At 36.9% G+C, this 72089-nt stretch overlaps 1 protein-coding gene and 1 non-coding gene across 3 annotated transcripts; one reads left to right on the top strand and one right to left on the bottom strand.

Moving 5' to 3' along the window:
• Positions 1 to 15447: 15447 nt before the first annotated feature.
• Positions 15448 to 64121, top strand: LOC131067026 (eukaryotic translation initiation factor 5B). Of its 2 annotated transcripts, XR_009111761.2 has the most exons (13): positions 15448 to 15961; positions 16900 to 19139; positions 19263 to 19370; positions 19531 to 19631; positions 19941 to 20031; positions 61623 to 61733; positions 61839 to 61904; positions 62241 to 62300; positions 62396 to 62956; positions 63051 to 63170; positions 63274 to 63393; positions 63539 to 63717; positions 63864 to 64121. XR_009111761.2 is itself a non-coding variant. In XM_058001963.2 (12 exons), the coding sequence occupies exons 1-12, from the start codon at positions 15787 to 15789 to the stop codon at positions 63602 to 63604; spliced, it is 3819 nt and encodes a 1272-aa protein (XP_057857946.2). In that variant the 5' UTR covers positions 15448 to 15786; the 3' UTR covers positions 63605 to 64121. The 2 variants fall into 2 exon arrangements, 1 of the variants encoding a protein (XP_057857946.2); XM_058001963.2 differs by having other exon boundaries at positions 63539 to 64121.
• On the bottom strand, positions 28672 to 28758 carry TRNAS-GGA (transfer RNA serine (anticodon GGA)). The gene has a single exon. It is a non-coding gene; the product is annotated as a tRNA-Ser (tRNA).
• Positions 64122 to 72089: the final 7968 nt, after the last annotated feature.

The raw sequence follows: 72089 nt of genomic DNA, 5'->3' as shown, positions 1-72089 counted from the left end.
TTTTCTTGCAATTTACACAAACTTAGTGGTTAATTCATTCAAAACCCTAGTTGCTAAAATTAAAATTGAACTTGTATTTTGCAAAAATTGCTATCTATTATTTGAGATCTGAAAATTACATTGCTTGTCAAATTCAATTCTTTCATTGTCTTGTTCAATTTGAAAATCAAATTTATAAAATTAAGTGGTTAAATGTCAAAACCCTAATTTTCAAACATCAACTTGAACTTGTGCAAAAATTGGATTTACATTTAATTTTCAGATTTGTGACTATTTTCAGACTCGTCTTCTTGTTGAAAATTCAGATTTCAATTTCCCTCCTTTTCCCAAAATTCAAAAATTTTAAATTCATTGGTTAGGTTCTAAAACCCTAATTTTCATATTTAATTGGATTTTGTGCAAATTTCAATCAATTTCAAACAATTTCAGTTTTCAAAATTGCAATTCAATTTCTTATCTCTTTCAAAACCCTAATAGGGTCCTATTTCAACATTCAAACCTTAATTTCACCTATCTAGATATCGTAAAATCAATCATTTTTGGGGGGTTAACTCTCAAATCATCGTAGCTTTCATCCCTGAAAATTTATGAAAAAGTTAGGAGGACCATGCATAACTTACGCACGGTCCCTAGCTTTTTTCCCAAAATTTTGGGAGACTGTTATGACTGTATTTAATTGCTTAAATCCATAAAATTAGTTGATTTTATTGAATTTGATCCCTCTAAAATCAAAAACACTTCCCAATTTCAACATTGCAACTTTCAAGGAAACATTTAAACTTAATTGGTTAATTATAATCTACCCCAATTTTAAGATCTTAATTGTGTCAATTTTAAATCTTAAATTAAGTGGTATCCCATTGGCCCTAATTTTAAATTTCAATCTCTTTTTATTAATTATAAATCTTTCTTGGAGATTGTGTCATTTCTTCTTTCCACAAAGTTCAAATTGTATAATCATCATTTTCTTGAATTTTGCATTATTCAATTTTGCAAACTTTATTCCCAAAATTCAAAATTCAAATTCAAATTTCAAATTTTCTCTCTAGTGCATGAGTTTTACATCTCTTAGTCCTACCTATACTATCCTCATTAGATGAAGCATTAGAATTAAGGCTTCCCAAGGTTTAATTCCTGAAGAGATGGAGCCTAATTTGGGTGACTTCTACAATGAGGATATTGCTAATTCTTTGCATCCTAACAATACCTCTACCTACCCAATTGATGAGTCCCATGATGAAGAAGAAACTTTGAGTAGATTTTCCATAGATCAACTTTCAAAATTAGACAATCAATTTGACAACTTCCAATAATGGATATTCCAAGAATATCCTAATAGTGAAGCTCTTCCATTAATTGAAGGTCTAAAATGCATGATTCAAAGTGATAAGAATGGAATTGATGTATTGCATGGTATTGCTCATACTGTTGATTCTAATGTTATTCCTATGAAGAGTTGTGCTGAGAAACCTAGGTTATTCACAACCTCCTACACAAATCAATCATTCTATTCCTTTGACCACTTCTATGGCTAGCATTCCTACTTTCACTTCAAACATCATGGCTACTTCAACTCAAAATGTCATACCTACAACCATTAGTCATGGGGGAAATCCCTCTTCTTCATTCAATCCTTCATCTTTATCTATGCCTTCAATGAGTATTCCTATTATCTCTCAACCAATCAATGTGACACAAGGGGGCAGTTCATTCAATCATTTTACTCCTCCTTTTAGTGTCACATTCCCTAATCATCACCTATGCCTAATTACCATAGTGTCCCACCACCTTATTCTCAATCAATGCCTTCTTTCAATATCGCACCACCTTCTCAATCAAACATGTCTAACATAAATTCTGCAACCGAAGCAACCATTAATAACCTTGCTCAAATTGTGTCTTCATTGCAACAACAAATCACTTCAATAAGTCTATCCAAGTTTAGTGTGCCCACATTTGATGTTGCGAGCCCACTTTCTCTTGATATTGTCAGAGATGTCCCTCCTAAATATGTTGAAGCCCCTCAATTGAAACTCTATAATGGAAACGGTGATCCTTTAACACATCTCGAAACATTCCAAACTTTGTGTACTGACTTTTCTCATGATCAAAGATTGCTTGCCAAATTGTTTACTAGAACATTAAGAGACAAGGCTTTACAATGGTATTTCTCTTTGCCTTCTTATTCTATTACTTCTTTTCAAAAATTAGCAAATTCTTTTATTCAACAATTTCAAAACATCCTAGGCCCTAAAATCACTTTGACTAATTTAATGCATTGTAAACAAGGTGTTAAAGAAAAAGTGATTGATTTAATTAGTAGATACAAGAATTTGTGTTCTCAAATATCTTTTCTAGTACTTGATAATAATATTCTAAGAATTTTCATTTCTAATTTGCAAAAAGACATTAGGGAAAAACTTCTCTTTTTTGAGTTTACTTCCTTTCCGTAGTTGTGTGCAACACTTCACAATTATCAACTAACTGTGAGTCAAATGGAGCAATCTAATCCTATGGGTCTGAGTGATAAAGGTGAGAGTGCTCAACAACCATTTGTGAAGTTCAAACCAAACAAAGGCTTCATCAAAATCAATGACACCATCAACAACAACAATGTGAATGCTACAACAAGTGTGCCTCCTATTTCTAAATTTTTCAAAAGAGAGAAATAATTTACTCCTTTGAGTGAATCTGTGTTTAGCATCATGTCTCGGTTGTTACAAAGAAATGTTATCAAACTTCCTCCAATAAAACCATTTGATTCTTCTAAAGAAACTTCACCTAACTTTGATAATAATTCTTTTTGTCAATTTCATTGTCAACCTGGTCATGATACTAAAAAATGTTTTGCATTAAAATGTAAGATTCAAGACTTGATTGATAATAATGATATTTCTATGGCAGGTGTGAATGATAAGGGAACAAATCAGTAGCTCCTCCTAATCAAAATCTTAAGATTTTCACTGATCCGTTTCCCTCTCATACCTCTAACATGATTGCGATTGTGCATACCTCATTCTGCCCCACCGATGTCACTTTCATAGCTCAAAATATGGTTAATTTGGTAGAGAAACAAGAAACACCTAAAGATACATATATCACATTTGATCCTAGTGAGACCATTAGGGCACCTGATGGCCCTTTATACATAGTTGCGAAGATCCAAGGGAAACCTTATCGTGGTGTGCTTATTGATCCCTCTTGCATGGTTAATGTCATCATTGAAGAATATATTTATACTTTACATTTGCATCAACCAATCTATTATGATACTAATGTGTTTGTTTAAGTTATTTGATGGATTGTCTTGCCCTACTATTGGTTCTATCACACTTCCTATTGAGGTTCACACTAAATCTATAAATGTCAACTTTGTTATCATTCCTTCATCTGAACGATTCTGTGTGAAGTTAGGCTACCCTTGGCTATCTTCCATGAAGGCTATTGCTTCTCCAATCCATAAGTGCTTGAAATTTCCCCACAATGGAGAAATCATAATTGTTAACCATGGCTTATTTCGACCAACCGAAAGCAGCCAAGGTGTTCTTATTGATTACTTTTGGCCTCAACAATTTGAATCTCTTCCACCAAGAAGTGATGCTCTCTTTCAATCTTATCAAAAATGGAAGAAAGATATGATTTAATCTTTAATCCAACCTAGGAGTCAAAAACTTGATATTCCCATCATTCTTGAAGATGAAATTCTTCCCCTAATAGATAGAACTAATCTTCCTCCTAAGGAACATTCCCAACCTATTCTTATGGATAAAATCATGCCTTCTCCTAAGAAGAACAATAATATTCCTCCTAAGGTTAAAGTTATACCTCCTCCTCGTGATGGACCTGATATCCTTCCTAAACCAAACATTCCTCCTTTATATGGTGTAATTCCACCTCCTTCCTCTTATAGAGGGAAGAGACCTGCCTCTCCTCTTGTCCAACCTAAAAGACCTCAACTTAAACATCCAACTGCCAAAGATTAGAACATTTCTCCTTCAACAAATATACATTTCTCCTTCAAAAAATATACCTCAATCTTCTCAGCCTTCTCATTGTGCCAGAGTGTTGGCAATATGGAGGAATTGATTATGTGTTGCATTGATGTTTTGTCATTGATGTCAACACTATCTATTTTGGTTGGTTACAGACATACAGGTTTTGGTTACCGGTAGAAGATCTAGTGTTACCGGTAAGGGTTTAAGGTTTACCTACAGAGATTTTACTGAGAATCTTTGACATGATGCATAAGTGGTGTTGGTGCGGCTTTTAGATGGAATTCAGGATGTAGAAAGTGATCCTTGATCATGCCTTGACTGATTGGAGACATCTCTTTGGTGTGGTGGACCCATATTAGGTCTGGTAGTGATCTAGGTTATGGACCAGTATCATGTTAACATTTTCTCTAAACGTTTTCGAGATTATTTATGGATTGGTTATTGTTGTTTTGGTCTAAAGCCGACATAACATATCATTGTAATATGGATGTATGTAATGATCTTATTGTAATATCTTTTAGGTGGTCGACCTAATTGGTTTAGGCATTAGGGTTTGTATAAATTGATGTAAGATCTCATTGTAGAACATGGGAATGAGTATGGGAATGAAATATATGTGTCATGGTCGTGAAATTAAATATCATATGTGAAGGAGATTTGGTCGATCATAGGTGATTGAATTGGGTTTAAGTAAGATGTCAAAGGCCTCTAGTATTGAGCTTAATCGGGACTGTAATTAGGCATGGTGAATGCTATCTTTGGCAGTTCGTTCTTCTAGATTGTTGTCCAATTATCTTGAGGTGGTTATAACCTCTTTGTAGTCAGTGAGACTCCTTTGTAATGAGAAGTACGCTCTAGGCAATGTGCCTTCCTACATGTGCATGCCCCTTGTTGTGTCACATACTTTCTACGGAAGTATCATTTGACTATGGGTAGGCTTCCCACCATGGTTTTTCCCTTTACCAGGTTTTCCACATACAAATCATGGTGTTATGTGCTATGGTTGCATTGTGTTAATTATCCGTTTCATTCTTAAGTTTTATTGCTTACCGATATATGTTTCTGCTATTCTGGTACTCAATGTTTATGTGCTCCGATTAAAGGTTATAAAGTGGTTTGATTAATATAATCTATTGACAATTGATTCACCACCCCCCCCCCCCCCCCCCCCCCACCCCTCTCAGTTGTCCATCGATTATACTAACAATTGGTATCAGAGCTTTGGTCCTCTTTTGCAAAAGCTTAACTGAGGTAGATCCTATGGCAGCTAATACCTCAAATCCACCGGCAACTATTTTCAGAAGAGAAATCCCTAAGCTTCATGGAACAAATTATGGGATATGGAAAATCCGAATGGAGACTCATCTTAGTTGTCTTAGCAAAGATATTTGGGAGATCACTAAGAAATGATATACACCTTATGATCCAACATCTGGCAATCCTACTCCTGCAGGCTTGGACAAGAATATTGAAAATGATTGCAGAGCTAGAGAAGTCCTCTTGTGTGCACTTACTGATCAGAAAATCATGGGATTGATTGATAAATCATCTACAAAGGTTATGTGAGATAAATTTCAAACTCTGAATGAAGGTGATCCTACTGTCAAAATTGCTAAACTTGATGGTTATCGAGTAAGGTATGAGAACTTGAAGATGGAAGATAATGAAAGAATTGCTACATTTATAGAAATAGTAAATGAGATTGTCATGGGAATTCAATGTCATGGAGGATTTGATTTGAGTGAAGATGAAATAGTTTCCAAAGTCTTGAGAGCCCTTCCACTGACTTACAAGATGAAGGCAATTGCAATTAATGAATTGAGAATAATGGCAAACACTTCAGTTAATAGAGACATTTTGATTGGGAAATTATCTGCTTTTGAGATTGAAGAATTTGGACCTTCTGGAGCTGCAAAGTTTGAACCCTCTTTCCATGCATCATCATCTACCAACAAAAGTGACTGGAAAGCCTTATATGCAAAAGAATTGGAAGATATGAGGAAAGAGGATGAAGAATTTGAGAAACTTGAAGCCTTATTTTCTAGAAGAGTACCTAAAGGACTGACAAGAAGTAAGTATGAAGGAAAAGCACCTTTTAAATGTTTTGCATGTAATAATATTGGTCATTTTGCATCTAGATGTCCTGGAAGGAATTCAAGATTTGAGGAAAGAGTTGAGAAATCATTTAAGCCTAATCAGAACAAATATAGATTCAAGAAAAGTAAACAATGCTACATAACAGATGAGGAAGGAGTGAGTGATGACTTTGAGGATGAACCGACAATAGACTCTGCTAGTGGATCTGACAATGGAAATGAATGGGTGTTCTGTGCTTTAAAGGAAGATGAACCAGAACAGGCTATCAAGAATGAAGAAAAGGCTCTGGCAGCAAAAGTTGAAGACAAGGATGAATGGGTATTTGATAGTGGATGCTCACATCATATGACTAGAGATTAAAGAAAATTTATGTCCCTGTAAGAATACAATGGCGGTCAAGTCAGATTTGGAGATGACAAAGCATGTATGAACAAAGGTAGAGATATTATTTATTTGGATGGAAAGCATAATATTGATAATATCTATTATGTAGAAGGTTTAAAGCATAATATTTTAAGTTTTGGTCAATTGGTGGAAAAGGGTTTCCAACTTCAGTTTAAAGATAGAAAATGCAAAATCATTAACAAAACTGGGTTTTAGATTGCAACTGGTACTCAGATTGGAGGTAATATCTTTCACTTGAACACTGGTAATAAGACATGTTTGATTGCTCATATTGATGAGAGTTGGCTATGGCATAACAGGTTGTGTCGTGTCAATTTTGATTGTATTGTTAAGACCAGTTCGACAAAGGCAGTTAGAGATATACCTAAGATTACAAAGCCTCATAATCCGGTATGTAAGGAATGTCAATTAGGAAAGCAAGTTAGAACTTATTTTAAGAGTATACTTGATAAATCTAATGATGTGCTTGATTTGATTCACACTAACTTATGTGGTCCAACAAGGACTAGAAGCTTTCAAGGTGATAGATACTTCATGCTAATAATTGATGATTATTCTAGAATGATGTGGGTGACTTTTCTTATGGAGAAGTCTGAAGCTTTTGAGAAATTCAAAATCTTTAAAGCAAAGGTGGAAACAGAAACTATATTGAAAATCAAATGTCTGAGATCATATCAAGGCAGTGAGTTCACTTCTCATGAATTTAATAGTTATTATGAGACAAATGGAATTAGGAGATAGTTATCTACACCCCAGACTCCTCAACATAATGGAGTAGTGGAAAGGAAAAATAGAACCATTTTGGATGCAGCAAGAACCATGATGATGGAAGCCAAATTGCCTCACATCTACTGGAGAGAAGCAATGAGTACAACAGTCTACACATTCAACAGAGTTCACATCAAAGGTGAAACCGATAAGACCCATTATGAATTATGGTTTGGACATACACCTACTATTAAATATTTTAGAATTTTTTGAAGTAAATATTATATCAAAAGGGATGATTCAATTGGGAAGTTTGATCCTAGATGTGATGAAGGGATATTTATTGGATATTCAATTCAATTCAAAGCATATAGATGTTATAACAAAAGATTACAGAAAATTGTGGAGAGCGTTAATGTGAAAGTGGATGAGCAATACAAAAATCAATCTATATCATATGACAGGGAACCGATAGTGGAAATGATCATAATTGAACCGACAATGCCTCAACTAGTACAAGACACTGAGATAGTTACATTGGTACAATCATAAAATTCAACTGTGATTGATGATCAGATTTGTGAACCTAAAGTTTAGAAGACACCAAGGTATGTAAGGTTAAATCATTTCAAAGATCAAATCATTGGAGATAGGAACAAAGGAGTTATGACAAGAAGAAGACTAGCAAATGAAGGGGTATGTCTTATTTCTCAAATTGAACCGACATCTGTTATTGAAGCTTGTAAATATAAACATTGGTTAAAGGCTATGGAAGATGAATTAGATCAGATAGAGAAGAATGAGACTTGAACTTTAGTTCCCCGGCCTAAAAATAAGAATGTTATTGGAACTAAATGGGTTTTTAGAAATAAATTAAATGAGGATGGTCAAGTTGTAAGGAACAAGACTAGATTGGTTTGTAAAGGATATTCTCAAATGAAAGGAATTGATATGGTGAGACATTTGCACCTGTAGCTAGAAGTGAAGTTGTTAGACTATTTCTTGTCTATGCAGCATATAAGAACTATAAGGTCTATCAAATGGATTTTAAATGTGTATTTTTGAATGGTGAACTTGAGGAAGAGGTATACATTGAGTAGCCTGATGGATTTTCACTGACAGATGATAAAGATATGGTTTGCAAGTTAAGGAAAACATTATATGGATTGAAACAATCTCCTAGAGCTTGGTATGCAAAGTTGGATAAATATATTTTGAAGCTTGGCTTTACTAAAGGCAGTGCTGACAATAATTTATATTACAAGATCACTGATGATGATATTCTGATTATTGAAGTATTTGTTGATGATATCATTTTTGAAGGTGAAGATAAATTGTGCATGAAATTCTCTAATAATATGAAGAATGAATTTGAAATGTCCATGATTGGTGAGATGAGATTTTTCTTAGGTTTGCAGATTACTCAAACTGACAAAGGCATTTTTATCTGTCAAACTAAGTATATAAGGGAATTATTGAAGAAGTTTGGTATCAATAATTCCAAACCAGTAAGTACTCCTATGGTGACAAGTGAGAAATTATCTATCAAAGACACATCTGCACCAGTAAATTCGACAAGGTATAAGTCTATGATTGGTGGCTTGTTATATCTAACTCAGACTAGACTAGATATTATGATTGCAGTAAGTATTGTTTCAAGATATCAAAGTAATCCTAACAAAAAATCATGAATGTGTAGTAAAGAGGCTATTTCGGTATTTGCAAGGAATAACAGAATATGGCTTATGGTATTCTAGAGATGATAACTTCACTTTATGTGCATATACAAATTCAGACTGGACAAGAGATATTGATGACAGGAAGAGCACTTCTGGTGGAGCTTTCTTTCTTGGAAAGAAATTGGTTTCATGGATCAACAAAAAACAATCATGCATTTCTTTATCTATTGCAGAAGCTGAATATGCTGCAACAACAACTAATTACACTCAAGTCTTGTGGATGAAGAAAATGTTGAAGGATATTAAGGTAAATTATAGTGAACCAGTAGTTATCTATTGTGATAACTCTGCAGCTATTGACATGTCTAAGAATCCGGTATTTCACTCTAAGACTAAGCACATATCAGTAAAATACAACTTTCTAAAGGACAAGGTGGAAGAAAAGGAAGTCAAATTGGTTTATGTGAACACTAAAGAGTAGATTGCAGATATATTCACTAAACCGTTGTCTAAGGAATCATTTGAGTATTTGAGAGATAGGTTAGGGGTATCTACCCCTCTGACAAAAACTCAATTGATGGAGTATACCATCAATCCGACATGCATCATCAACTTTATCCTTTGCTCCGGGTTGATGTAGGGATGCTACTACTCAGGGGGAGTAGTCAGCTTTGAGATTCAGAGGCTTATATTCTTGCTTTGATATTTTTGTCAGATTTCTAGCATTGATGTCAAAGGGGGAGAGATAGTGATGTGAAAAATAAATTCAGAGCTATATGCAGGAGATTGTTGGTTGTCTTCCATAGTGGGAGACTTGTTTGACATTTCTTGGTACTTGATGTTTTTCACATCTAGTGTTGCCATCAATGCCAAAGGAAGAGATTGTTGGAAATATGGAGGAATCGATTATGTATTGCATTGATGTTTTGTCATTGATGTCAATACTAGCTATTTTGGTTGGTTACTGACATACAGGTTTTGGTTATCGGTAGAAGATCTAGTGTTACTGGTAAGGGTTTAAGGTTTACTGACAGAGCTTTTACTGAAAATCTTTGACATAATGCATAAGTAGTGTTGGTGCGACTTCTAGATGGAATTTGGGATGTAGAAGGTGATCCTTGATCGTTCCTCGATTGATTGGAGACATCGCTTTGGCATGGTGGACCCAGATTAGGTTTGATACCTATCTAGGTTATGGACCGATATCATGTTAATGTGTTCTCTACACGTTATCGGGATGATTTATAGATTGGTTATTATTGTTTTGGTCTAAAGTCGACATGGCATATCATTATAATATGGATATATATAATGATCTTATTGTAATATCTTTTAGGTGGCCGACCTAATTGGTTTAGGCCTTAGAGTTTGTATAAATTGATGTAAGATCTCATTGTAGATCATGGGAATGGGTATGGGAATGAAATATATGTGTTGTGGTCATGGAATGAAATATCATATGCGAAGGAGATTTGGTCGATCATAGGTGATCGAATTGAGTTTAAGTAAGAAGTTAAAGGCCTCCAGTATTGAGCTTAACCGAGACTGTAATCAGGCATGGTAGATGCTATCTCTGGCAGTTCATTCTTCTGGATTGTTGTCTAATTATCTCGAGCTAGTTATAACCTCTCTGGTAGTTAGTGAGACTCCTTTGTAATGAGCAATACGCTCTAGGCAGTGTGCCTTTCTGCATGTGCAGGCCCCTTATTGTATCATATACTTTCTGCAGAAGTATCATCTGACCGTGGGTAGGCTTCCCACCGTGGTTTTTCCCTTTATTGGGTTTTCCACATACAAATCATGGTGTTCTGTGGTATGGTTGCATTGTGTTAATTCTCCATTTCATTCTTAATTTTAATTGCTTATCGATATCTGTTTATGCTATTCCAATACTCAATGTTTATGTGCTCCGGTTAAAGGTTATAAAGTGGTTTGATTAATATAATCTATTGACAACTAATTCACCCCCCCCCCCTTCTCAATTGTCCACTAGTTATCCCAACATAGAGAACGCCAATGGAAACGTCGTGCTAGAGCTCGTGAAGCTATTTCTCAAACTATTCAATCTCCCAAAACACCAATAGTTGACATGATTCCATTTTCTCCTAAGCAAGATGTTGAACCTAAATCTCCATATCATAAGGTGCAAAAAACATGCGATGGTTTTACTTCTATTCATGTTAAAGCTCCTCTTTTTATTAATCTTGATGAAGAAATGGGTGAAAATGTTATTAATGATGACGATACAACTCCTAATGCTTTTGATAGTGAATATGAATATGTTGATGTTGACAATCATTTATCTGCAAAATTTTCAAAAGCCTTAATCCTAGCTCCTAGAAACAAACAAAGTGACTTAGTACATGAGAATAGTCCTTGTTTGGATGTTGTGATAGCTCCATCTACTTTTCTCGATGTCGCTCCTCTGGCGTGTTTCCCGCCTTCCCGAAATAGTGATCAACAAGATCAGGAGGTGGATGTCATGCTAGACTAGCTGCATTAGTACCATAGATCCTCTATCTCTCTCCTTTCTTGCTCTTTTGTGACCGTTATTCTATGTGTATCCCTATTCTTCTACTTGTTGTCCCTAGTGATGTCTACTTGAGGACGATGCAAAGAATTGAGATCTCTTTTGGTCTCTTTCATGTTGACTCAAAAGACACATATGTTCCCTTTCTTCCAAGGTGGTTTCCTTTCTTTGGGGAATGAGGACTATTCTATGCACATACATACATGATATACATGAGTTATCATACAACATACTAACCCTGAGGAAAGCGAATCCACCTCATGCTTTGTGTTTTGTGTCCATTATCCTTGGGTTTACTCCTCGATTGGGGGCTAAATCTTTGTGATAACGTGCTCCCTCTCTTTCTCTCTCTTAGGTGTATCCTACCTTAAAGCAATTGCTCTCGATGAGGCGTGCACGATCGCTTTAACGTGGGGGCATACAATCTGCTCGTATTTTCCTTCTCGATACTTAAAGTTACTTAGTTAACTTGGCTTTGCTTTGTAAATTTTGGTATCCTTTATTTTCATGACTCATAGTGGGGGGAACTTTACTACTTGCAGTCATGGTTCTCCCTCTTGATCTTCCCTTTTACTTTGTCAATCGAAGTCGTAAGCTCCTTAGTCCACTAGGGGCTTGGTGTACCTTGCCTCCTTGACGTGGTGAAAGTCTTTCAATCTTGTCTCCTTGTACTTTATTGGTAGTATTGGTGTACATTTATACTCCCGCTAAAGTGGGGGCTAAATGTATCATAAAATTGTGACCCTTGCATTTTTTTACTGCATTTGGGTCTTTGCATTAGTGGATGAATCCCTAAGCCTGATTGGAGACCTAGAACATGCTCGTGACATCAAAAACCTTAATTTTTCATTATTTTGCACTGCCTTCTTGCTGCTGCCTGTCCTAAATTAGGACAGGACAGGGGCATAACACCCTTGTCCTGGCCCTATTTTGGGCCCCCTTTGGTCCCCCCTTGCATTGGGCTTATCAATTTGTGAGAGGGAAAAGATTTTCCTATGTCAACCTAAGAAGAGAAATTACCTAAACACCCCTAATTGGCAAGTATATAAGGAGCACTTCCCCTCCTATTTGCATAAGTGAAAATAAGCGAAATCAAGTGCAAGTGAAAGTAAGGCGAACATTATCGTCATCAAGCATTCAAGCATTGAGCATTTCAAGTCTCCTTTCAAGGCTAGGTATTTCATTCAAGACAAGGATAAACCATTGAAGAGGAGATTTCTATCAACATTCAAGACATCCTATTTCACATACCCATTCAAGCAAATTGATCTACAAATGTATCAACATTTCAATTACATCCCCTTCTTGAGGTGGATTTTACTTCAGACATTTCCTTTCATTTACTTGCAACATTTTACAACCACTTGGTTAATTCCAAAATAGGGTTTGACCTGAAGGCAAACCTCTAATCCGAACAACATTTCCCTCTCTTTTATGTGTGCAGGTTGTAGGTGTGAGACTATAATTGCAGGTTTAGGCTTCATTTTCAGAGAGAAAAACCCTTTTTGGCTCGTAGATTTTTTGAAGGACCATGCATAAATTACACATTGTCCCTACAAATTTTGCTCAAATTTGCAAGAAAGCTTCGTCTTGACATTCTACTGCTAATTCCAAGTGCACAACTTCATCCTGCATCTCTATCTCAAGATATAATCATTTCTTTGTCATTTATGCACTTAGGTTCAATTTGCTTAATTCAATTAGTCTATTATAAAAGAGGGTTAATTTACTTTCCTAATACTTTCCAAATCTACTGCAATTCACTTAGTATTCAATCTCTTACCATTGGGGATTGGATCTAATGAATTCAACCCCTCTTTTGAATGTAAAGTGTGAAAAATTGAAGGGAATCCTTTGTGAAACTTTCATTCATCTTTTGAGGGGAGTAAAGATTTCCACTTGATCTCCCCTCATCATTTTTCACCATATTACAATGGATAAATAAGGGGATAGGGGGAGCATGGGAGGGAGAGATGGGCATGTATGGAGAGAGGGGATAGATAAAGAGAGGTAGGGAGTGAAAGGCAGAGAGATAGGTACAAGAGTGAGAGAGAAAGAGTGATATAAAGAGATGGATATGACTAGTGAAAGAGATAGAGAGAGAGGGGATGGATATATATAGATATGGATAGAAAGAGATAGAGAGAAATAAAGATAGAGATATAAATTAGGAGGGATAGAATGAATCAAAGAGAGAGGAAAAGATATGTGAATAAGAGAGAGAAGTAGAGACAAAGACATATAGATGGAGGGAGAGATATAGGGAGATAGAGAGAGAGGAGGCAAGAGTGAGAAATGCGACAAGGACAAGGAATAGAGAGAGGTATAGAGAGGGAGAGAGATGGTGGAGATGGATATAATGAAAAAGGAAGATAGATGTAGAGGGGTAAAGAGTGAGAGATAAATGAGGTAATGGAGAGAGAGAGAGAGAGAGAGAGAGAGAGAGAGAGAGAGAGAGAGAGAGAGAGAGAGAGAGAGAGAGAGAGAGAGAGAGAGAGAGAGAGAGAGAGAGAGAGAGAGAGAGATTTATAATTGTCAAGGGCTGACAAATGAATCATAGTGCTAAATTAGTCAAAGCACAGATAGAGCCCCATATAGAGATAGGACCTTACATTGCCTATTGTTTCTTGTCGGCACAACATTAGTTCCCCAACATCTACATTCTGATCAAACCTTGCCCTTGCAATCTACAAGCCTCTTTCTTTCTATAGTTGGGTGAGCAAAGATCATAATCGAGGATCTTTCATTTTCTATATTTCTCAAATAGTTGTTTTAAGTGGAGGTCAACTTCACTGATGGTCAACAAAGGATAGCCATGTTACATATATAATATGGCTAATATTGTGATTTCTATGAGATTAATGTGATAAGATTGATAAAGTAGATGTGATCTGAAATAATTGACGGGTTAGTTCATTGCTCTCCCAATGTAGATTGACTCTCATCCCCCTTATCGTGCAACAAGATTGTTAGTTCATTGCTCTCCTGAATCTCATCCATCGCCTTCTTTCTCCCCAAAACTATGGAAAATAAGTCGCTCTCTCAGAGTGTTTCATCCATGTGGGAGGAAGAGAGACATATATAAATAGATAGAGGGAGGGGAAGAAACATAGATGATAAAGGAGAAGTAAAGAGATATAGAAAGAGGAAGTGACAGGGAAAGAGGGAGAGAGAGGAAAAATGATGATAGGTTACTGAGTATGATTTGAAATGTCGATTGAAAAATGTACATAGTTTAATCCAATATTCCCCTAACCAATATTCAATTGGTAGATTGTATAGTGTAATCCATATAGAGGAGTTGTACGGGTCTAGAATTATTGGATTAAAACTTGCATATCATTTCTGCATATATAGGGGAGAATCTTGCATCTCCCATAATCCTCCTTGTAATATTTTTTCTCTATCTCCTTCTTTTGAAAAATCACAATAAAAAGCCTTTAAGCAAAGGCTTCTACATATGCTCCATCTTCTAGGAATTTTTAATCCATTTTCGAATTGTTTCTCTATCCCTCTCTGGCCCAATGAATCTACAAATAACTGCGAAATCTTCCATCAGGGTTCTATCTATCTATACTTCCCCTCAAGCATCAATGGTTAATGCTCCCCTATGGTCTTCATCACAAAAAATATCCTCTTCCTCAAACTCCCTTTCTCCTTATCATTTTCTACCCCAACGTCTCCACTCTTCAACTCTGCTATCCCCTCCTAAATTTCCTCTTCAAATAAAATTTATCTTCAAATTTTATTTTAATATATTATTATTCGTTGAAAATTACATCATAACAAAAATCTAATATAGAATAATAAATAAATTATAAATATATTTAAAATATTTATATATTTATTTTTCTTTCAGTTATTTAGAATATTTTTTATAAATTTAAAAATAATCTTTAAAGCCAATTTTAATATATTAATTTATATAAAAAAATAAATTTATTATTTTTTTATATAAATTAATAAACAAAATAAAAATAAATGTATTTTAATATTAAGATTATTTTAAACAGAAAGTTCTTCATTTCATTATCATATGGTGAGAAAAATGAACGAATCTTTGGTTTTACGGAAAAAAAGCTATGATTTTTGAAGAGATTCAAAACAGACATTACAGATTAGGGTGCCGAATATCTGATCGTTTTGCTTCTCTTCCTCATCATTTGATGTCCTGGATTTAGAGTCTGTCATGTCCACAAAGGGAACGCCTTTGATAAAAAATTTGCAGCCCAATCAGGGCAGTGAAGAGCGACAGAATCAATTGTTTTTCGGTATTCAGCGCTGTTCTTATTCAATTTATTCTTTTTATCTGGAGTTTTCGGAGAGGATATAGCAGTCATAGAGTTCGCAGGGCAAAAGGTTAGGGTTTTTGATGGGTCGGAAGAAAGCAGGCGTGTCCGCAGGGGACGATGCCCCTGCCGCTCAGAGCGGTAAAAGTAAAAAGAAGAATCTGATCGTTGATGACGATGAATACGCGATTGTCGATCCAGTGGCTGACAACAACGCAGATGCAGCTTTGGAGGATGAAGTTTCTGCTTTGCTTATAGGTATGTCTCTGAATAATAGTAATTTGGTGGGTTCGATATTTGTTCCTTCGCTGTCAATTCAGCTGCAGTAGCCAGATCTCCATATCTATTTATTTATATCTATATCACTTCACTTCAACTAACTTGAGATTTTCACATCTATTTTAGATGAGCACCCATGCAGATTAATCTAATACAAATCAGTCTAGCAAGAGGCACTAAAATATATAATTTTGTGACAGAATAAGTGTCTATTATGGCATTATTATCAATAGAAATTTGTGATAGAATAAGCGTATATTAAGCAGTCTCATCAATTGTTTAAGTTTTGAGTTTAAGTCAGCAATTTTGTTGTAAGATTTCTGATTTGTATAATTGCTTTGAGGTTTTTCTTTCTTACATCACGCATTACTTGGATCGTATGAGATTGGTATAATTTTTTTATTAGTTCATTAACCTTCTGCTTGTCTAATTCTATGTGATTTTCTTGCTTTGATTATATATTGATTATATATATAACGGTATATGTTATGATTACAAAATAGATTTTCACATATTAAAAGAATGGACAGAAAGAATCACATTTCAAGAATCTAAATGAAAAATAGTATCGAATAAAAAAATTATGATATACTATTACGTGAATCCTAATCATCCTATTTACTCCATAAATATTTATATAAAGTAAGGACTATTTTTAAATAGACTGTGTAAGTATGACAGAGCTTTTTGAGTATATAATTTGAATTTGATAGAGCAAAAAGTTTGTAATCTTTTTGGTGTCTGTATTATCTGGAATTCCTGATAGCTGGTAAATCTTAGATAGGAAATATAATAAAGCATATACACGCACACAATATAGAGAGCATACAGAGTATCACTTACCGCTCGTTTCTTAAAAGCCTCTGATAGCTGACCAAAAGGCCAGTGAATTGAGCCGAGCAGATTGGTTTTTACAGGAAAAAAGAAGGCCAAGGGTAAGAAAAGTGCAATTGAACAGCAAGAGCGTGAATTTGAAGAGATTAAGGAGAGCCTTCCAGAAGAGGAAGAGACTATTATTAGCTTTAGTGGTAAAAAGAAGGGGAAGAAGGGTAGTCAGAAGAAATTTGAGGAGGACAGAGAGCCTTCTTTTGTTAATGTAAAGGAGGAGGATGATAATGATGATGATGGTACCATTGTTTTTTCTGGAAAGAAGAAGGCCAAAGGTAAGAAAAATGCTTCGTTCACAACTTCAATGCTGAATGCTGGGATTTTGGATGAAGAAGATGGGGAAGGAGATAACTCAGTGGACAATTTTACACTGGAGGAAAAACACGAGGACAGTGAAGTAGATGATGTAATTCAATTTACAGGGAAAAAGAAAGGGAAGGCAGGCAAAAAGACAGAGAAGATAGTGGAAGGCAATGCCAATGCTAATGCAAACGATGATGCCGTCGTGATTGATGAAGGTCAAAAGCAAGAAGGGCCTGCAAGTGTTCAAGAACCTCTACCTTCTACTGGTTCAGCTGTATCCAAGAAACAAAAACAAAAGAAGAAAAAAAGTGGAAGAACTGCCGAGGAGGAGGAGGATCTGGATAAGATTCTGGCTGAGCTAGATTTAGGTACAGAAAAGTCCAAGTCTGCTGGGGCAGATGAAGTGCCTAAATCAGAGACCATTGAATCTGAACCAGCAAAAGAAGAAGTAGTACCAGATGAAGTTAGTGCTGAACCTGAAGGGCCTGGGGAATCAGCAGCAGCAAAGAAAAAGAAGAAAAAGAAAGAAAAAGAGAAAGAGAAGAAGGCAGCAGTTGCAGCCGCTGAAGAGAAGGGTGAAGCAGAGACAAAAGAGGAAAAATCCAAGGAGGTTAAAGGAAAGATTCCAGACAAGAAGGTCCCAAAACATGTAAGAGAAATGCAGGAAAGGTTGGCAAGGTTGAAAGAAGAGGAGGAGAGAAGGAAGCGTGAGGAAGAAGAGAAGCGAAGAAAAGAAGAGGAAGAGCAGCGTAGATTAGAAGAATTGGAAAGGCAGAAAGAAGAGGCCAAGCGCAGGAAAAAAGAAAGAGAAAAAGAAAAACTTCAGAAGAAGAAGGCAGAGGGTAAATTACTAACTGGGAAACAGAAGGAAGAAGCTCGCAGGTTGGCTTTAATGAGAGAGCAGTTCCTTGCCCAAAGTGGGGGTTTATCTGATCTCTCAAAGGAGGAGCAAACTGCTTCAGCACCCAAGAAGCCAAAGTACGAGACAAAGAAGAAAAAGCGTGGTCCTACTACTGCTGATTCTGCAGCTTCTCAGCAGGCTATGCTAACAGAAGACCATGACATCCAAGATGAAGCTCCGCAAGAGGCATATGATAAAGTAAAGGAAGAGGCCAGTGCAATGATAATCGAGCCTGTTGAGAATGAGGTTCACATGGATGTTGAGCAGGAGAAAATGGAAACTGAAGAGGAAGAGGAAGATGATTGGGATGCCAAAAGTTGGGATGATAAAGATGTGGCTTTACAAGTTAAAAGTGCTTTTGCTGAAGAGGAAGAGAGTTCCATAAGCAACAAAATTATCAAGAGTTCTGCTGGCCCTGCATCTAAGTCTGTTGTAAAAAATACAGCTGCTGCATCTGTGCCTAAATCAGCACCAATGTCAAGTGTAGCAAAGACTGCCCCTCCCGTTAAACCATCTTTGCCTGTAAAGCAGGTTGAACAAGTGCAACCGGAAAGTGAAGAAGACTCCGAAAGTGAAGAAACTGAGAGTGAAGATGAAAACATGGAGGATAACAAGAGACAGGCAGCATCAAGGAAGCGTGAGGAGAGGAAAGCAGAAGCACTATTGAAAAGGAATGCAGATGATTTGCGCTCGCCTATTTGTTGCATTCTTGGTCATGTTGATACAGGTAAGACAAAGTTGCTCGATTGTATTCGGCGAACAAATGTGCAGGAAGGTGAGGCAGGAGGAATCACTCAACAAATTGGAGCCACATATTTTCCAATGGAAAACATACGGGAGAGGACAAAAGAGTTGAAGGCAGATGCTAATTTAAGGGTACCTGGTTTACTAGTAATTGACACTCCTGGGCATGAATCTTTCACAAATTTGAGAGCTCGAGGTTCTAGCTTATGTGATATTGCGATATTGGTTGTTGATATCATGCATGGCTTGGAACCACAAACGCTTGAGTCACTAAATCTTTTGAAAATGCGACATACACCCTTTATAGTTGCCCTGAATAAGGTAAGCCTGTATTGTAGTTTTAATGTGTATTCAGTATCCATCGGCCGTTAATTTTTATGAAAAATTTCCTACCTTGAAAATCAGTGACACAAAGGGCTTTCACTGTGTGTTTGACTTATCAAGGTGGATAGGCTCTATGGTTGGAAGGCCCGTCCAAATGCTCCTATAAGAATGACCTTTAAGCAACAGTCAAAAGATGTTCAAAATGAGTTTGAACACCGGCTCACTCAGGTATGGCTTTGGTAGGCTTCATTTTTTTCTAATGGGATGTAGAACATACATCCGTAGAATGAAAAATTGGATCTCTTAAATAGGGGCTTGAAGATTGGAAATATTTAATCAGTCTTTTACACAGTTCTTCAGGATGACCAATTTTTTGTAATGAATGTAGGTTATAACAGAGCTCAAAGAGCAAGGGCTGAATTCTGAGCTGTATTTTAGAAATAAAGAAGTGAAGAAATATGTCAGTATTGTGCCAACTAGTGCGATCAGGTATGACTAAATCTTTTCCAAATTATCAAAATTTACCTAACTTAGCAATGAAGAAAAGTAAAATGTGAAGTTTAGTGGTTATTATTCAAGTGTTTGTGCAATTACAGCATGTGATTCAAGGACAGGGCAGGATGATCCAGGCATTAGGGAACTAGGGTTTTGTCACATGAACATTTTAGGTTTTTTATGATCACTTTTTTTCTGCGTTCAAGTCCATGTTAAGTTGAGGGTACAATATTCTTGATAGAAATGTTTTTCAGATTTTTGGCTGTTGGGTTGTATTTAACATTTATTGTTTGTGGAATTCAGTGGAGAAGGTGTGCCAGATCTCCTTATGTTACTTGTGCAGTTAACACAAAAAATGATGGAGGAAAGGCTTATGTACATCAGTGAAGTTCAGGTAAGTCCACTCTAATTATAACCTCTTGAGACATTGTTAAGATGGATGTATTATTTTATTCATTTTCAACAGCATTGTTGGAAGTATAGCTGATGTATCGCTGGGATTTGATTGCTTGTGGCCTTAGATCTTTGTGGCAGCTTCTTTGCATGACATTATGGTGGATGGATGTGGGTTTATTTTGTCCTAAGAGTATTACAAGTCCATGTCTAGCAGCAGATGTGGGTTTATTTTGTCCTAAGGATGGCAGGATCATGCTATGGATGGTTTATTTAGTTTCTTTTTGAACCTGCATTCTGAAATTCATAGTTCAATTTCCAATCAAAGAGGCATTTTTTCAACTAATTCCCTTACATTCCGATTGTTACCTAATTTTGCATACACATCTATTAGGACTGTCCCAATCACTTTAGACAAAGATAAGTTTTCAATTAATTTCTGATGTATCTGCGTTTTCCATTCCAAGGCTTCAAGATTGAGGTCAGCTCATATGGTGAAGACAAGTCTGATTAGTGCCCAATTATTGGTGCCCTATCAAGTTTGCCTAGTAGTCAGCCGAGACAGGCACACACAAGAATACTTTTGTAGCCTCATCAAAGCTTGGCTTGAATATCCCAATTGGTGGAAGAACCTACCTGAAATTTCATATTAAAATTCAGGAGGACAAGACATATTACAGTGCATGCCTCATGTTCAATAACTCTGTGCGTCCACGTACAATTACACAACAATAGGACATATAATAAGGTATGCATGATTTTTCAATCAATTCTCAGATAGGAGATGGGTAAAAGCTGGGGACAAGGGGTCCCTTGATTTAAATTTGGGGATGGTGGCTAGCAATGTAGTTATATTTTATAGTTAAATTTAAAACCAGAGTGGGAGTCACAGGAGTGCTCCCAGTAGGGTTGATGGGGACTAATCAGACTTAGTCAAGGTCTTTGAGGCACATGGGCCTTCACGCTGCATGTCATATTCATGATTTTTATCATTATGTTTTCTCCAACACCAAGTCCAGGAAAAACATTGAGGTCTGGGACTTCTTAAGAACTCATACGAATGACTGAGTGTAAACTAACCGGAAAAATATAATAGATAATCTGCAGCAAGAAGTTTTTGTATAACATGATGTAGCTTTCCTAATCCTCTTTACAAGAACAACCAATTGTTATGATATACCTGTTTTTTGCCAGCTTAGAAAACAAATTGTATGTCCATGTCGTAAAGCTAAATGATGATTCTTAAATTTGAATTGAATCTCAACATACAATATTTTCAAAAAAAACAAGTATGGACTCAAATAAGAGAAACCCCTGGTAGAATTGCTTTTGCCAGGTCGGTTGTATAATATGTTTTTCCCATGTTGAATAACAGATCAATTCTGACAAACAACTTCAAAACACATTTACTAGTAAGGAAAACTCTATAATGAAATCTGGAGGATGCAAGAATAAAACTGGAAAGCATCATCATTTTTAAAGCATGCCCACCTAGAAAGCATTAAAAATTCATAGGAAGAAAAAATAATAATTTGAATCTAAAAGCACAGGACAAGTAACCGAAACAAGCACTATAAAATGATCCCCTAGAATCCTTGTTTCTAATAAAACAAACCAGAATTGTAGAGCTTGTCTTATATCGCCATTATTTTACTCTTATGATCTTAATGTATACTGATTGAATAACAATGCAGATAAAATTTCTAATAAATGGGCCCAACTTGAAAAAAGAGGAACAATAATGGGCAAAATTTAGAATAAATAGGCCCAACTTGAATAAAGTGGATCAAAGAAATCACTTTTTTCTTGACCAGAATTCACCATGAAACAGAAATTGTAAAGCACATTGTAAAAGACTAAGCAGAACCCTCTCATTGCTAGTTTGCCTAAAACATCTGTAGCCTACAACCCATAGAAACGAGACTTGGATTCGGTGCGGACTTGGCAAGGATGAATTGACTCAGGACTTTAGACATGGCAAAAAAACTTGCTCGGCAAAGTGAAAAACCGAAGAAATTTAGAGATTTTTAAGGATTTAAAACTTGTTTCATGCACACTTTATTTGATAAAACCTAAAGGCACAATAACATCATCAAATAGAAGCTAATTTGATCATGTACACAAGTATACTTTGATCACATAACTATAAACGCAAATTGTAGTTGGAAGAAATAACAAACTTAGATACATAAATATTGGCAAATGTATATAAAACTCATGGAATATAAAATCCATGACATCAAATGTTCCACACAAATGTCAAAACAATAACTACAAGTCTATGGCTCAACAGAGCCTGCATTCCTCCTACGAAGGTGTCTAAGGTAGGTCCTGGATGATTCAAAAGCCATAGTTTGTATCCGTGACTCCATGCCACTCTCACCAACATCACTTGTGCCGGTGCGAGTCCAGGGGAGTCTAGGAACCCATTTATGGAGAAAACATGCCTCTATTTGCTTCAGAATTTGCAAATGGCAGCTATGACTTTCAGAACTAGATTTTAGCTCCATTTCTCTATTTGCAGAAGAACTTGCAACCAGCTCTTACTGGCTTGATCTCACTTAGTGGATGACTACAAAACTTGATATGATCTACCTGAGATGTTTCCTCACATGGAGAAAATTTCAGAGCAAAGTAATATAAACTCGGCCATATGTAACCATATATGCTCCTTCCTTAAGGTAATATCACGTGAAATTTTTTTCAACTCCTGAAGAGACTTACTCCCTGATGTGATATCCTTATTGGAAGTCATTTTCTCTGCAACCATAAGTCCTTTGTAGCTTCTTTTTTCTGTCTGCCTCTCTTTTTCATTACGTTCCAACCCCTCGCACTGTTTCTGTGAGAATAAAACCCAGTAAGACTTTGCCTGAATTTACAATAAATTCATTGAAGGATTCGCCCGAATTTACATTAAATAACCATACCCTACAGTACTAATCTGACTACCATACCATTAAACAACAGACTTATTATGGCAACAACCGTCAAATGAACAAATTCATTGTCACGAACCTCATGGTGGTGATTAAAAATTAGGCATGACTTTTACAATGCACTATTTAATGTAAAAATTTCCAGTTGCTTCTTTGGGGTAAAACTGAAAACACAAGGTCCAAAAGCTACCTATGTGTTGGTGCTCAAAATCACTGGTTAGATGATCCCTAAGAGCATGCCACCTTCTATGATCAGGATCAGCAACTGATTCTGGCCAACTAACGGAATGACCAATTAAGCCATACTTCCCTTCACTTCTGGTTCTCCCAGACTAAGGCGGGTACACCTTATCACCAGCTATTCTCTGTTTGTACTATGATCAGCTAATGATGCTTAGGCAGATTTTGTTACAATAGTCCTATTTGGGGTCACTCTTCAATGGCATGCAAATGAGAATGACCTCAAGTTTATCTTCTACTTCTACTGTGCAAAACTAAAACTGAAATGAAATCTATTTTATGGAATGAAAATGTTTTCTTGACTTGGTTTCGATGGGATGCAATGCTATGCAATATAGACCAGTGTATTTCTTCTCGATGGGCGCAGAGTCTTATGGAACATTATCTCTTTTGGTCTCCTTACTAGACAGTCTTACAACTATCCACTGCTGTTCTTCCTACAAGTACTACTCTTATTATGACGGTCACTATACGGCGAATTTAATCAAGCCCCTATAGCAACTTATCCAAGAATACATGTCTTCCTGTTCATGAACTGAAAATAACAAGATAGCAATAATATATAGAAAGAAATCTTAATTCAGTCTCCAATCTTCTCAGTATTGAAATAGCAGGTAGATTCGAAATAACGAACCACATTAATCTGAATATCACATATACGCAGAAAGAATACTGATTTTGTATTGCTTAAAGCAGAATTACACCACAACAGTGATAATACCCTTACGGTATGATATATTATCCCCCGCTGATTTACATTTTTTATCCTATATATATGAAGAAGACCCGATAGAGGCGTCTCTTCGATATGTTCATGTCACTTTTGGTGCTTTCTGCTTCGTCGGCAAAACTTCTTTCGATCATCTGGGCAATCCTTCATTTCATTTTATCATAAATTTAACTCACACCGATCATTCCATTCATATTCTTTATCGACAGAACTTGCTCTATCGGAAACCCCTTAAAGTTTCATTTCCGATTTTATTTATTATGTTACTGATCTTTCTTGGGTTTATCAGGAATTTTTCATATATCATTAGGGCATAATGGAGACAATATGTGGGATTCTATGTTAGGTAAAAGAAAACTTCTGTAGCTTCAACCTTTCACCACTTTAAATACAAAAGTTTGGTGATCATGTCAGGGGTATTGTAATGAAAATTTAGGGTTCCAACACTATGCTCATCTCCTTTTTCCTAAATTATAATGAAGGAATGTATTAATTATAAAAAGAAAAACAAACCTTTTCCCCAAGCTGAAATTTACTCTCAGCTCTTTCTTCATAGCTTCTCTTTCAGCTACAAAGAATGAAATAAGTAAACAATTTTTTTAGTTAAATAAACCCACCGAAACCATTTATGACAGAAGTGAATTTAAGAGAAAGCAATTAAATCCATCTCCTTGTCATATGCAAACCTTTTTTATGCTAATATACTTTGTAGACAAATTTAAATCATATAAAATGGCATCAATAGAAAATCTATCCAGGAAATACTGTACATGGTAGCATGACCAAATAAACAAACCTTTCAAGTCAGGCTTCCACTCAACTTTTGGTTTATTCAATTGATTCGCAATTTCATTGATACACTTCTCAACTCTGATAGTTCTGACCTGAATATGTCAAGAGAAAAGATGATAATTCATGTCAAGATTCAACCTGAATTAACTTTTAGTGTTCTGCCATAAACATACACAACTTGCCATAGTTCATACTTCAAGCTTTCTAAAATAGTTACCACATACTAGAAACATGAGAGAACTTCATAACTAGAAAATAATTGCAGATGTCACATACCTAAACTACACCTTGAGAGAATTATAATAAATAAGAAACCCAAAACAACTATATATAGGGTCCTCAATATACTCGAAAGAAGGCCCTAAGAGAAACATCCATAAATCAAGTTTCCACAAATTTCAAGATTTACAAGAGATTGTCTTTAAAAAACTGAAAACACAGTTGACAATCATCAGTTTTCCTGAGTGAGCAGAATCTCATGGGAAGAAATTATAATAGAATTCTTGACTCAAGGATCACAATGGGAATTCATTCAGACTATTTGGAAGGAGAGGACTACTGCTTTAAGTTGATTTTCTATCTTAGTTGAGTATTTCATCTGTAGACAACATAGATCCTCAATTCTAATTTGGAGAATGGTATGGGTTTGTGGATTCAATATCTTCAAAATAAAGTTAAAACATCATTAGTCAGTCTTTAGCTTGCTTAGTTCCTAATAACAGCTGGATTACATCTTTTGGATATGAATTTGGAGGCTCATAACTGTTTGAGGAGTTATTCTACTCTTGACAGCGAAGTTGATATGTGGTAAAAGAAAGAGTTTTGGAAGAATGGTTACATTTATTTTTCCAAATCAGACTCTTATCTCTGTTGCACAATAATCTTAGGTATGCAGGTGTGACGGAGTGCATATAGTAGATACATATAATACTGACCCCCCAGAGCATGGTTACACTGTTATATTAAATTTGAAACATAAAAAATGAATGCTGAAATTTGAAATAGAAGATCATCACAGTACTTGCGAGATCACATATACCATATCATATTTATGCAAATGAATATACTGAAATATGTTCCAAGCCAATCACAAAATAATATCCAAATCATTCAACAATGATTTGCTGATATATGTTCCAAGCCAATCACAAACAAATATCCACATTGTTCAACAACTATTTGCTAATATATGTGGTTTAAAATGCTTTGTTACGACTCGTCTGTTACTAGATTAAATCTTGGCAATACTGGTTCATGGTTCACGATACATTACAAATGTAATAGCTGGTTGGAATGTAATGTAACAATAATATGCTTTAGGTTCTAATGATATATTTGTTTTATCACATTGATCTTCTAAAGGGATATATTTGAAATTAGGTGAAATAAACCACATGTGCCTGGGTCATGTTAGGCTGCATTGGATGCAGATTTGGGTGTGGCCAGAATTTGGTAGATAACTACATCCCAACACTTATTTGTAGGCTTGGCATACCTAGTGTGGAAGAGGATTCTAGATTGTGATTTTTATCATTTGCTTGAATGGAGGTACCTCTTTCACTCAGGATTTAGATTTCATTTTTTAGTTTGTGATATATAATAGATCCCTTGTTCTCTATCTGGATAAGAAAAGTGTCACTACCTCTTTTTTTTTTTGTCGCTCGGTAAAAGGCCGAAGCCATATTTTTTTAATAAATAAAATTACAATCTCCGCTCAGTGTGGGCACCGGTAGGAAAGAGCGGAGTGGAGAAAACCTCCAACCTTGGCCGAGACCTTAGGTCTAGTCACAAGCTAGTATTAAAATTCTACATCATTTATTGCATTACATAATTTCCTTTACAATACCTTCATTCTAGGTGTAAAAGGCCCTACACAGATAATTTCTATAATCTTCCTTGTGCAAACTTGCATTCAATAGTCTTCCTTGTGAAAATTTGCCGCCTTTACCATATTTCATTTCCTTCTGACTTACTCTATCACCTGCAAGATAGATTCACAACACAATCCTGCTGCAAACCACTTCATGAAGTGTTAGTGCAAATAAAAAGAAAGAACTGTTATTATCTCAGCAAGCTTCTATTATGCTTTCCACTATTGTTATTGTAACCTAGACGTCTTTTATATTGAGTCAGCACCATGATCATACTGTTGACTAAAATATGAAAGATTACCCAGGTTACAATAATTTTTGTGAAGTAAACATTGGTCATCAAGAGACTGATAATAATACAACCCATCTGTCATGTTATCCATAATATTACCTTAACATTCTAATCACAAAAGTGTCTTAATGCAAATGCTAGATTAAGCCAAATATGCAAGTGTTACGACAATACTTCCTGTCTCTGCATCCTGAAGATAGATGTATGCGAGTGGCCTTAGGTCATACTTGTTAAGTCATGTCTGATATGCTAATTTAAGAAAACCAACATTAGAGTATATGTCTGATTGAAAGATAAATCCTGATTCTAAACAACGCTATTTCAGTATATATATGTCTTTGTAAATGACACCAAATCAGTGGCCTTGCCCTTATTTATCTATATTATAACAGAGCCATGCGTTTCTAAGTATATGTCCTGTCCAAATCAACCCTTTTGTCAAAATGCATTCATAATCAGTTCTATGCGTAAAGTTTGCTATCTAAAGATCCTTCTTTCCTATGTGTTAAAGTAATTATATTTGTATACAGAGAAAACTATTGTTATGTAGATTCCTTATTCATCCCTATCATCTGCGGCTTCTGTGCTAGAAGCCCGTGTTTCCTCAGCCCCCATGTCAACGGGGTTTTCAGCTTGTAACGGGGTCCAGCCCTCATCAATCATATAGCTTACCCACCAATCTCCTTTTGGCTCTTTTACCACACCTAGCCATTGTTTAAGGAATGTAATATTCCTTGATATATCTGGTTGTCGCTGTAGGAAGAGTTTTTGGTCCTTGATGATAAGAATGGGCCCCTTAAAATCTATTTTGAGTGATTCTCCTTTGTCTATGGCTTCCGAAGCTTTGACATAATCTTCCAGATAAGGGATACATAGATTATCATCAACACATTTAATAGCCAGCTCTAGATTAACTAGGTATTTGTTATTGAATGTTAACCTACCAAATGAGACTGTATCTGCCTTGTCTTCTCCTATTGTGAGTAATATGGCTGCAAACCCCACAGGGATGTCACTGTTGACTCGTTTCCTATGCTCTATGTTCATAAGCTCATTTCCCAGAATCCTCTTGGTCGCATGAATGACCAAGTCATCCTCTGACCTCAGAATAACCGACCAATGTTTCTTAGATATCTCTCCCATAAAAGACATCTCACGCTTTTTTGGGCACAAACAAATACCAGAATCCATTGTTTATGACAGAGTTAAATTGTGAGTTTTGCCACTAGATATATTGGTTTTGCTAACCGACACTATCGGTAAGTTAAGTTTCCACCTCGGTTGAGAGATAACTGTTCTGTGATGAGTGACTATTCACCTCATGGTATGCGGTATGATTATTATCGGATAACTCTGACAGGTCTCCATCCCCAGAATGCCTTGCTGTTTCGAATTAAAAGATATTGATTACTTTTTAATGATTATCTGTTAGCCTTTCACTCTAGTGTTTCCAATGCATGATTGCTTTAAGCAATTGAACGAAACCTGTATGGGAAGGCCTAACATATGATGATTGAAAATCAGATTGTATATATATATATCTATATATATGTATTGATATATATGTCTATATATATGTGTGTGTGTGTGTGTCTATATATATATATATATATATGTCTCCATGTATTTATATTTTTAATATTTATTTTTTTCCTTTGCCATACCTTTACTCTTTTTATTTTCTCTATCCCGAAATAGAAGGATATTGCGGGAGGACGAAAGCATCTTATTGGGTTTAGATTCATGAGAAAATGATGCAAAAAAGACTAAGGCGAATATACGGAAAGAGAGGGATTCGAACCCTCGGTAAACAGAAGCCTACATAGCAGTTCCAATGCTACGCCTTGAACCGCTCAGCCATCTTTCCTATACGATCTCTTCATTTGTCGACAAAATGAAAAGAACAAGTTTTATTATGTGATAACTTACTTTTGCATAAGTAAAGTATTTATGAAATCTGGCATAAAGACAAAAGAGTATTTTACCACACTCCTTCTTTTCTTCTTATTTCAAGATATTTTATTTTTCTCAATCTAATCTGATTATTTTATCTTATTCGGGGTTTTATTGCCGATCCAATTGTGAAATTAAGCATATATGACTATATATATATAACCATATGTATTTATAGATATGCATATTTATATGTCTATATATATATATGCATATATATGTATGTATATATAAATATAGGCATATATATATATATGTATTTATATATACACATATGAATATGTATATATTATATTGATAAAGTCCATTGGGAGCCAAAGGAGGGTGTATGATGATCTCAACTGTGTTTATTATTAGTGAGTATATATGAGAGTACACACACACACACACACACACACACACACACACACACACATATATATATAACTGGTCATATATATACACGTATGCACATACAAGTATATAAGTATGAATATATATGTACATACATACCGCTATTTGTGCATATACATATATATGTTTGCAAATACATATGTCGATGGAAGTATGTAAATGAAAATGTGAGAATGTGCTGGTAGGGGTCATTGTACATATAAAGCTGGGAACTATACCTTTGAAGCCCCTGGCTGCCCATGAGTTACCTGTTCTGAATGTCTAGATGTCAAGGATGTGGTTTTATTCCTTCCATCTGCCTCTATATTGGCTAGATTATCTGCCAATGTATTAGCCTCCCTATTTATGTGATTTATTGTGTAATCTAAGAAGCTTTCCAGTAGAGAAATGGCCCTATTCAGTAGACTTCTAAGTTCCCAGTTTGGCATTGTTCTGGTTCTCATTGCGTTAATTATAATGGTTGAGTCACCTTCTATTTCCAATTTGGATATTTTCAATTGTTTGCATAGATTTAAACCTTCTATTAGGCCCAACAGTTCTGCCTTATTGTTAGTGCATTGACCTAGGTGTATGGATTTAGAGCCAATGCAACACCCCTCATCTGATTGTACTATACAACCCTCCACCTGCCATCCTTGGATTGCCTCTGGATGCTCCATTGAAGTTGAGTTTAAACCATCCAATCTTTGGGGACACCCATTTGCAAGCTTTTCTTGCTTCAGTTTTATTTATGCTAACCTTCCCAGTGAATGGAGGAATTTTAATCCCCTTCCATTGCCTTCTGACGAAGTTATCCCAATTTGCAAATGTCTTATCATGTTGTGGGATGGTCACATTCTTGCTGTTGGAGATTTCTGTGATAGAAGCTTCTATTTTTGCTATAATATTCTCTTCCTTCATTTCTTTTTCCTGAAAAATTCTCCTATTCCTTTCCTTCCAAATTTCCCAGATTACTATTGCTGGACTACATATCCATAAGTTGTGGAAGATACTCCTCCTTTTGATGATCGGCCAACCTTTGAACCATTCCATCAGGGAAGGGATAAGGGCGCTTGACCAACCTAGTTGAGCCAATAGCCAATACCAACATTTCTGTGTGTAGTTGAAGGTTGTGAAGATATGGTCATTTGTCTCTTCGTCTTCTTTGCATAAGAGACAGATTGAGGGCCCTTCATAGCCCCTGAGTTTAAATTGTTCAGTAGTTAGGACCTTCCCCTGAATTGCAGCCTAGGCAAAGAAACTAACTTTTGGGAGACAAAATTTGTCCCAACATAGTATATTTGGAATGTAGTCCTTGGCAGTGTTTGCCTCATCATATATGGTTCTAAAACCATCTTTACAGTTGTACTGTCCATCCTTTGATCTAGACTAGATTAGCTCATCTGGCCTAGGTCTGAATATTATTATTCTGCATCCAAGAATTTGGTATAGTTCATGGGATTTGATGTCCATCATGAATGGGTGCATGTTTTTCCATTCCCATCCAATTGTCAATTCTGGTTCCATTGTTATATAATCCCTTACATGACTACCCCATAGAGTTTTCATTTGGTCCTATATATCGGTAGTATCCATTAGTTTGTCTATCGTGGGGGTATCCGCCCAGGAGTCTTCCCAGAACAAGGCAGATTTACCATCGCGAATATCCCACGATAGATGATTAGATATGAGCATGCGGCATTCTTTTTTAAAGTTTCAAGATTCTAGAACCCTTGGGTGGGTCTATATCCCTAAATACTGCTTCTCTTTGATTACTTGATATATATTTATTCCTAAGGATTTCGGCCCATTTGGCTTCTGAGGATGTGTACATTCTCCATGCTAGTTTTGCCCCTAAGGCCTTATTTTGCCACAATAGTTTCCTAATTCCTGTGCCTCCATCACTCCTTTCTCGACATATCTTGTCCCATGATATCAGTTTGATTTTGTTCTTATCCTCTGTGCCGTTCCAATGGAAATCTTTGATTGTTTGAGTTAATTTCTTATAGGCCCCTTTCGGGAGTGGTATACATGATAGTAGATAGATAGGCATTGCTGCCTAGACTGTCTTAATGAGGGTTAGTTTTCTTGCCCCTGTCAGCCATAAGGCTTTCCAGGATGACAACGTTTTCCCAACCCTCTCAATCAGGGGATCCCAGAGTTTATTGGTTCTGATGCCTTTGTCTAGAGGCATTCCTAAATATGAGAATGGTAGATTGCCAATTTTGTACCCTAGAAATGAAGATATTCTAAATTCCTCCTGTGCTTTCATGTTGAAAAAGAATATCTCTTTCCTTATTGATCATTTCCCCGGATGCCAGCCCATAAGATTGTAGGATCCTCTTGATTTCCTTGGCTTCATTCAACTGACCTTTACCCAAAATCATTGTGTCATCAACAAACTGTTGATGGGTGCACGGGTCTACCCCTCCTGTGATCTGAATCCCTACTAGCCTGCTAGCTCTTCGTGATGCGTCCAGGCCTTCCTCCTAGGGCTTTAGACATGATGATGAATAAGAATGGGGATAGGGGGTCTCCCTGTCTAGGTCCCCTAGTAGCTCCAAAAAAGCCTTCCGGTTTCCCATTTAGTAAGATTGAGAACCTTGGGTTTGATATGCAGAAGTGGACCCAATTCACCTATTGCTTGTTAAAGTTAAAGCCAAAGGCTTTCATGCAGCTACAAAGGAAATACCAATCCACTTTGTCATAAGCCTTTTTTATGTCTAATTTTATCAGCATATTAGGCTGCCCTTGGAACTGACTGGAGTGGATAGCTTCCTAGACTATAATAATCCCACCCAAAATTGATCTATTGGGTACAAAACCAATTTGTTCTTTTGATATTATGGTTGGTAGTAGTTTTTTTAGTCTATTAGCCATGACGTTTGCTAGTAGTTTGTAAGTCATGTTGCATAAAGAAATGGGCCTGAATTCTTCCCACTTTGAGGGGTTCTCCTTTTTCGGGAGTAAGGCCAAAAAGTTGTTATTGATTTCTTTCAAGATCTTTCTTGCATTTTGGGCAGATTCCAGGGCATCAGTGACGTCATCCCCTAAGATGTGCCAGCACTTCTGAAAAAAGCCAGCAGGGAAGCCATCCAGTCGAGGGACCTTATCGCCTTGGAATTGTGCCAGAGCAACCTTAACTTCTTCATGGGTGATTTTGGAGTTCAACATTTGATTATCATCCTTTGTTATTAATTTGGGTATGTTTTTCAATAAGGTCCTATTATTAAGAAGGTCCGAGTGCTCCCAGTTATTGAGAATATTTTCAAAATACTTGGTAGCATCTTTTGTGATCAGATTTTGTTTCGTAATGATCTGATCCCTGTCATTGGTGATTTGAGTAATTGTGTTTACTGCCCTTTTCATTTTGACATTGTTGTGAAAAAATTTAGTGTTTCTGTCTCCATCTTCTAATCACGTCTCTCGAGATTTCTGTTTCCAGTATATCTCTTCCTTGGCCAGAATACTCTCATATTCACATAGAAGCTTTTTTTCCGCCTCGTATGTTTCTAGGGTCATCCCGTATTGCATCACAACGTTATTCATTGTTTCCAGCTCCTTTTCAATTCTTGAGTTTTCCTCGAAGATGTTTTTGAATTTCTTTTTGTTCCATTCTAGCAGTTTGTGTTTAATCTCTTTCAGCTTAGAGACAAGACAATACATTTTAGATCCTATAAAGACACTATCATTCCACCATTTCTGCATGTTAGGGAGGAAGTCATCATGCTTAAACCACATCAGTTCGAACTTGAAAGAACACTCAGTTTGCTTTGCTTCCCCCATTAGTTCTAATAGCACCGGGTAATGATCAGAGCCTGGCCTTGGCAATACGGTAGTTTTTAATTCTGATTTGAGGTCAGTCAGGTCTCCTTTGAGAAAAAATCTGTCAAGTGTTTCTGCAATGTTGGAGAAACCTTTCTCCTGTTACTCCATGTGTGAAAACCCATCTCAGTCCTGATTTCCAAGAGGTTATTGTTATTTATCCAGTTTGCGAAGTCTCTTTGTGGCCGTCTCATGGTTTTTACCCCTCCACTTTTATCAGTTGAATACAAGATGGTGTTGAAGTCACCACCTATGATGATGTGTTTCTCATCTTGATTGTTTAAGAAATGTTCAATTTCCTGTCGAACTACTCTCTTCTTGTCTGTTGGAATTGGGCCATATACATTTACGATGATAAACTCAAGGTTTAGGCAAGGGCTCTTACTTTACCAGCCATCGAGTTTTGCATCTTGGTATGGCATGTAAATGCAATTGAGTTCTTTTCCCACATTATACCTAGTCCACCCAATGCCCCAATAGACTCCACCATTTCCATCTGCCATTGGGTGATTTTTCTGCTAAAATTGACCATCTCAGTCTTACCCAATTTTGTTTCTTGCAGCATTACAAGGTCCATAGTAGATTTCAGTATGCTTCGCTTAATTAAGCGTTGTTTGTTAGGAGCCCCCATACCCCTAACATTCCATGTTAGTATATTTATTCCTTTACGGGGGGAAGGGGGGACTTTCCCAGACCCAATAGGGTTGTGATTTTGGCCTGCCCCTCCGCTTCCCCGTCCATTTTTCATTTGCCTAAAGTCTCACTACCTCTTATTCATTCGTATGATATGGGAATATTGAAGGTACTAGCAGCTTAGTACCTTCACTATTACAATATTTATGCAAGCATGATAAGCAGGATTGACAGTTACGAAGATCAGATGACCAAGAAAATGAGACACCTCATAGTTTGACTGCACAGAAAGGAAATGGTTCTTAATATGGATTCAACTAGAAGTCCAAGATTATATAAAGATGGGAAAGAAAAGTACATCAACTGTGGCTCTTAGTACCTTCAAGCAACTTTTATGGCATAAGGAATCAAGATTAAGTATTAGACAACTATCCCAAAAACTCTTTCATAGTAAAGCAAACCCATCTCATCTTCAAGAAAGCCCACACTCACACCCCAAACTTTACTGTAAATACAACGTTCATCTCAGATGTTAGGTTCCACATTTGATAATGACAAGCCAGGATCTGGGCATGGCAGCTGTCATGCCCCCGATCTGACAGCAAAACCATCATATGAAATTGTCTTACGAATGTAAGACTTCACAATTTCAAAACTGTACACCATGCACCAATGTCATGTCCCTATATCAAATTGATATAACAATATTTGACAAACAATATTAATTATTAATAATTATATATATATATATATATATTTGATCTATTAATAATAGTTTATTTATTTAATTTAATAATATTTGAAAGAAATAATCATATCTATTCAATTAATTAGTTAGTTGCCCTAAGCATTTCGATCTCTAAACTAATGCTAAACTTATGATTAATGAAAGGAGCAGCAATATATTATAACTAGCAGTTAAGGAAAACAAATAACAAAATTCATATTGTCCATCTTTTAATATAAAGTCCCAAAGTTTGTTTAAAATAAATGAAATTGAAGTAAGTTAATTCAGGCCAACTCCTCTCAAAACAGTGATCAATAATCTTTGAGGAAAACGATTATGTAATTAATATTCTGAGAAATACAATAATGGCCATATAATTAAACGCAACGATCTCTTATAAAGACAATGATTCATAGGCGGTAAGGAACAGATTTATTTAGACAACAAAACTAAAAGTAATCACCAAATTACAATTTTCCAAGAAAGGGTGTGATTTAAACACGCTGACCAATTATCAAGAGTTACAAGTGGCATCTTGGTTAATAGAGAGATATTACGTGTTATGGAAAGAGGTGCGATTTGCTGAAGAAGGGAACTTTATTCTTCGAAGGGTGCAATCTAATTATGAAACAAGTAATTAGTGTTCTGAAGGGGTGTGATTTGTCTTGCTTTTAAAGACATATTTTATATGTCTCTTCAAATTAAAAAAAAGGATATATAGAGAGGGATTGCATGGAAGGAATAGGAGAAGATTACGGGAGGAGATCAGTACCGTTATTAATTACACACAGTAACATCCTTGTCTTGGGTGGTATACATAGGAATGTATATAATACGAATGCTTAATATATAAAACTGATAATGTTTTGTGCAGAATTTAACAATAAGACTAAACTGCAATATTCATAACAGTGGCAGACCAGATGCAGAATTTAACAATAATACTAAACTGCAATATTCATAACAGTGGCAGACCAGATCTGACACTGTCAGATCTGTCTGCCTTTAGCAGCTACTTACTATATTAATAAATTAGGTTTGAAAGCAGTAATATTAATGATTTATAAAAAAATAATTAGCAAAGACATCAGTAATTTATTTTTTTTGGTTGGTAATAGTGATTTTTTATTAATAACCCGGGATTTTGAACTGGCCTGAACCAGGTGGGGCTCCAATTAGGGAGCCACCTCCCCAGATACATCTCCCCCTTCAAGAGAGGGGTCATAACAAATACTCCCCTCCTTTCCCCGCTTGCCCTTCTTCCGCTTCACCTCTATCCATCCATTAGTTTTGGCAGTCTCCAATGATTTCAGATTTTGAATATCCACTTCAACCAACCCCAAACAATCCCGACAAGGATTCTCGGACTGAATCCCCTCAACCAGTCCTACATTAAAATCCCCCTGAGAGCTAGGACCATCCTTCATTATCTGTGCATCTCCTTTAGCAGCCTGAATGGAGCTGCAACCCTCTTGAAAACCTCCATCTCTCACGCCAACCAAACCACCAGCCAAACCTTGCACATCATTTGTTAGTTTTGGAGCCTTCACAATGGAATCGTTGATCAAACCCCCAACATCCTGGGGGGATTTCAGATTCACTTCCAACTTATCCACTGTGTAAAATTGGGGGGTAACATCTTTCCACCATGAAGCTAGTCTCTTCACCCCACGCTTTGCACAAGAATCAGCATTATGTCCAATCTTAAAGAAATCCCTTCACAATCCACAGACTGAAGCCAACTTCCCTCTGAAGTAGAAATAGAGATCTCTGAAGGGAGATCCATGGACATATCCATCTCCACCAAGACACCAGCAAAAGTAGTATGTAGCAAATTGAGAGAGCCATCATCAGTCAATAAAAACTTACCTAGGGAGTTCCCAATAGCTTCAAAACACGAGTGAAACTAGAACTGCAATGGAAGGCTTGGAAGTCTAATCCACATAGGAGAGCGATCAAAGGATTTTGACTCAGGGTTGAAAGTTGGATGCAACGGTTTAAGCATCAATGGATTGCTGTCCTCCCAGCACCATTGGCAGCCACCAAGGATTTGTTTCTATCCTCCACAGTTTGAAAAACCATAACAAAAAACCCTCGAGCATGAGGGTATATCTGCACACTGTCATCCACAATGGGCTCCCGATGATCTGAAATCCATTTATGAAGATCACCAAGACTTGGCCAAACTCCTCTAAAATGCCCATTAAGCCCTAAGGCAGCAAAAACGAGTTCATTATGATCGACCTCTTTCTCCACCTCCTGTGACAAAGTAACAATAGTAGGCTTGGTTGTTGCGGCCGCAGCCGAAGTCGAAGGGGCCCAAATATCTCTACCGTGATGCATCAACACACCTCTTGGCAATGAAGAATAATCCCTGCGAACCAAATCATCACTATATCGTATTTTTTGCACACCTGACCTCTGTTCAGGCATTGCAAGGGGTCATGATTGGGGGTGGAAACCTCTGTTCAAGCATTGCAAGGACACTAGAAGCAAATGCCCCAAAACCTTGTCGATATCTTGACAACCCAAATCCGCCATGATAGTTTGCTCTCGGTGTAACACGACTCCGAGATCTGCCATCACCCCCCTTCACCACAGACGCCCAGTTGGTTGCGCCTTGTTTGGGAAGATTTCCGCCACATCCCGCAAAAACCCTAGCCCACAGAGCCACACGAAGCGACATCGCAATCAGTCTAAAGACATCAGTAATTGGTTATATTATTTATTTAATTAATTTATGTGTATATACTCAAATCAGAATAAGTAATACATATATAGTAATGATGAAATAACAATTATATATATATATATATATATATATATATATATATATATATATATATATATATATATATATATAGTCTTAACTTGACAATTAACAATATTAGATTGTAAATCAGAAAGAGCCCATAAGATAAAAGATGATAAGGAGGATATTTTTATATGTATAATCCTTGTTACTACTATCAAAGGAAATGTTTTCATGTTGGGACATCATAATTGGTTTGACACTTGCATTAAGAATTATGAATGTAGGATAGATGAACAAATTATTTATAATAGTTAATTGGTTGGGCAATGGAATATCACCGAGTGAATTCCGGTTAAGGTGGAAATGTCTCCTAATATATTTTGTTTGAGTCATAAGTATATTGAAATAGATTGATTATGGTTTAAACATGTCTAAGCCTAGTGGGGGACATTACAAGTGGTATCAGAGCAATTTTCCTGACATCCTGTTGGAGTCACTTAATGCATATAAGAGGAAGAAAAGGAATGCACACGAATCCCAAGGAAAGGTAAATGACCACCCGCATTATTTCTGGTATATGTTCTAACCTGCACTTATAGGGAAGCCACATTTCCAAATACATATTTGATATTGGCCATCATAACCAGTAGCATATTTATAAACTTACTAGTCCGCACGTGATATTATCCAAGGAAGTGAAAGGGATCTGTAGTGGGGAGACACTGCCCACCCAAGTAAGTCACCTACTGAATGTTAATGAAGCAGTAGGCTAGGAGGGCACGCGACTGCTCTTGGGCTTGGGTTTGGCAGAATTCAGCCACCACTACCATCCACTAACTCTCTGGCATAAGGAAATTGTAATTATGGAACAAAGTATGAGATAGGGGACAAGACCCACGCCATAGGGGGCTAGAAGGGCATGTGACTACTTTTGATTCAATATGGGACGGTTGGGCAAACTTGATCATACTTTGACTCCTTAACTTAAATGATAAAACCACCTCAATCCTCCATTGGCTCTCTAGCCAAGATAATGATTAACTGAGGAACAAGGTATGAGCTAGGGGACAAGACCCAACCATAAGGGGCTAGAAGGGCATGTGACCGCTTTTTTACTCAATATGGGACAGTTGGGCAAACCTGATTTTATTCTTGTTTCAAATCATTATAATAGAATGAACTACCTTATAATTTTGTAAACAATAATTGTTGCACATGTAAATAATTTATGATTATGTGTTTACTATGTGTCTTCAACCTGATTGCTCCATTATATATGTGTGTTTTGTATAAATGCTTATGGGATTTCTTAATGCTGTCATGTTTCCGACATAAGTACATCACACACCTCCCTAATGTATGCTTTATATGTGCTGAAAATAGCTTATCCACTTGGAACCTGTAGAGAGGCATCCAGGATATAAATATTCAAATGTATCAAATAAAAACAAATGCCATTCCTTTGCATAAGCCAAGATCATGCATTCATAAACACTAATAACAATTAATAGATAATAGGACCTTTGTATTTCGACATTGTTTGCATGCTACTATATGACTGTGTAAAGCAATCATACTTACACATATATTACACCTTGAAATGGCCCAGAAAACAACTCGCTGATTAACATTTCTATCTAAACCATATGCCTTGGAATGATTCATAGTATTTCTTGGACACATTTGTATCTATATTTTACACCTTGATAGAGCTTCCCAATATGGCTTCTTTCCAATGGAAATTTCTTTGTAGATTTCTCTACAACCTCACCTCATCATACACAAATGACGAATTTTGAAATTTCTAGGGGACTTTCTGCATGGTAAAGGAATATTTTGAAGGTGGATATGATAGTGTTTGTGGTTTGACATCAAATAAATAAAGTGCTTGGAAGATTAATCAAGAAAATTGGGAATTGGAAAGAAAAGTTATTTTAGGCAGCAAAACTTATACAAACTCTTATAATTGTACCAGAGGCTTTTAGAAATTTCCAAAAATCCAAAATAGTCAGAAAGGCGTCTTGGGATGTTGGAAAAGTTTCTCGAAAGCTCAAGGCCCACTTGAGAAGAGTTATAGGGGGACATTCCAAAATCTTCAAAACAGCTTCTAGGATTCAGAGACCAAATTCATACCAAAATGGCCTGGCATAAACCTTTTTTTTTTGAAAAAGGGGTAAAGATTTATTCAATCAAAACAGAGATACAAAGCAAAGGCCATAGGTCCTTCAAGACAGGAACAAAAAAGATTAAACAAACACCACCAACACCAACACTACATATTCCTATCCTCCAACATTAAGGCAAACTATCCCTTCCTCCAATATCCCAACCATCTACGCTCTCTGAAGCTCACCTCGCCAAACAGTCAGCCACTCTATTCCACTCTCTAGGGATATGACAAAAGAGACAAAGTCCAAGGAACTGCACAAGGCTAGATTTTCTTAGAAAATAGACAGGAAGTCATAGATTTGATGCTTTGGTACCATGTTAGATTTGATAGCTAACACCACAGGTCCTAGAAATCACCCGCAACCGAAATGCACAAAGAGGTTGTTTGTTTTTCTCTCTTTTAGAGAAGACTTTTTCCAATTTAGTTTTCTCCTTTTTTTTTTTTCAGTTATGAGAGATTGCATTTATTTGTACGCGGGTACCTCATTAGGACTTATAGCTAGGATCCATGTATGGATCTATTCAATCATTCATCTTTAGGGTTTTAGCTTCTCACCAATTTAATCTTAAGGGGGGTGTTAGAGTAGTTATGGTAATAACCTAATTAGGTACTTTATTACTTTATTCATTTAAGCTAAACTTAAGAGTTTCTTTTTCCTTTTATTATATTGAGCTATAATTAACACATTTTATTTCATTCATTATGATGTGGAAACTTGTTAAGATCTCTTTTAATCCTCTCCTAGAATTTTCATCCAGGGTTTTATCTTTATGCTTTTATAAGAATTCATCGTGTTCATTAAAATCTATCCAAGTTTATGCAATCAATTCAATGCAAGCATATTTATCATGCTTTCTTGGATCAATCTCTGTTAAATTTGCATGATATGCATTTTGGTTGTAGGCAATTAGTGATACTTCATTCCTTTTTGATATCAAGTGATCTTTACATGTTGTGTTTGTTATGTGTTTACTTTGTGATTGGTGTGAGTTTAAGCCTACCCTCGTGTGTATTATGTATGTTTTAGCCTATGTGACTATCTCCTAGCATAGTGGGAGTGGATATTTGGATTCCATGAGGTTGGGTGGCATGGAAGCCATAGTTGGGGATTAATGATCTTAGGAGGAGCTCCAAGATTGTAATTTAAGTGGCAAGGTTTCTCATTTCATATATTTCCTTATTATATATTTTAAAAGTTGTATTTTGAAGGACATTCATCTTTCCAAATATTAATATGTTATTTGAACCTCCTTAAGTGGATGGGTTGTATTAGTATAATGTATCATTTATGTATTTTGATGTTGGTCTTGAACATGCATGTTTTTATATGATTTCTAATTTTATTGCAAGGTTGGATAAAATTAAAATATAGAACATTTAGTTTCGGGCTTTGGTGATTGAAACTCTAAGAATCTTTTTGGTGTTTTATGTTTGTAGGGTGTTAATGAGAATTGCCTCATCGAGGGGTCATTTAGGCTTCTCTGAGTAGTCTTTGTAGCCTTACGAAGTTTGGAACACCTTTTCCTTTACCCCTAGTATCCTTGACCTTGTGTAGGAGTCCCTTGTGGTCCCTCTAGCCCTTGGTAATGTTATCCTTTGTGGTCTTGTATGAGGCAAGATCTTGTGTTTAGGACCTTCTTGGTTCCTGTTGTGACCTTTTTACACATCGCCCCATTGCTAACGGGGACCCCCTCTTTGCCGGCTTTCTGCGTTGTTAGGTTAGGGTTTTGGTTGCTTAGTGGGCAATTTGCGTTTCTCATGCCCGAGTCTCGGAGTTTTGATCATGCCTAGTGCCGTCTAGAGTTTTTGAAGTAGGATCAAGTTGTAAAAACGTTGATATTTTAATGATCCTAAGTTTTTGTCTAAGTGTAGACCTATTGAGCGTTAACGTGTTTTTAAACACATGCATCATTGATTTTAAAGTGTCAAGGTATTCACAGACCTTTTGTAGTTGTTTTCTCACTCCTAAGGTATTATTTAAGTTGGTTTCACACTTTATTCCAATATTTTCCTAGCGTTTCGCTCATATTTTTGGAAAGTTAGCCTAAGTCCAGTTTAAATTTAATGTTTCTAAGTGATTTTGAGTGGTTAAAATGATAAAATCCTAAGGGAAATTCATATTCTAAAGGTTAAAGGGTCAAATTCCATGCTAGAGGTGCTTTCCCCCTCACATTCTAGACTACTCAACCCATTCCCCCACTCAAAATCCATACTACACATGGGTTTCCCCTAAAATCCATACTGGCTACTATTTTTCCCCACTGTTTATCCATACCCAAGTCGAATTTCCCCTAGAAGTGCTAAAATTTGGCTAAGTGTCAGGGTTTATCTAGACTGCCATCGATTTTCCACCAAGAGTGCAAACTGGACTACGGATGATTCCAGGCTTGGGTTGATTTTCTACCAAGATTTTTGTGACAACTAAGTCTGGATTTTTGTTCAGATTTTCATCCAGACAAGGATCGATTTTCCACTAGGAATATTTTTGAGTCCGGATTTTCATCCAGACTGGGGTCGAAACTCCACCAAGGAGGTTTTTTCCAAGTTAAGTGAGTTTGGAGTGTGGATTTTTCAATCCAGACCGAGGTTGAATTTCCCATGGGGGTGATTTTTTGCAAATAGAGTGGATTTTTGTCCAAGCTTATATCGATTTTCCCCTGGGAGGTTTTTGTGTGCATTTTGATGAAGATATGCATGGATTTTTGTCCAAGCATGGGTCGAATTTCCCTTATGGAGTAAATTTTGACATTTTAATGATTTTTGAAGGGATTTTTCAATCCCAACCCAAATCGATTTTCTTCTGGAGGCTTATTTTGGATTTAATTTGCAATGTTTTAATAAATAAGTCCCAATTTTAATTGCTTTAAAATAATTATTAATGATTATTTAAAATTTAAAAGCAAAATTTAATAACTTGCAATAATTATTTAATATTTGAACATTCTAGAAGCAAGTTAGGTTTTCACCAAGCAAGTATTTATACAAGTGTTTTATCCCACATTGCTTGTGTGGTGAAAGTGAGGTGAAAGCAAGTATATGAGAGGAGACTTAGCATTATTTTGTTATTATTTCTGCTAGGTGTTTCCATGAAAGTGATCTTTCTCCAAGTTGGGTGAATTTTAGCAAGGCATTTTTTTGGTGAAGTGTGGGATTGAGGATTTATTTTCCTCATTTTTTCCTCTTGGCTGCCATTAAAGACTAGTTTCAGAATTTCGATTTTGCTAAGTTTGGCGATTTTTTCAAACTTTAGCATTTTTTGGTGAAAATTGGCAATTTCATGTTTGGAGACTTGGGCGATTTTTCCTCCACCATTTTGCTTGCTGTTCAGACCTTCATTGTTGCAGATCAAGGCTGCCATTGATATCATTTTTCAAAATTTCACATTGGCGCCATAGCTAAAAAAAAATCGATTTTTGCTAAGGTAGGCAATTTTTTGTGTTTGGGGTATCCAATCCCAACTCGGGCGATTTTCCAGATTGCTGCCATCCTTGCCACTGCAGATCCAAGCTGCCATTGACAACATTTTCAGATTTTCAGTTTGGCGCCATAGTTGGGAAAATTTTGATTTTGCTTGGAGAGGTGTTTTGTGCCATATTTTGGTGGATTTTTATTCATGCTTGGTGGCTGCCATCATTTCCAACCTGTTGATTTGCTTCAGATCTGAGGTTTGCTTCAGATTTTGACCTCCATTAATGGCTGCCGTTAATTTTTAGACTTAAGTTTTTATTGTCCAGCCAATTCCAACTTTTAGGCATTTTACATTTGGAGGTGGTTTATGGAGTTTTCTGTGCATTTTTTTAGACCATTTTATCGCTATTGCAGGTCTGAAACTCCATTGTTAGGTGGTTGTCCTCAGATATTTTCATTTCCAGCCACCTAACCATTTTTGGCGATTTTGCTTGGGGCTGTTTCCTTGGCCATTTTTCATCATTTTCAGGGATTTAAACCACTTTGCAAGGTGTTGGTAAGTCTGAAGTATTTAATTTTCAGAAATAATTTTTTTACCAGCTATACTTACATTTCGGAAAATGATTGTTTTGATCATTAGAACTAATTTTTATCAAGATTATGCACATTTTTGAAATTTACAACATGTTTTAAAAGTTTGATTTTCAGGTTGTCTTCAAAATTGTTGACCTTTCCTTAGTCATCATCAATCCGGTATACTCCTTTGCATTTTAGCTTGCATATTTTCTCAGATAAGGAGGTATTAATGAATTTTATGGAAGGCTTCCATGCCTTAATGTTGTCACACTTTGAACTTAATTGCTAAAATTTACCAAGTGTATGGGTTATTTTCTTGACTCCATGCTCTAAATTAGCTAAATCTTTAGAAAGTCAGGAATTTTATTAAGAACATTATTTATTTTCCTAAGTCTAACTTCGAGCTTCGTACAAGTGTGATGTCAAAGTTGGGATATAAGGAAAGGAAAGAACTATTGAAGACGCTGGAGAGTGGATTTTATCCAGAGCTTAAGATTTCATCTAGATGGAAGGAGATCACTGATACAAACATGCATTTCTTAGACTTCGACCAGATGCAACGTCGGATGTTCGGAGTCAGAGATCAAGTTCCTTCCCCAGCATATGCGAATATTATGAAGAGTGGCATTTTCCATGCCGCTGGATTTCCACAGTCCATACAGTGCAGTGAGCTTATCCTGGAATGTGCACGATGTTACGATCCGCTCACAAGAATGATTAAGACTCCTAAGGGCGTTGTCATCGCCTACCTTGCTGAGGATGCTATTGCAGAGGTGTTCAAAATTCCACACAGAACAGACATTCCAAGGTTGACCAAGGAGGATTATGCAGAAAGATACACGAAGAAGATGGGTGTATGCAAGAATTTAATTAACAAAGAGTGGATGATTGAGCCTAGGTCTCATCATTCCAAGGCTCCCAAGACACTCATGTGCATAAATTTTAAGGAGGAATATAGTGATTTGATATTCCTACTCATCAGAGTGATGGGGATGCCACAGGGAGCAATATTTGATTGATGGATGTTCTACTTCATCCAGGATTGTCTTAGAGGAACACTGGTGAATTGGTCCAAGATTATAAGTGACAACCTGAATTTTCAGCCAAGGAATGTAGAGCGGTCCAAGTCATTCGCCATGACTTCTTACTTGGTGTACCTGCTTGCACGGTTTGTTTCATACAGAGGATTAATATGAAAAGGTGAAGTCGGGAATGGGCAAGGACAATTCAAAAGTTATGAATGCTACCCCCAGCTAAGCATGCATAGAATTGAAGACTATAAGAGAGTGAATGATGCATTCACTATGTACATCACACAGATGCTGCAAGGCAGAATCCACAGAAGATTGTCCAAGGAGGCAACAGAGTTAATAGAAAAGTATGAATTGTGGTATGTACAGTTTCCCACTTTCACATACCTCAGGATTCATGGGTTTCAATCTGAACCCTACAGACTTCCTAGGTATCCTACCGACAGAATGATATTGTTGGAATTGGTGAGACCACTTCTAGAGTTCGATGTTATCCAGAGAGAGAAGCATAGGACAAGAATGACATTCCCTATTTCAGTTGGGAAGACGTCAGAGGTTTGCCAGTCCGTCATAGCCGCCAACACTGCAAGTGAGGAACTTGCATTCTATCGATTTGCTACGTATAAGAAGAGAGAATGTTCAATCCAAACAAGAAGGTCAGAAGGATCGGGGGAGAGAAGTTCACTCATAAGATTGACATAGAGGATTATTGGGCTAACCTGATGGACGAGCAAGCAGTGAAGAGAAGAATCTGGTCCAGAATGTCAGTGGATTTCATGAAGAAGTGTGGACTTTTCCTCATTCCTGATTAGGTATTAGATGATAGAGATCATGCACATCCACAGTATGAGAGTGAAATGAAGAAGGCAATCCTATTGCCTAATTGGTCAGAGTCAGAAGAGATCGACCTGAATACATTGATGAGAGAGGTCTTGAATTTCTCCTGCCTATGGGTGGATATACAAATGAATAAGTTAGTTGACATGGGTGTTCCCTTCACTTATGAAAAGATGAAACCAGAAGAGTCTACTTCCGAGGATGATCAGAGGACTGTCAGTGATGTCAGGATTTATGCAGACGAAGAGAGTCAAGCTCCCAAGAGAAGGAAGAACACGTCAGGGGAAGTCAAGGCCAGAGGGAAGAAGATTGAGGATGTGAAGAAGAAACAAAGACTATCATTCCACTTATCGTTCCTTCACCCCCTCCCAATGTTTCATCAATCTAAGTGATTGAAATAACATAACAGAATAAGGAGACGCAATAGTGTTCCAACATAGTGATACTACCAGAGAATATTCAGGAGTTCCATGACACAACGACATCTGCACCTCCTGATGAGAATAATGATTAGCCATAATCCCTTACTGTCCTTTTGGAAGTTAGCTTGGGAAATGAGGTATATGATTGGACCAGGGATAATCCTAATGATAATGAGGATGTTATCTCGGCATTGAAAGGACTTGATCGAGAAATATGTCTCAATGATGGTATGGAGATGGCCGCTATTCCTGAATGGCTGATGAGAAGTATGGAAAAAAGTAAACAAATGATAGAAGTGCAGCCTATTGATGATATTGATGACTACCTAGCTAGGAGTGCTAAGGGGAAGGAGCCCAAGAGAGCGGAGATTTTGTTGCACATAGCTAGATATGAGACAGGAATGCAGATTGCGCAGATTGCTGTTCCTATTGCAGGCGTGACAGTGGACATTGCTACTCCTATGGATTTCGAGATCACTTCAATCGCCCTTGGTCGTACATCCAGAAAGCAAGAATTCCAGGAGATTGGTGAAAACCTCGAGGCAATCAATGCAAGGTTAGACAGAGTGGTTGCGGAGAATGAAAGGTACAGAGAAGAAAATATTAGATTCAGAGAGTATATTGCAGGGACAAGGCGTGGAGATCCCACCCTTATTTCCCCTATTGCAGTTGACCATGGAATACATTCACACTGCGAGGTAGCAAGAGGTACACACTCGGAGGTGGAAAAGTGGATTGAAAGCACAAGAAAGCAGGCAGATGATTTCCTTACTCAGTTTGTCCATGCATATGATAGGACAATGGGGCTTGTATTCAAAGTCTAGTATTTGGAGGGAGTTTGGGAAGAATTCCGACCTATTCAAGACAAGACTATTCCACGTATTGAAGAAGATTCCTAATTCCACCTTGGTCAGCGAGAACATTGTGCACAGTGGAGACAGATACGATTTCCATGGCTGGTATTGTTCACTAGCTGTGAAGAAATCAACTTATGAGAACGCCTAGTCGAGTTGTATGGAGATGGAAGGATTAATTCAGGACATTCAGATGAAGATCCTTGCCTCGATTGAGGAATTATTGGGTGTTGATGTTAGTGATGCTAGTGGTTTACACTTAGCTGAATTAAGAGACAAGATGAAATTTATGTATTTTTGCCGGTTGGACTCTTTGAAGAAGAGTCAGATAGATGACTTGGTCTCTTTGTTGATTCATGTTCATAGTTCGCAGAAGCTCATGCCAGAATGGGAGAATACTTTGAATGCTTGCTCGGATTCACTAGACGTGATTGATTTGCAACAGGATACCTTGCCTAGTATTTCCATGGAGGAGTTAGATTCAGTATTGGCTAGATTCTTGGAGTATGCTAGGAGAGAGAGAGATGCAGGGAGGAATCTTCTAGAAGATTCCCTATTTGATGACTAGGTATCTTTTCATTGGGCCATATGTTGGTGGCGCCATTTTTGATGTAACCCTAATTAGGGCAATTCTAGGGTTTTGTTGGCATGATCTCGGCCGTTGATCTTAGATCAATCTGGGCCATCCATTTTGTAAGAGACTCTATATATGCCATCTTGTCTCTCATTTGTAAGAGAGTTTTTGTAGAATTGTTGGTATATGCTGCAGCTATTTGAGTCCTAATCATTGTTCAATTGTTGGTGATTTTGCTCTTCAAGTGTTGTATTTGCATTCATGGTTCTCAATTCCTCCAAGTTAGATTAGAATTTATTTTCATGTATGTTCGATTGAGTGGAAGATTTGTTGAATTCATTTGTGTGGAATCCTTAGTCCATACCACTAGCCTCTTGCCGCTGGTAAGTGTGCCTTGTGTGGTCAACTGGAATTTGAGTAAGCATAACTTCAACTATTATGTGTCCGTTGACAAGCATCAACTTGGATGGTGTCTACGTTTGATGGTGATATCCTAAAAATCTTTAAGTATACCTTAGACGATTGCACTAAGCTTGTGTCAATACCTGATTGTGAGACCTTGCCTGGTTTGATTCCACTAGATCCATTCATCATTTCCTACATTCCTAGGCTTAGAATAGATTTCCTGAACCCTATTCCTTTTGTCCTTTTTTTAGTAAGAAGTAAATCCAAAGCCACATTGATAAATCTTAAGTTGTCAGCACACCTATTCCACATCATTCATGATAATCCAAACATTTGCGTAAGCCTCCAAGTGAAACACATCAATTCACATCAACCACTGAACTTACCCACTCGTCAAGACCTGACATGTAGAAACCTTGGATTCATTTTAGTTGAACATGTAGAAACCTTGGATTCATTTTAGTTGATCTCATTCTTAGCATCTGAGGTGATTTTGTTCAAGAGAGGGTAAATTATCTTGGTTATTTTTTATGTATTGTTATGTGCATAAAAAACACATCAATAGTTCCCAAGTTGTTTTCATCATTTCAAAGTCCATTTTTGTTAGATCTTCTTTATAGTATTCAAGAATTTGGTATGTCTTGGGGACCAAATTCTAGCTTGGGTTTTCTCATTGGCTAGGACTCCAATGCTAGAACATGACTACAATTCCTAGGAGGGACTATAACATCTGACATGGACTCTAGCTCTAAAATAAGACTCCAATGCTAGATTGGGACTCTAGTTTTATGCTTGGACACCTAAATTGTTGAAATGCTAATGAAACCATAATGAAATTGCAGATTTCGAAGGATAGACCAATAAAAATACCTTCTATAAGAGATTGTTGCAACATGAGCTTGCATGAATATTGAGAAATGGTTAGTTGATATGAAAATTTGATAAGGAGATGATATGTTACATGTAATGTACCCAACTACACGATACCCAAATTTCCACCGCACATCACGTACCACTGTGATGTACCGATGCTCTCTTATGACACAGTACTCAAGGGCAGATACCTGAGGGCAAAGTACTTGAGGGAAGTACCTGAGGGCAAAGTACCCGAGGGAAGTACCTGAGGGCAAAGTACTCGAGGGAAAAATACTCGAGGGAAGTATACTCGAGTGCAAAGTACCTGAGGGAAGTACCCAAGGGAAATTACCAAGAGAAGTACCCGAGGGAAACTACTAGAGGGAAGCACTCGAGGGCAAAGTACCTTCGACACCTTCGACCCTCAATCAATGGCACTCAGCACCCTTTGGCTTTGGACGGAAAGTTTCACTCGTACAGAAAAGTAGGCCGCACACTTCCAAACACTCCGTACGACAATGTTACTTCCACTGAAGGATCCAATCGTAGATAATTCCTTCGTCGATAAGATTATTGCAGATATAAGAATGAATTATCGACACAGAGTATACATCAACAACATTGAATGGCCAAGAACTAGATATTTGTAATTTTATTTCCACATGGTAGGGATAGATCCGACAATGAAGTACAAAGTGAAATATCAGAAATGATATCTCCAACTACAAACTAGGGTGGCTGCTAACCATCGAAACTGGGATTACAGAATAGGGAGGATCTTGCACCTCTGAAACGATAACAGTGCCAAATGAAACGACAACAGTGCCAAACTCCAACTGGAATTCGCAGATACAAAGAAAATATAAAATTCGCTATACCTACAACTATGCCAAACTCAGCCTTATAAATGGGCTTTGGAAAGTTTCCCGAAGGGTTACAAATGGGCCGACACCAAAAGTTTATAACTAACTAATTAATAAAAAGGGCCCAAAAGATATTATTAAGTACGGGGCCATAAATAATCTATTTAAATTGAACTATTTAATTATATCGGGGACATTATAGTTCTCCTGATCCAAGAATTGCTTGCCCTCAAGCAAATGCAGACTTAGATGTTCCAAGATTTGTTCGCTCTTCCATGTGGCATGTTCAATTGACAAGTCCTTCCATTGGACAAGGTACCCCTTGATGGTGCATGACCTCATATTTTTCTCTCTGACGTCGATGATCTTTGCGGGCTCCAAAATAAGTTTTCCTTCATCATCAGTGGGTGGGAGTTCCTCAGAAACCATGACACCTTTGTCGAGGAGTTCTTGGATCATCCTCTCTATCTCATCTTTAAACTTCTTAGGGTGGCGATAGGGCTTGGTGATAACAGGCTTGGCTTCTTCCTCCAGCTCAATGGTGTGCTCAAAACCTTGGTGTGGGGGAATACCAAGTGGAATGTCTGTGATCTTGAAAAACCGCCCAAGGCAAGGAAAGTGCTCTCCATCTCTTTGTAAAATTATTCTGGGAGCTTTTGGAAATGGCTGGAAACTTCCCTGGGGCAATTTTGATTCACTGACTTGATTCTTTGGAGGTTTCCCCGGGATAACTTTTATTCCTTCATGATCCTTTGCTGAGATTCACTGACTTGATTCTTTGGAGGTTTCCCCAGTATATTAATATGATTATAAATGTTTGTTTGTAGATACATGCATACATATATAATATATAATTGCATGTATATACATATATGTGTTCTTAGCACTTATCATTAAAATATATATATATATAATATTTGTGTTTGCTTTTTTTTCCTTTCCTTTTTTCATTCTTATATACATTTACATAATCTTATACATTCATGAACGTATATGATTATATATGATAGTCCTGAAAATGACTGCAAAATTTGATGTAAATGGCAATGTTTTAATGTTGCTATTTGTTTTTACCCTCAAGGTTTATGGTTTTCAGATTTATGTGTTCTTGGGTGACCCTTTTGTTTTAAACCTAAAGCCTGTTATCTTTCGTCATTATCTTTTTCACTTAAACTTGAGGGACTTTTCCATCGTCAAAGGGGACCGTGTTCCTTTTCCTAGCTGTTATTTCTTCGGCCGACCTTATAAATTTTCCTAAAGATTGTCTTTTTCACTATGGTCGGCCCCCCCTTAATATTTCATCGGGTATTTATTTTCCCTAAGTCCGGCCTTAATGTATTGGTTTATATCTCCATGATTAACTATCGAGCAACTAAAAGTTCCATGAATTTGCATGTGCATCAAATGGATGGTGATGTTATGACCCAAGCGGAAAAGATGCTCGAAGGATAGCGACAAGTATTGAGCGGACATCGTAGCTTGCACGTAATGAACGAGCAGATCGGACGACCCTCACAATCCCGCGAAGGAAGATGCAGGGAAGTTAAGAACTGCGACATCGTGAGATGATGCTACGTGTCCCAGACACACTGAAGAGGTCCGACAGTGGGGCCACTGACAGAGTTGAGATTCAGAGGTTTTTGACGGGCCCACTTGCTGTGTTGGAGGGTCAATATCAATGCTGACCGCTACTGACCAAGCGATATGCCATGCTAGATAGATCTATGGTGGAAACAAAGCGTTTTTCAAATGGGGTGATTTGGACTGCTTCGTTGTCATTCACGTGAGAAAATAAAGACAGAATGGAATAAGCCTGTCGACATGGAATAAACAGAGACAAGTCGAGGCACGTGGATGCTGACCGATTCTCAAAAGGCCGATTTTGGAGGTCTTTTATTGGGTCAAGTCATGTTAGTAGACAAAGTTGGCAGTTCCAGAGGTGGCAATATCAACAAGTTTTCATTACCACCACGAAGAGAAGTTGAGATCCTTAGTGGGATGAGAAGATAAGGATGATTTATGAGTTGGAAACGAAGTGATCAAAGACCTGTCAATAAGATCATAGGCTGCGTACTATCAGAGATTCTCATAGTAAGGCAGAAAATCATGAAACTGTTGCTGAGAAATTTTCAAAAGATAAGGACTCAATATCCAAAAAGGGGGATTCTGAAACAAAAATTTTGCAGTTAAGAAATCAAGTAATCAGGAACAAAATTGTTCACGTAAGGTGAACTTCGTCAGAGGGCAGCAAATTGGCAGTTTGAATCTGATGATGTTTTTGATTTGATGGATATGATTACTTGAATCCATTTGTTGGTAGGATGAGTAGAAAAGCACTTATTATAATGATGATTTTTCCCATGCATGAACACCGTCAGCAAAGGTATTTTTATTATAAATACGGTTGGGTGGTGTCTTCAATTGGTAGATAAAACAGAAAATTCATTATCTTCTCAGAGGGGTTTGAAATGGTGAAAATGATTTTTGAGCAGTATCATGCTAGGAGTTACACTGAGCTCTGTGATACCAGATGGAATTCCTTTGTGAGTGAGTATGCATATAGTCAATGGAGGCTTGAAATCCATTTTTCATCAAAACAAGCCCTGCATGACTCGCCCTTTGTCTCTCCTCTGTCATTCGTTGTCATAGGGTTAAAGGAGGAGCCTTACAAAGGAAAAGGAGAAGAACAAGGTTAGGATTGGGGTGGCAGTCAGTCATTTCTGCAACGACATGGAAGCTGCAATGCCTTCCCTTCACTTTACGTTCTTCTGTGAGCTCCTCTTTCCATTTTCTCTGATCCTGGGCATGAAGGTTGGAGTTCCTCTAGTTTAGGGGCGACTTTACTTCTTGTCAGAATCTAATTTCCCTTCCCAAAGGGAAATGCTCTATAGAACAAAAATGATGCATCTCACAGTCCATCTAGAAGCATCTGCAAAGATAGTGGCACGGCTCAACGAATTTTATTTCTACCAAAATGCAGTTAGGGATTTTGGTTATACTTCATCATGAGTGCCAACATGGACAATTTCTTTTGGGAGACTGTGAGGGGAATTCGGGGCCATGAGACAGGTCGAGAAATTTGGTCCACAAGTTTGGATCCAAATCCTTGGTCATGAACAGTGAGTCTCGGTGAAAAAGAGTAGGCTCTAATAAGAATTTATAGAGCAAATAAAATGAGTCTTGTGTCATATTTTGTTGTAGGTTCTTGAAGGAGTTATATGTAAGATGATTTGTAATAGAAAATAGCTTATTAAATGAATGAAAGCATAGTTCAAATTCATTTTCTCCAATGTGTAACTTTTTTATGTTTTGAATGAATACTAGATTCTAATCATGATGGGCCAAGGCCCAATGCCTACTTTACTGTAGTGCTGATTAATAACGATGAACTCTTTATAGCAATATAGAACGCTTACATGTCATTAGATAACGTTGATGATAACATTCTAAAGATAGCCACTTGCCACGAATACTAGATTCTAATCATGATGGGCCAAGGCCCAATGCCTACTTTACTGCAGTGTTGTTGAATAACGATGAACTCTTTATAGAAATATAGATCACTTAAATGTTTTGTCGCATTGAGCAGATTTCAATATTCATAACTGAAATACATAACCAGCGATATCATAACTGAAATTATAAGAATACTCTGATAACAAAACCTGCGAATACATAAAAAATATTGTTTTATATTAATATATTCCATTTCATGCATTCTTTTCGAACAGTAACAATATACAGAGGACTATTGCCAAAACCTCTCTTATAAAAAGACCCTTGAGGCTAAATTATAGTCTATAACACAGGAGTAATCTAATTGAGTACTATTCTACCAGTAACAAAATAAAATAAAATGTAGAACTAGACCAAATGTAGATCGTGGTTTAGTGCCCCATTATTCAAGTAGTTCGGGCCTGTTGACGCCTTGGCATTGTTGCATTCACAACCTCTCATTCTGCCTGGGTGAGCCTGACCCTGACGTCGTTGGCAAGGAGGATGATAGGGCAGTCCTCTAGGCTTTGACGCTAATTGCCAACTAACTTCATCCAAACTCTCTGCATTCAACATATCCACAACAATCTGAGAATCCGACTCACAAATAATCCTGCTCCATCCTAAAGAATACCCTCTCTCAACTGTAGTCTTAATAGCAAGAGGCTCCATCAAATTATTAAAGTATTGTCCTTTATAAATAGAGAAGAAAAAACAACACCGCCATCATTACCTCTACCTATACCTCCAATACCAGCATGATCAGGGTTCCCACGAGATTATCCATCTGTATTAATCTTCAAGACCCCAACAGGAGGAGGTATCCACCTCCCATCTCTACAAATCCTCTGCTTAACATGTCAGAGTCTTTTGCTAGTAGTGCAACCCACTCTACTATCCCCCAAGTTCAAATTCCTTACAATAGCATAATCACCAGGGTCAATGTGTTCAGACATATCACACTTTGTAGAGATAGTCTCTTGAAGTCTGCTAACCATCTTTTGCCACAATTGAAGACTCTCCTATTTGGAGTCACAAAAAACCCTACGGTTTCTTTCCAACCTAAGGTTCCAGATAATAAAAGCAGGCCCAATAGCCCAAGCCACCTGAAGAAAAGATGTCATTGCTGGAGGTCTGCCCAAACTCTCCCATAATTCAATTAAGGAGGTAGCATGGATGCATGCATGTTGCTGTGCTTCCAACCACTTATACCAGATCTCTTTAGGGAAAGGGCATAGAAAAACAAATGGGAGCTGCATTCCTCACTGTGCAAACAAAGAAAACAAATAGAGTGTCTCTGAAAGCCTCTCTTGCGAAGATTCTCCCATGTGAGGCATTTCTTCTGAGCAAGCAACTATAAGAAAAAAATACATTTGGGCCAAGAAAAGCTGTTCCATACCTTCTTCCACCAAGGCACATTTGCCAGACCATTCAATTGCCTATCTAACATAGCATAACCTTCAGCAACAGTAAATTTTCCTTTTGGTTCGGACTCCAAGCCAAAGTGTCTCTCTCTTTAAGGGAATTGCATAGCCTACCCTCCAAGATATTAGCCAATACAACACGATTCTCAACAGAGCCACCCAGGGGCCACTCATGAGGATCCTTCCAACAAGTCACCTCCACTTGACCTGTACGCCTAACCGTTTTAAAATTCTCCACCTTAACCCACCCCACATCATTAAAAATATTGCAAAGGGATTGAAGCTGAGGGAAACTAGAAAGAATAGGAGGGTGACCATCCCAAGAGTCCTACCAAAATAGAGCATTAGATCCTCTATTATAGATCCAGAAAAGGCCATCCTTAATAAGTTGAACTCCCATTTTAAGAGTGTCCCAAATACAAGTGCCCTTGGCTGAAAAAACAAGATGTGACACATCATGGCTATTAATGTCTGAAAGGTACTTGTAGGTTCGAATCTTGGTCCAGTCTTGATCTTGATTGATGCACCACCTCCAATACAACTTGGCCGCCAAGGCCTTTATAGTGAGAGAAAAATCCTGAAGACCGAGGCCCCTAGCACGCTTTGGTCGACAAACAAACTCCCATTTGACTAAACTCCACTTGGAGGAAAGAAGATTGCCAAACCAAAGAAATTGGCGAGAAAGAGCATCAAATTCTCTCACAAAGTTGGAGGGGGAAACCTACACAAAATACCTATAAATAGGGAGATCCTGCACCATAGTCTTAAGGAGGACCACTCTCCCCATAGAAGAAAGCCACCTGTAAGTCCAATGACTAACCTTACTTTAAAATTTGTCCAAAATTCCTTGCCAAAAATCTCTATGCTGAGGCCCCAAAGCCAAAGGAGTCCCAAGGTACATCAAGGGAAGAGAACCAATCTAAAATCAGAGGATCCTAGCAATCATTCTCTGAATAAGTTGAGGAGTATTAAAAAAAATATGGAAGATTTATCATCATTAATTCTCTAACCCAAAGCTTTCAAATAGATGTCCAAGGCTCTCCTGAAGTTCACTGCCTCATTGATTTTGGCCATGCCCATCAACCCAGTGTCGTCCACAAACTAAAGATGAGAATAGGGAGGTAGAGCATTGTTCCATCTTCAGCCCTGAATAAGACCCAAACTTACTTGAGATTTGATCAATCTGCCAAGTCCCTCCTCCATGATGATGAATAAATAGAGAGATAAAGGGCCTCCTTGCCGAAGTCCTCGAGAGGCACTAAACAACTCAGAAGGTTCCCCATTAATAAGAATAGAAAAGGAGGTAGAAGTCACACAACTGAGAACCCAATTCACTCACTCTTAGGAATTCAAAGTCAAAGACCAAGAGGATTTATTGTCACCCGATCATAAGCTTTAGCCATGTCAAGTTTAATAAACATAGCTTTCTCCTCAGAGGTTTCCATAGAATGAATAACCTCCATCGCTATCACAACACCATCCAAAATCTATCTTCCACCCACAAAACCACCTTGCTCCATAGAGATCAGAGCACAAAGAAATGGCTTGAGACTTTCAACAATCAATTTGGTGATAATCTTGTAGATCACATTACATAAAGCAATAGGGCTGAATTGGTCCAATCTATTAGCCCCTTCTTTCTTAGGAATGAGAGCCAAGAAGGTAGAATTCATAGACCTTAGCATTTGTTTCGAGATTCCCGAACCACTGCTAGAAGGTCAAATTTTATAATCTCCCAAAATTCTTGAAAGAATTCAATTGGAAACCCGTCTGCGCCAAAAGCCTTACCTTTTTTCATATGAAACATAACTTCCTCCAATTCAGGCAACAAAATGGGACGCAAGAGAGAATCATTCATTTCAACAGATACCAAAGGGGGGATACAATTCAAAATGGCCCTCTCCTCCACCATAGCTGTGGGGTCCTCTTTGGTGAACAAATTTGAAAAGTAACTGACAACTCCCCTGGAAATTTCTTCCCTGGATGAGAGTTGAGCCCCATCCGGAGAGACGAGAGAAGTAATAGAGCTCCCATACCTCTGGGCCTTAACAAAGTTATGAAAGAAAGTTGTGTTTCTGTCTCCTTCCTGAAGCCAATCAACTTGAGACTTCGGCTTCCAGAAAATCTCCTCATGCAACTCTCACTCTTCTAAATCCTTAAGAGCTAAGGACTCAACTTTACTAAGATCAGATTTCATTCCTTGATCTCAAATTTGACATGTGACATTATCCAACTTAGACTGAGCTTCCATCTTCTGAGCATGCATGTTCCCAAAACATTGTTTATTCCACCTCTTGAGCATGTATTTCACATGTTGAAGCCTCTTCCCAAAAGTATACATAGACCTACCATGAGCAAGCATCCCTTGATACCACTAGTCCATCATAAGATCCTGTAGAGACTGATCTCGCAATCACATTAATTGAAATTTGAAAGAAGGGTTTTTGGAGATTCTATAAGGGGCAGCAAAAAAGTTGATAGGCTAATGATCAAAGACCCTCCAGTCAAGACTTTCTGAGTTGGTAGATCACTTATCATTCACCCAGTAGCATGAAACCAAAAACCTATCAAACCTTTCTGAAATAGCTTCTACACCACTTCTCCTATTATTCCATGTGAAGACACCATTAATTGGCGCACATCAATGAGGTTCAAGAGGCCAATATTATCTCTGAGCAAATTTGAAGAAGGGTCCATCTTGACTAACCCATCTCTTTTTTCATCTAAGCTAGTAACAACATTAAAATCACTAGCCATGATCCAAGGGAGAAAAGGATCTAGGGACCGAAAAAATGATGCGAGACCAAAGACGAGACTTACTCGAGAGATCAGTGGGAGCATAAATATTAGAGAAAAGGCATCTTTCTCCAGTCTCAAAGCTAGAAGCAACCATAGAAATGGAAGAACGGCTAGAAATCCACCACAAAGGGGTAACCTTCCTCGGGTTCCAGAAGAAAGCAATCCCCCTTGAACTATCATGAGCACCAACTCCTTGCCAATGGCCATGGGGCCAGACATGAGAAGCACAATTGGCCAAACCATCTATTGTTAGCTTAGTTTCATGAATAAAGACTATATCAGGAGACTGAGATTCAATTAATTTGCGAACAACCTTTTGTCTAGGGATGTTGTTTAACCCCCTTACATTCCATGATAAAACAATCATTTATGGGGTTGGGGGAAATGGGAACCAATGGTTTTCATGGAGACCCTGACTCAACCAATGTATATTCTCCTGATTAGTCTTCTAAACAATCCTTGAAGGTTTGTCTAAGGGCCCCCTTTTAAGGGCTTTTTGCTACAGGCCTAAGATAGGATGAACTTTGTTACTCTTCACAGAATCTAGGGCCATCTTAGCCATCTCCATCGCACCCACAGAAACCTGTGACCATAGATACAAGCCTTAGGCTCGCCTCGGACTCGGCAAGCTGATTTTGGACTCGGATTCGGACTCGGATTCGACAAATTGAAAAACCCAAGAAATTCAAAGATTTGTAACGATTTTAAACTTCTTTCATGCATTTTTTAATAAATAAACATTAAAGACAATAATCTCATCAAATAGAGGCACATACACAAGTTTACATTGATCACATAAGTATAAATACAAATTTTAGGCTCGCGTTGAAGGAAATAAGCTAAACTAAATAACACATTAGAAATATAGATAGTGTCAAATGTCTACAAAATTCATGGAATATGAAATCCATGTCATCAAAAGTTCAAAACATATATCAAGTTCAACATAACAGCTAGAGCCTAGAAGTCTAAGGCTCAGAGGAGCCAATATCAGTTGACCCTGCAATTGTCCTACATGTGCGCCTAAGATAGGTCCTAGAATGTTCTGTAGCCATGATCTTTGCCTGTGTCTAAGGCTTAGGCTCACACTCAGTGACATCCATATCCTCACCCACATCATCCTCGAGGTCCTCCAATAGGTCTCCTTGTGCTCTTGACCCTTTTTTTCATTTAAAACTAATATTTTTTTGTTTAACTTGTTATTTTTTTTGCCTGCGCGGCAGAGTCTGACCCACGAGACTCGGTGAGTTTGTCAAGTTTGATAGACTTGGCGAGTTTGCCAAAACTCGGCCAGACTTGGCCGAGTCCAAGTCCAGAGGTCATGGGCCTTGGCAAGGGCGACCTGCCTCTGGACTCTGCGAGTCTTGCCAAGACTCAAGACTCGTAACATTGCCTGTGATCCACTGAGATCCTTGATATCTTGAACTTGAGAAGGCAAATCCGTAACCATTTGACTGTCCAACTGATTTTATGAAGATAAAGCCTGATCCTCTTTCTTTGTATTCTCATCTTGTACCTTGCATTGAACCGTAGCCTAAGAAGAAAGTTCAATTGGAATTCCTTCCTCTTGGACCAAGTCATTTAGAACATCAAAGCTGTTAAAAGTGCCATCATTTTGTCTATCCATCCAAGTTCTTTGCCAAAAACTGTTGAGGGGGAAGATTTATTTTTGGGACATCTTCGCTGTAAATGACCATATTCATGACAAATTCTACATCTAAATGGCAGAGTCTCATAATCCAGCTGTTGGATCCAAGAAGATGATCCTATACAAATTTCCATACAATCTGATAAAGGATTATTTAAGTCAACTTTACACATGCGCATAAGAAATTACCTTATGATCTTGAGTTGGTGTGGTTGGACCCACATGTTTTCCAAGAAGTAGTGAGATTTAGTGAAGGATGAGTTCCCTCCAGAATTTTAGTGGGAGCCTCAATAGATGCACACACACAGGCACTCGAGAGGGGGGCTCCTTAGTAGAATTGAAGCCAATATGCAAGGTTTGATGAAAAGCCCCACTTGGTTGAAGAAATAAGGGCCTCCTTCAAAAGCCCTATTCCTTTCCAACATGCTAGGAAAAATTACCAGAAAATAGTTATTAGCTGCTAGAAGTATCTCCATATTTCCTTTTGGACTCTAAACCCGACGCGCCCAGGAATCCAACACATGGAAAGAAGGACGAAGACCCATGAATTTGCAAATGAGGGCATGGTTACACCAATATAAGTGTTTCTTCTTTCTTCCAAGGTCATCCATTTGTACATGTATTCATGTTGTCTCCAGCTTCTGCAAGGCATCTCTGAAGCATTTCTACATTTCACTCCCCTCTCTGTTTCCAAAACTATACATTTTTAGGTTGGATGCTTCTTCATGGAACACTACTATACACTTATGCTCAAATGTTAAGTGAAATCAGAACCCTAATTAATGTCTCGGCGAGTACGAGGCTTTTGTATCTGGCATTGGTGAATACTTGTTTTGATCTATAAAGGTTTGAGTTTTTTCACTCTCATTTAGATATTAAAAATGTTGAAATTGTCTAAGAGATTAACAATCCTGATATGCATCATGCAAGAATCCTTACCTAGTATGTTGTAAGAAAAGGGCCTTTGTTATAAAAGTGGGTTTTAAGGCATCGGCAGGGTCAAATGTGTCTTTGCAGGTCAGGATTGTTAGACTTAATGTGTCATGATAGGAAGTAACAGCATAGAATGGTGGCTTGGGGTATCATGCCCATGACCCTTAGTAATCTTATTAGCTATGAAATATATTGTTCAGACTTCAGAGGGATTTTTTAGCCCTTTGCTGCTGCCGGTCATCATTCTAATGATATAATGAGGCAGCTTATGTTATGGGATCATTTCACTTATTATGCTATACAACTAAGTCACAGAATATAGCGATTTTCATGGATGGGGTTCGAATTTAATCAAATTTCACTGCTATCCGCCTCTAAACACACAACTCAGCTGGTCGCAGGTATTCTTTGTAAATGCTTTGTATCTACTAGGTCGCGGGTGTCTGCAACTGCTGGGTTGCGGGTGTTTGGATTTTCTCCAACATTGCTTTGTATCTACTAGGTCGCGGGTGTCCGCAACTGCTGGGTCGCGGGTGTTTGGATTTTCTCCAACAAAGGGTCGCCGTCGGATTTTCTCCAACAAGGGTTGCCGTCACATTTTCTCCTGCCCTGCCATCACATTTTCTCCTACCCGAGCTTGCTGCCGTCGCATAAATGTCTCGTAAACATATGTTTAAAAATAAACAAAATTATAAAGGCGAATTTTATCCAATTTTTTTTTTGTTTGAATTTTTTCCTTGTTGAATTTCATCCAATTTCATGGCTGTCGAATTCGAATTCGAACCTTGTGACCTAGCTATACAATATATGTACCATCACTCCTTTGGCCACATGCAATATATGTATTGCTGATCAAAGTTGCATGGACACGGGATATGGATACAAATACGGATACGGTATTGGATACGTATGTATTGCCGATCAAAGTTGCATGGACACGGATATGGATACAAATACGGTATTGGATACAGATACAGCCATTTTTAAGACCCCCAATATGGATACATGTGGATACGACATTCATAAAAAACACATACACATATATTTAACAAAATCTTGTAAGTTATTAGAGGAGATTTTTATTATTTCAAAAGCAATATAGCCACATGATTGCTACATAAACAATCATAATTTGATGTAAAAAATTTACAATATGCAAAAATAGTAGAGTTGCATTGGAAGATAACCCAAACAAATGGGTTGCTAAAATAGAAAAACATTTCATTTGTCTTTCATATTTGGCATAAATGTAAAAAAATGACAATATGCAAAAATAGTAGAGTTGCATTGGAAGATAACCCAAACAAATGGGTTGCTAAACTAGAAAAACATTTCATTTGTCTTTCATATTTGGCATAAGTTTTGTTTTATCAATTTTTTTTATTTTTTAAATTGCATGAATGAAGTTTTTTAAAATTAAATTTAAGAAGATTTATGTCAAATTTTGAAAAAGACGAATCACATGGTATTTGGCATGGTTGGAAATCAAGGTTTCCCGGTTGTATCTGATATGTATCCATTTCAGATACGGGGATACGCATGCACAAGGAGGGACACATGAGTTTCTAGCTACTCTGTTGCGGATAGATGCTTATACTAATTAGTTTGTGATCCTTATTGTTAGATTATTCATACGAAATGAATAGTAGCACTTTGTTGATTTGGTGAATGAATTCATTTGTATGTGATACTTCATTGTGGTCATTGCTCTTCGCTATTCAAAATAATAATTTAATAGATAATTAAATTTCTCTGTGTGCTATGCTGGGGAGAAGCCTTGTATTGTATGTATTTGCTTTTCTGTTCAGAGGATATTGTTCTTGATTTTTGGTTACTTTAGCTTTCATTACCAATATAAAGTACACTTCACAATTGAAGCTCACTAAATATTTAGAGCAATATTGGGACAGAAAAGCCAATTTGTGAAGTGACTTAGGCAACACATTGATCACTTAAGATTGATGTAGTCATCCAAAGACTCATTTTAACGCCCTTGACCTGAAAATATTTTGTATTGTACTTATATTCATTTGTAACACTTGTGGGATACTCTGTTCTAGTTAAATTTCAGCTTTTTGTAAAATTTAGGGTTTGAAAATTTAATTTCATTAGTCCTTTATGTCACTAACTTCATATTTTGTCAGTTCTGATGGATTTGAATTGCTACTTCAGTGTACCGTCTTGGAGGTGAAGGTTATAGAAGGATTGGGAACTACAATTGATGTTATATTGATAAATGGTGTGCTTCATGAAGGCGATCAGATTGTGGTCTGTGGAATGCAGGTGAGAAAGTCTAGTAAATACTTGCCATGTTAAGAGTAGGAGTTAGCATAAACATTTGTTGTTTGAGTGGTTATCTGACCTTTGTTATAAATGCATTATTATTAGGGTCCCATTGTAACAACTATCCGTGCTTTATTGACTCCACATCCAATGAAGGAGCTTCGAGTGAAGGTAAGTGACAAACTATTGCATTTCACATTAAAAGGTGTTTAAGGATCACAATTTTCTTTGAAGTTATTTCTATGGAGTGATTTAAAATATTTCTTATGAGATGTCCATTGTGGTAACCTATATAGTTGTATGTCGTCTTGGAAGCTTTATTATGGTGCCATATTATTTAATATATCCTGTGGCATTGAAGAGTCTGAAAAGTTTTTTATAATAAAAGAGAATGGGAGGTATTTGTGATCTACTACATTATAATATAAAAATCCAGACACAACGTTGATCATAGTGTTTAAATATAATATAATATATTCAATAGCGTAAGATATCCTTTGGTTTCAGGGATCTTATCAACATCACAAGGAGTTAAAGGCAGCACAGGGAATCAAGATAACCGCTCAGGTATCAATTTCAGGCTAATAAATTAATGTACATGAGTGTAAATTTTCAAATTAATGTGGACAAAATAAAATTTAGTTGCAATTTCTTGATTTCAGGGTCTTGAGCATGCCATAGCAGGAACTCAGTTATATGTTGTTGGACCTGATGATGATTTAGATGATGTTAAGGAAGAAGCAATGCAAGATATAAGCAATGTAATGTCTCGGATTGACAAGAGTGGGGAAGGAGTTTATGTTCAAGCTTCAACTCTTGGATCTTTGGAGGCTTTACTTGAGTTCTTGAAGACCCCAGCTGTGAGCATCCCGGTTAGTGCAATTGGTATTGGGCCTGTGCATAAAAAAGATGTCATGCGTGCGAGTGTAATGCTTGAGAAAAAGAAGAAAGAGTATGCTGCAATTTTGGCATTTGATGTCAAAATTACTCCTGAAGCTCGGGAGCTTGCAGATGAAGTTGGTGTCAAAATATTTGCAGCGGACATTATTTATCATCTGTTTGACCAGTTTAAAGCATACATGGACAATCTTAAGGAGGAAAGGAAAAAGGAGGCTGCAGAAGATGCTGTTTTCCCCTGTGTCCTGGGCATTTTGCCAAATTGTATTTTTAACAAGAAGGATCCTATAGTTGTTGGTGTTGATATTCTTGAAGGCATTGCAAGGGTTAGTATCTAAAATTAGTCTCTTTGGTATGACTTATGCATGTAAATTTTGTTGTATTTTTCCATAATGCCATGTGTGGTGATTGCATCTACAGATTGGCACGCCATTATGTGTTCCCACAAAAGATTTCATAGATATTGGCAAAATAGCTTCAATTGAGATCAATCATAAAGCAGTTGACATGGCTAAGAAGGGTGAAAAAGTGGCCATGAAGGTACTTTGAGAAGCTGTCTTTGTTGTTGTTAATTGTTTTATATGATTTTGGATACTATATTTGGAAATGTATTTGTTAATCAATTGTCATACGAACTTTACAGATTGTTGGGAGCAACGCTGATGAAGCACAGAAAATGTTTGGAAGGCATTTTGAAATGGAGGATGAATTTGTGAGTCATCTCACTAGAAGATCCATAGATATATTGAAAGAAAACTACAGGGTAAGGTTATTGGATATCCACATTAACATAGTTTTCCAGTGATATCAACTATGCATTTTATGATTGTAAAACATGGGTTTTTTCGTTTTTGGCTGATAAAACAACTTTTCAATGTCTAAACTGGAAAATTTTCTTTTTGTTTCAGGATGATTTGTCCAATGATGATTGGAAACTTGTGGTGAAATTGAAAAAGCTGTTAAAAATTCCTTAAGCCACTACTAATGATGCATTGTGGGATGGAACTTTGGATTGGAGCAAAACTCTGATGAAAATGGGAAGATGCACCCTGCAACATTACAAACACCACATTCAGGATTACAAATGGTGAACTTTGTTGATGCCAGAACAGGAGCTTCTGCTTCCTAAGTTTCTGCATCCTAAGCTTCTTCTATATGTTTTGCTATGTGGTTTATGTGCTACCTATCTGGCTACAATAAGACAGTAATGAATTTCAGATCCTCTCTATGCAGGAGGGCATTTGAATTTCTCTGCTGTTTAGCTCGCTTTCTGAAATTTAATAGTCTGAAGGGGCATGCAGTCTTGCCATGCGAGAAATGGAAGAGATTGATCCGAAGAGTATAGATTTTGTGTAATGATCTGTTTTATGAACTCTTCATGTAATGAGGAAAATATCATGAAAATGTTGTTTTAAATAAAATCATGTTTTACCACAATTGTATGAAACCAAAAATATTTCCATTTTGATGATGCCATACCATATGGTCTCAGTATTTTTTGTCACTTTGCTTTGTCTTGTTTCATTTACCTATTGCCCGATTCTCAAATAGAATTTGTTGGCCCGAATTTATCAATCTTTACTTGGCAGCAACATTTAAAAATATAGTTTTTCAAATATATTCATTTGTATACCATATTTTATTTGTTCTAAAGGAATTTATGGTTTCCTATATTTGGTGGCACAAATAAATTATTGTAGCAATGTTCGGGTGCTGGTCTTGTGCTTGTTGCATAATATTTGGAAATAGAAGAGTAGAATGGATAATTCTGCTGCCACCCATTTTTAAGAGACACAGAAATGTGATGGAATGGATGTGGATAAGCAAAGAGGGCATATGGAGGTGGTTCTAAAGCATCTGTGGCTGAAATAGAGAACTCTCCTCATTTATTCACTCAGCCTCTATAATTTAAGGACCTCACTGCTCTCCATCCAGCACACATTACAAGGCTTTGTGTGATTACTTTATTGCAGTTCTGTTGAGAACTTTGAGGATTCCATAGTGTATCGCTATTAGCAATTAGGATTTCATTTTAGTTTCTCAATTGTGCATGCCTACACATTCTTCTTCCTCCAATGTCAGATCTATAAATGTTTCACCTTTTGGTGATTGAGAATGGAGAAGTTCTAGGTTCTCTTGCCTTATGCTTTAATGCTTAATAAAGGAAAATGAAAAAGCTTCTTTTTCTGTTTCAAATGCAAGTTGAGACATACGAAACTAGGTGAATCGCTAATCTAACGTAATCTTTCATTTGATGTTCCTCACTTGAAATATATCACACCATAGGCCTTGACTGCTAAAGTTCAGATTTACGATATATTTTTCAGTCTAGTTGACCTATTTTGGGCTGAGTTACTGGGTTCGGCTGTTTCAGGCCCCATGCCTGGACTGGGTTCAGGTTCGGTGGATTCGGCTATGTTGATAACTGATGCTGTTCTAGCATGCAGCTAGATTAATTTAATTAATAGTTTTTTGTTTATTCATGCAAATAAAGCATGTACTCCAACATGCATTAATCCTTAGGACTATTTTTAGTTTTGTTTTTTGCATGAATTTGTTTTTAGTAAATAGAGCATGCTGTGCATGCACTTATTGTATTCTTAATTTAGGGAGTAGTTTGTTTTTTTAGTTTGATTTTTTAGTTTGATTTTTTAGTTTGAGAGCCTCAGTAGCTTTCCATGCAATGCTAGGAATATATTTAGAACTGCAGTTATTATTAATTCTTTTAGGCTGCAATTTCTTATATATACAGTCTCTATGTAATTTTTTAATTAAACTTCAATAAAGAAATTGGTGTGTGCAATTCCAATAAAAACAAGACACTTTGTTTTTTATTCTGAATTGTGATTTCTTTTTGCAATTTCTTCTTTTTGCTGTTATTGTTTGCTAATCAGTTGGTTTAGAGAGGATAGGTCAGGTTCAAAATTCTACAAGTGGTATCAGAGCAGGTAAAATTGTTTTGGGTTTTATTGTTGGAATTTCGCCAAAGTTGATCATGTCGAATTCTAACCATATGCCTGTTCCAGAATTTGATGGGAATGATTATGATTATTGGTGCATTAAGATGTTGACCTTTTTGATTGGAAAAGATTTGTGGGAGATTATTGAATTAGGTTATGAAGAGCCAGCTAATTGGAATGCCCTTACAGCCAATGAAAGAATAACAAGAAAGGAAGCAAGGAAAAAGAATGCTCAAGCTTTGTTTCACATTGAGATAGCTCTTGATAAGAGCTTATTTCCAAGAATATCAAGAGCAACAATTGCCAAAGATGCCTAGAAGACTCTACAAGAAGCTTACCAGGGTAGTGATCAAGTTAAAGTGGTCAAGCTTCAGACATTGAAGCGAGAGTTCGAGAATTTGAAGATGCAAGAAGCTGAAAGTATAAGTGATTATTGTGTCAGAGTCAAAGATGTGGTCAATAAAATGGCTACACTTGGGGAAATTGTAAGCAATGAAGTTTTGATAAAAAAGGTGTTGAGATCTTTGACACCCAGATGGAATCATGTAGCAATAATCATAGAAGAAAGCAAGGATTTGACAAAACTACAGTTTGATCAACTGGTTGGATCCCTGATGTCTCAAGAAGAAAGATTGAAAGATTCTTTTGAAGGTGTAGAGAAAACGTTTTCCTCTAAATTGCTAATCACACAAAATGAAAATGCAAGCAGCAGTAGTGCCAAAATCAATCAAGACCAAAGTAAAGGGCAAAGCCAAAATTCTTCAAGAGGTAGAGGAAGAGGTGGCTCAAGGGGAAGTGGTGGTTTCAAAGGAAGAGGTAGAGGCAGATTTGATAAGAGAAATGTTCAATGTTACCATTGTAATAGGTATGGCCACTTTGAAAGAGAATGCAGATTGAAAGAAGGTAAAAGTGCTAACTATGCTCAAGAAAGTAGTGAAAATCCTCCTAATCATTTATTTCTATCTTATGCAAAGGGTGAAAATACTAGTAAAGATGTTTGGTACCTAGATTCTGGATGCTCTAACCATATGACAGAGAATGAGAAGTTGTTCTCAACAAAGGATGGAAGTTTCAAATCCAAGATCCAGCTTGGTGATGATAACTCATTGGAGGTTGCTGCCAAAGGAGCTATGGAGTTCCAAACAAAAGAAGGTATAAAGAGTATTCATGATATTTATTATACTCCACAATTGAAACACAATTTGTTAAGTGTTGGGCAGCTATGTGAGAAAAATTATAAAGTAGTCTTTGAGAATAAGACTTGTACTATTTATGATAAGAATAAGGATAATAGGGTGATCACCGTTGTTCCTATGACAAGAAATAGGATGTTCCCCCTGAGGTTTGGTGAACATAACAACAGTTTGACAAATATGGCTTATGAGGATTCAAGTTGGTTATGGCATCTCAAGTATGGGCATTTAAATTTTCATAGTTTGAAGTTTCTAACCTCACATGCATTAGTTTTTGGTTTGCCCAAGGTTGAGGAACACAAGGAGGTTTGTGAAGGTTGTGTTAAAGGAAAGCATGCAACAGAAAAGTTTCCAAAGGGCAATGCATGGAGGGTTCATCACCCACTTCAGCTTGTTCATTCAAATATATGTGGTCCTATGCAGACTAAGAGTTTGGGTAAGTCATCATATTTCATCACTTTTATTGATGATTACTCATGTAATTGTTGGGTATATTTTTTGAAGGCCAAAGATGAAGCCTTGGATACATTCAAGAAGTTTAAAGCCTTTGTGGAAAATGAGAAAGGGTGCAAGATCAAATGTTTAAGGACTGATCATGGAAGAGAGTTTTGCTCAAAGGCTTTCCAAAGTTATTGTGATTTTAATGGCATCAAGAGGCAACTTACTACTGTATACACACCTCAACAAAATGGGGTAGCTGAAAGAAAGAATCGTACTGTGGTTGAAATGGCAAGGTGCATGTTACAAACCAAGGGATTGAACAATTCTAATTGGGGAGATGCAGTTGCTACATCGGTATACATCCTCAACCATAGCCCCACCAGTGCACTAGAAAAGATGACTCCTTATGAAGCTTGGTGTAGTCACATAAATTTGTCCACTTAATTAAATGAATACTTAGTATTTATTTGATTATTTAACCATCAATTAATAATTAATTAAATTAATATTTAATTAATTCATCTTAACCCTATTCTCCTATTAATTAAATAAATTATTCAATTTATTTGATTTAATTCACTTAACCAAATTCAGACCATTAATTAAATAAATAAATCATATTTGTTTAATTAAATCTTCTCTCACATTTAAATAAATTAATATTTATTTAAATCCCCCAAAATCCCACCTCTCACATTTAAATAAATAAATCATTTATTTAAATCACCTTTATCCTCCACCCACTTGTATATTCCTACAAAAGCAAGTTGCACAATTATTTTAAATAAATAATTTATTTAAATCACCTTTATCCTCCACCCACTTGTATTTTCCTACAAAAGCAAGTTGCACAACTATTTTAAATAAATTATTTATTTAAAATCCTATTTATTCTCACCCACTTGAAACCTTTAATGGTTTCCCTTAAAGTAGTCAAACTTGATGGCTTTAAAGTCTTCAAACTTGATGGCTTCCTTCTATAATCTTCTTAAGACTTTAATGGTTTTCCTTAAAGTCTTCAAGCCTTTAATGGTTTCCCTCAAAGTCTTCAAGCATTTTAATGCTTTATCTTCATTTTTCTCATTTAAATAAATTAATATTTATTTGAATATTTATCCAAATGCAAATTACACCATTTAATTGAAATAAATGATTTTATTTTAATTGAAAATACCAAAATTTCTCCCACTTGCATTTTCCTACAAAATCCACTTGCATGCCTAAACCCCTTCTAAATTCTTCTAAACCCTTCCTAATTAGCCTAATCCATCCCCTAAATATTGTCACATTCCTAAGCAAATTGGAGTCACTTCTCAAAGCCTAAAAGTCTTGGATAACCTTTGAAAGCTTCCAACCTTCAACCACTAAATGGCTCAAAGTCTTTGATAACCATTGAAGGCTTTCAACCTTCAACCACTTAATCCCCAAAGTCTCCAATAACCATTAATGGTTACCTCAAACCCTCCCACATGGTTAAAACATTTGTTTTGACTCAACCTCTACCCAACCCAAAGGTCTCATCAGGCCATTAATGCTTTGACCATGATTATCTCTTAAACATTTGCACAAAGGTTTATCCTTGGATTAACTCTTAATCCAGTGGGTAATCTTAATTTAGACTTGACCCTTACCTTCTAGATAACCATGAGGTCTTCTCAGGCCTTTAATGCCTCCAACCTCTTCTCTCAACCCAATCCTATGTTGAAACTTGTCACCATTTTATTGGTGCCAATTGTGCACATGGATCCCCAACTTTCAATCCTAACCCTTGTTAAGATTGCTCAATCTTAACCCTTCATTTCCCCATTTCTTCTATAAATAGAACCCTTCTCCTCAAGCAAAGAGAAGCATTTAGAGTATTGTTGTTATACTGGCATTAGCATAGAGCTTTTTCATAGCATCACTATCTACTCTTGCATAGTATTTGCTTATCATATTCAATCATCTTGAATCTCCATATGGCATCCATGGCTAGTGCTAAAAGCTGAGAGCTACACTCATTTGGGACTTGGAGAGGAGAGGAACAAGGGAGGAGCAACTATGAGCATCTTGATTAGCTATTTCATTCTATGTTTATATGCTTTCTATTTCATGCTTAATATCTCTCTTGATATGCCTGTTTAGGATAATCTTTTGTTGCTAACACTAACGTTTGTTTCTTGTGCTCTTGTGTGTGTTGCCATCAAACAGATTTTCTAATCCTTTTTGCAGAGCATCATTTGGTGAACCCGACGTGAATCCAAACACCAAAAAGATCATTTTTTTTTTTTAACCAATAACATGTTTGAATGTTGAAAATGTCACACAGGTTGTGATTTTGACACTGTTTTGGTGCGTTTGGCATTATTTTGGCGCTATTCCCCCTGTTTCAGTGCTTTTCCCTTCTTTGTCTTTCCCTTTCTTTTAGTGCGTTTGTGTTAAATAGTGCCTCTGTTCAAACGCAGACTAGCGCTATTGTAACAAAACGTTGTACAAATCACCTTGTAACCAAAAAAAAAAAAAAAAATTAGGCTTGTAGAAGCCCACCAAATAGGCGGATTTTACTAACTATTTTTCTCTTTTGTGCAGATTTAAATTAGATTAAAAAGTAGATTTATATTTTTTACTAACTTGTTTTTGAAGTTGGTTTTAAAAATGAATTCACTTTTTATTTTGGTTTAAAATTAACTTCACATTTCAAATTTGGGCTTTTGCAAAAGAATCACACATTTGGTTGGGGCTATTAAAAAGAATTTCATTGTTCAAAGGTAAAAAGAACCACAAACTTATACAAAAACAACTTTATTTTTTTTGCAAGTTAGAAAACAAACTTCGTTTTGGTGCTTAAAATCAACAAGGCAAATTTTATTTCTTGCATCAAGATAAAACTCACAATCCACACTTCCATTTTTGGTGCAAATAAAATTCACAATCAACTTGTCTCATTTTCAAAGCAATTTTACTTCATGCAAACGTGTTTTTCATTAAGTTGACCAGGATTTCAAATTCTAGTTTACTCAAACAATTGCCTTTGAAAATTAAAAAGAACACCATGATTGTTGGAGCAACATCTCCAAATAGTTAAATCACATTGCAATGATAGATTAAAAAGAACAGGTGTTTTTCGTGCTTGGCACACTTGTGCAAAGAGTTGGTCGAGTGGTCCTACTTCTAACACACACTATCCTCTCCCTTGGCTTTCGTGGTCCTAGGTGCAAGAGAAAAGTGTTAGTAACACTCACATTTTATCTTTTTAAGAGAGGCCTGCCAAGGGATCGATACTCTTGGGAACGACCTCGAGCGGTAAATCCTTCGAGCCGCTATAGAAATCAGGTGAGAGCGAAAGCTGTAGCCTTGGGTATAGCTGTTCCTATAGTGTAACTGGCCGAAAGGACAAATGGGCCCCACCACCAGTTACAAGGCTCTTAAGTGAGTCACTGCAGAATGAACTTATGTCCAAAAACATCGAACATGACTAAACACCTTTAAGTAGTAGCCCACCCGTTCTATTGATTGAGGATATTTGAGGTATAATTTAGTGCAAGAGCATAGATGGTTTTGCTCCCAAGATACTCACCATACATATTTCCTTGAGTAGAAACATAGCTTTTTGAAAAGTCACTTGTGGCTTGATAAAAGTGGTGACTCCCCCATCATAGGGATCATCTATTTGTTATGCTCGTGCAAGACTTAGTATATCACATCCTTACCTGCCATGGCGGGATTCATAAGGTATGTAGTACCAAAGTCGAAGAAATATCAAGATGTGGGCTAAATTTATCACAACTGGCCATTTGACCTTAGGGATAAAAAGTGTTTGAAGTGTGTTCGTTTTACAGACCTAGTGCGAATTGAGCCGACTTCAGGCTTTGGAAATACACCTTAAAATACATCTAAAGGAAGGGTCAAAAACAAGTCCAAGAATTGGGTTGATCTAGACCCATACTCATTTGTGCCTTTGAGGCTACAATCTTGTGTTTGTGTGCTTGCTTTGTTTTCTTGTCAAAGAAAAATCAGAAAATCAATCCCAAAAACAAAGTATTCATCCAACATCTGTCAACACAACCAAAAATACCAAAAACAAAGTGCAAACAAACAAAGAGTCAAAAATTTATGACCATTCTTCACATCTTGCGAAAGAAGAAGTGTCATCAGAATATTACCTTGAAAAGAAGACCATTAAGCTCAAAGGCTTTGATCAAAAGGAGGAAATTCTTCTATCTCAATAGACAAATCTTTGTCTCACATAGAGTCTTTCTACATCGCATGCGTCTCTATCTTCAAGGTAAAACAAACGAGTTTGATTCCGAATCATTGAACCGCAGAGCTTTTATGCAATATAGAGCTCTGAGTTATCACAAAAATCAAGGAGGAAAGATTAATCCCAACTTCTTCCCAAACATCTGTATCACCTACAACACAGCTCGAGAAATGCCACCAACGCCTGAAAGGGAAGAAGTAGAGTTTGTCCCATTTGTGACACAAAGTTTTTATTGAAAGTTGAAAACATTTTCATCCATCATCCCACTCATACATCATCACTTCATCATCAATCCATCCCAACTCTCAAAACATTAAGAGGTTCTTGTCCCAAGATTCCTTTTTAGATATTGCTTGAAATCAAACACATCACATCACTTTTAGATTGTTTCTACATCTAGGATAAGCTCATCCTAAGAGACACATCTACGCAGGTTAAAACTAGTTCATGAGTGAATCCTCTCATTGCTAGGTAGTCAAAATCTGTAACACATCTCAGATTTCTCTACACCTTATCACATCCAAACTTATCAAACAAACAAGCAATTCAAAGAAAGGAATTTCGGTTACATCTACCTTAAAAGTGCTAGAGATCCCCATACAACACAAATCACCAATCATCAATC

The sequence above is a fragment of the Cryptomeria japonica genome, chromosome 3 (assembly GCF_030272615.1).
Source record: "Cryptomeria japonica chromosome 3, Sugi_1.0, whole genome shotgun sequence".
Lineage (NCBI taxonomy): Eukaryota > Viridiplantae > Streptophyta > Pinopsida > Cupressales > Cupressaceae > Cryptomeria > Cryptomeria japonica.
Note: the sequence above shows the minus strand (reverse complement) of the source record. Positions and strands in the feature narration are given on the sequence as shown.

What these genes read in the sequence shown, in the direction of transcription:
- LOC131067026 (XM_058001963.2), top strand. Translation starts at nt 15,787, where the DNA reads ATGGGTCGGAAGAAAGCAGGCGTGTCCGCAGGGGACGATGCCCCTGCC. An exon ending in AGTTTCTGCTTTGCTTATAG is followed by an intron (nt 15,962 to 16,899) that starts GTATGTCTCTGA and finishes TGGTTTTTACAG; the next exon opens with GAAAAAAGAAGGCCAAGGGT. An exon ending in TTATAGTTGCCCTGAATAAG is followed by an intron (nt 19,140 to 19,262) that starts GTAAGCCTGTAT and finishes TGACTTATCAAG; the next exon opens with GTGGATAGGCTCTATGGTTG.